Below are 72089 nucleotides of genomic sequence, written 5' to 3'. Positions count from 1 at the left end.
GGGATCTCCTATATTCCAAGAAAACTCTTCTTTACCTCCCTTATGTAGATGCAGTCCTACTTCCTTCTGATAGTCAGGGTCAATTACCCCAGACAATAATGTAATCCCCTTCTTGACTTGTTGGTCCAGTGGCATAAGGAACCCAAAGTGTCCAGGTGGCAATCTTTACTTCCAGTTCAGTGGTATCATCGTTGTTTCTCCTGGAGGAAGCACACCCCATTTTGGAACTAAAACCTGTAGACCAGCAGAACTCAGGATTGCAGGGACAGGAAGCAAAAATTTTCCTAGTGGATCACTAGGGGTAACAGTGAGTGGTACCACACCCATTTCCACCCCTTGGTTCCTGAACCCATGGATCCTGGCTATGGGAGAAACAGCACCATACAGCGGATGCTGATTCAGAGCATACACACCTTCCTGGAGAATATTGCCCCAACCTTCAAGTTTTTACCACCTAGTTGGCACCATAATTGAGTTCTCAAAAGGCCATTCCACAGTTCTATCAATCCAGCTGCTTCTGGATGATGGGGAACATGGTAAGACCAGAGAATTCCATGAGCACGCGCCCATTCCCGCACTTCATTTGCTGTGAAGTGTGTTCCTTGATCCGAAGCAATGCTATGCGGAATGCCATGATGATGGATAAGGCATTCTGTAAGCCCACGGATGGTAGTTTTGGAAGAAGCATTGCACGCAGGGAAAGCAAACCCATATCCAGAGTATGTGTCTATTCCAGTTAGAACAAATCGCGGCCCCTTCCATGAAGGGAGTGGTCCAATGTAATCAACCTGCCACCATGTAGCTGGCTGGTCACCTCGGGGAATGGTGCCATATCGGGGGCTGCGTGTGGGTCTCTGCTGCTGGCAGACTGGGCACTCAGCAGTGGCAGTAGCCAGGTCAGCCTTGGTGAGTGGAAGTCCATGTTGCTGAGCCCATGCATAACCTCCATCCCTACCACCATGACCACTTTGTTCATGAGCCCATTGGGCAATGACAGGAGTTGCTGGGGAAAGAGGCTGACTGGTATCCACAGAACGGGCCATCTTATCCACTTGATTATTAAAATCTTCCTCTGCTAAAGTCACCCTCTGGTGTCATTCACATGGGACACAAATATCTTCATGTTTTCAGCCCACTCAGAAAGGTCTATCCACATGCTTCTTCCCCAGACCTCTTTGTCACCAATTTTCCAATTATGGTCTTTTCAAATCCCTGACCATCCAGACAAACCATTAGCAACAGCCCATGAGTCAGTATACAAATGCACCTCTGGCCAGTTTTCCTTCCAAGCAAAATGAACAACCAGGTGCACTGCTTGAAGTTCTGCCCACTGGGAGGATTTCCCCTCACCACTGTCCTTCAAGGACACCCCAGAAAGGGGTTGGAAAGCTGCAGCTGTCCACTTTTGGGTGGTACCTGCATATCGTGCTGAGCCATCTGTAAACCAGGCCCAAGTTTTCTCTTCCTCAGTCAATTCACTGTAAGGAACTCCCCAAGAGGCCACAGCTCTGGTCTGGGAAAGAGAAGGTAATGTGGCAGGAGTGGAAACCATGGGCATTTGTGCCACTTCTTCATGTAACTTACTTGTGCCTTCAAGACCTGCTCTGGCTCTATCTCCTATATACCATTTCTATTTTACAATAGAGTGCTGCTGTGCACACCCAACTTTATGGCTTGGGGGGTCAGACAACACTCAACTCATGATAGGCAACTCAGGTCTCAAGGTAACTTGGTGGCCCATGGTTAAACATTCAGTCTCTACTAAGGCCCAGTAGCAGGCCAAAAGCTGTTTCTCAAAAGGAGAGTAGTTATCTGTAGCAGATGGTAAGGCTTTGCTCCAAAATCCTAAGGGTCTGCGTTGTGATTTTCCTATAGGGGCCTGCCAAAGGCTCCAGACAGCATCTCTATTGCCACTGACACTTCCAGCACCATTGGATCTGCTGGATCATATGGCCGAAGTGGCAGAGAAGCTTGTACAGCAGCCTGGACCTGTCACAGAGCCTCCTCTTGTTCAGGTCCCCACTCAAAATTAGCAGCTTTTCTGGTCACTCGATAAATGGGCCGGAGTAGCACACCCAAATGAGGAATATGTTATCGCCAAAATCCAAAAAGACCAACTAGACATTGTGCCTCTTTTTTGGTTGTGGGAGGGGCCAGATGCAGCAACTTATCTTTCACCTTAGAAGGGATATCTCGCCATGCTCCACACCACTGGACACCTAGAAATTTCACTGAGGTGGAAGGCCCCTGTATTTTTGTTGGATGTATCTCCCATCAACTGACACATAAATGCCTTACCAGTAAATCTAGAGTAGTTGCTACTTCTTGCTCACTAGGTCCAATCAACATGATATCATCAATATAATGGACCAGTGTGATGTCTTGTGGGAGGCAGAAATGATCAAGGTCTCTGTGAACAAGATTATGACATAGGGCTGGAGAGTTGATATACCCCTGAGGTAGGACACTGAAAGTATATTGCTGACCTTGCCAGCTGAAATCAAACTGTTTCTGGTGGTCTTTACTAACACCTATTTAGAAAAAAGCATTTGCCAAATCAATAGCTGCATACCAGGTACCAGGGGATTTATTGATTTGCTCAAGCAATGATGCTTAAGCTCCAACAGCAGCTGCAATTGGAGTTACCACCTGGTTGAGCTTATGATAATCCACTGTCATTCTCCATGACCCATCTGTTTTCTGCACAGGGAAGATAGGAGAGTTGAATGGGGATGTGGTGGGAATCACCATCCCTGCATCTTTCAAGTCCTTAAGAGTGGCAGTAATCTCTGCAATCCCTCCAGGAATACGGTATTGCTTCTCATTTACTATTTTGCTTGGTAGGGGCAGTTCTAGTGGCTTCCACCTGGCCTTTCCCACCATAATAGTCTTCACTGCATGAGTTAGAGAGCCAATGTGGGGATTCTTCCAGTTGTTCAGTATGTCTATGCCAATTATACATTCCAGAACTGGGGAAATAACTACAGAATGGGTCTGGGGGCCCACTGGACCCACTGTGAGACGGACCTGAGCTAAAACACCATTGATCACCTGACCTCCATAAGCCCCACTCTGACTGGTGGTCCAGAGTGACATGCTGGGTCCCCTGGAATTAATCTCACTTCTGAACCTGTGTCTAATAATCCCTGAATAATCTGATCTTTTCCTTTTTCCCAATGCACAGTTATCCTGGTAAAAGACTATCAGTCTCCTTGGTGAAGACTTAGAGGAAGATTAACAGTATAAATTTGTGGCAGTGTAACAGGTTTCTCCCCCAAAGGGACTTGGCCTCCCCTTCACTCAAGGGGCTCTGGGTCTATAAACTGTTTCAAGTCTGGAAATTGATTAAGGGGCCGTGACTCTGTGCTTTTGTAATTCAGGTTAGACTTCTGTTCACTTGACCTAGAACTCTTTTGTTTATACAGCTCCAACAAGAATTTAGTAGACTGCCCTTCTATTGTATTTCTAGGTACCCCATGATTTAATAGCCAATGCCATAAATCTCTGTGTGTCATATAATTTTGATGCCTCCTTTGAGTTTATGTGTCTACTATAATAGCCACCTGTCTTTGGTGATTAAGTGCTGCCACCTGGCTTCTGCCAACTCAGGATCCTGTCATCCCCATTGTGTTTAAGGATTCCAGTTCAGTGACAGCAGTTCCTACAGTAATATCTGACCTACAGAGAAGTGCAACCACAGAGCTCTTTAGGGATGATGGTGTTAGTCCCACAAATTTATTTCTCACTGTTCTGGTAAAAGGTGCATCCTCTGGACATTCCTGGGGTGTAAGAGCAGGCTTTGCATGATAAATGCACTCTAACATTCCAATCTCTCTAAGCCTCTGGACCCCCTCATTTGCATTATACCAGGTCAGTTCTGGCATTTCAACCTCAGGTAATGTTGGCCACATTTTGATCTATGTTTCAACCAATCACCCAAACAAGCTGTTAACACCTTTTCTAACTGATCGAGCTATAACATTGAATGCAGAATCTCTGCTTAATGGGCCCATATCAACAAATTCAGCCTGATCCAGCCTTATATTCCTCCCACCATTATCCTACACTCTTAAAATCCATTGCTACACATATTCCCCTGATTTCTGTCTATATAAATTGGTAAACTTGCACAGTTATTTTGGAGTATAACGTACCTCCTCACATGTGATACTTTGTACCTCACCTTTAGGGGCCTGTTGGGACATTAGTCTAGTTTTAGGATGGAAGAAATGAGGGTTAGGAGGGTGGATCATGAAAAGAATTAGAAATTTCTTCCAAGCCACCTGCTTCAGGGCCTTCATTTGCAGTTTCATCTGGTGAAACAGGATTAATCACTCTAGGGCTAATCCCTTCAGGAGGAGGTTGGGTGGCCAATTCCTCAAGGCAGGGTGGAGGTGGGGCAGCTATGTCCTCAGGGGAGACTATTACAGGGTTATCTACAGAAGACTCAGCATGGCCTAGGGTTTCAACCTCGCCCCCAATATCATTATCAATCCATATGTCAGGGTCCCACTCCTTTCCAATCAATGCTCTCACTTTAACGGCAGACACCATGCAAGATTGAGATTTCAGTTTATGTTGTAAAGTTGCTACTCTAACAATAAGATTCTGAGTCTGATTTTCAGAGATCTCATGTTTACAGCTACAGGAAACAAATTTTTCCTTCAAAATACTCATAGAAACTTCTACATCTTTCAGATGGCGCTAAAGCTTCTCATTTGAAGCCTTAAGCCCATCCCTTTCACTGCTTAATGTAGCCAGTGTATCTAACAACAACCAACCAACATCTCTATAACTCTTATTTCTACAAAACTCTGTAAAGGTGTCAAAAACATTATCCCCCAGAGTCTGGCTTCATATAAGCGAAGCATTAGGAGAATCGAATGATGATATTTTGACTATCTGCTTTGCCAACTCAGTCCATGGATTGGGAGTGTCTTTCTGATTATGGGAATCAGAGTCCTTAGTGTCTCTGAGTCCAGTCAGAGTAGAAAACCATTCATAAAAACCCATTTTTAAGATTCTGTTGCTTAAGAACCACTCCTGGTAACAAGATGTATTAGTTAGGGTTCTCTAGAATAACAGAATCAACAGGGAACACTTGCAAATATAGAATTTATAAAAGTGTCTCACATAACTGCAGGAACACAGAGTACAAAATCTGCAAGGCAGGCTGCTAAGCTGACAACTCTGCTGGGTGGCCTGGATGAACTGCATAGGAGAGGCTAAGCAGCCGAAGCAGAAATGGGACCTGTCTCCTCTGAGTCCTCCTTAAAAGGTTTCCCTTGATTAGATTTAGCATCACTAATTGCAGAAGACACTTCCCTTTGGCTGATTACAAATGGAAACTGCTCTGGATGCAGCTGAAGTGATCATGAACTAATCCAATGAAATGTCCTCATTGCAACAAACAGGCCAGCACTTGTGCAATCAGATAAACAGGGTACCACAACAAGGCAAAGTTGACACATGTCCTGAGCCATGACACCAACCCTTACTCTAACCTTACCCTAACCCTAACCCTGACACTGAGCTAGACTTCACATCAATGGTTTCAGAAACTCTGAAATGGACCTGGTCCACATGCAATGATACTTCTTTTAGGTTAAAACGGCATTCTCGAACGTATCTCACCTTCTTCTTGCTGAGAAATTCTGTGAACAGGTTTGTAGAACTCAGCGACATTCTGGCTCCATTCATTTGGATATACGTCTTGCGTGAAAACTCGCATTTTCACAGAAAGCTCAACAATTGCTATGCAAATCACCTGCCTAATACTGTTTTGAAAGCTAAGGGAGTGATTCAATCCATTCACCTGCCCACGCGTTATGGACTGAAAAGACTTTCTTCAGGGAACGCTATCCTTTACCTATCCTAAACCTGACACTAGCATTCCCCATGAATGTACAACGACCTCCAAATCAATGACCGACAAAGACCTATGCGAAGCTTCTCACCAATCTTACTCACACCCTAAGCAGAATCCAAATCCTAACCCTGGCCTAAGCTGTACTCTAACCCACCACCCATGACTAATGCTTGCCGAACCTTAACCCTGAACCTAACCCTGAGCCTAAGATGAACATGAGCATAACCTGTCTCAAAAACCAAGTAATATTACTATCTGCACACATTTCCATGCATTTTTCACGGAAAACACCACTGCAAACTAAAACACCACTAAAATAGGGGACCAGTCTGTACATGTCTTTTGGGAGCTCATTGACTTACCAGCTCCATGTCTTTTCAAGCACTTTTGTCGGAAAATAATGGCATTTCTGCAGAGCACTGACCTACAGCAATGGAAACCATTCCCTAAAAATGTTTGGAAAACTAAGTATCCATGCTGTTTCCATTCACGGGTGTAAGATGTTTTTAGCAAAACCGCAATATTTCAGAGGACCCTCACTTTCACTTAATTTAAGTCTGATGCTAACGCTGCCACAAACACAACCAAAAACCAAAACACCGACGAACCCATACCACCACAAATCCCAACCTCCAAACCCGGTCCGAAAATCTATGCAATGCCTGTGTTCAATCCAAATCCTCACACGAAATCTAACCCAAAACCTAACCCTATCCCTAGACCCAACCGTACCTTCAACCCAAACCCAAAACCTAACCCCAACCCCAACACCAACCCTAAGGTCAACCCTCAAACTGACAGCAACCCTACACCCACCCACACGCCTAAACTTAAACCTAACACCAACACCAACCCTAACCCTAACCCTTAACCTAACCCAAATCCTAGCCCCAACCCTACGACCAACCCTAGCCCAAACCCTAACCGCAACCCCCAGAACAATTCTAAACCCAAACCTCCAATTTATACAAAACCTACACCAAATCACAGCCCTAAACTTCACCCTAATCCCAACCCTAAACCAAACACTAACCCTAACCTCTAATCCTAACCTTTGCCCTAAAACTACCACCAACCCTCCTCGGAAAACTAACCCCAAGTCCAATGCCAACCCTAAACACAGCCCTCGAGTTTTGAACAACCCTACACTAATCCACAGCCCTAAACTTCACCCTTACACTTACACTAAGCCAAAACCTAACCCTAACCCTAACCCTAATCCTAATCCTAATCCTAGACCCAAACCTACCATGAACCCTAGCCTGAACCCTAACACCAAACCCAATGCCAACCCTAAGCACAACCCTCAGCTTTATACTGACCCTGCACCCAAATGCAGAGCGAAACGTAACCCTAACACCAACCCTTACTCTAACCTTAACTCTAACCCTAACCCTGACGCTGAACTAGACTTCACATCATTGGTTTCAGAAATGGCGAAATGGACCTGGTCCACACGCGATGATACTTCTTTTAGGTTAAAACGGCATTCTCGAACGTATCTCACCTTCTTCTTGCTGAGAAATTCTGTGAACAGGTTTGTAGAACTGAGCGACATTCTGGCTCCATTCATTTGGATACACATCTTGCGTGAAAACTCGCATTTTCACAGAAAGGTCAACAATTGCTATGCAAATCACCTAACTAATACTGTTTTGAAAGCTAAGGGAGTGATTCGATCCATTCACCTGCCCACGCGTTATGGGCTGAAAGGACTTTCTTCAGGGAACACTATCCTTAACCTATCCTAAACCTGACACTAGCACTCCCCATAAATGTACAATGACTTCCAAACCAACGACCGACACAAACCTATGTGAAGCTTCTAACCAATCTTACTCACACCCTAAGTAGATTCCAAATCCTAACCCTAGCCTAAGCCGAACTCTAACCCACCACCAACGACTAATGCTTGCCGAACCTTAACCCTGAACCTAACCCTAAGCCTAACATGAACATGAACATAACCTGTCTCGAAAACTGAGTAATATTAATATCTGCACACATTTCCATGCATTTTTCATGGAAAACACCACTGCAAACTAAGGCTACCCACTAAAATCGGGGACCAGTTTCTACATGTCTTTTGAGAGCTCACTGACTTACCAGCTCCTGGTCCTTTCAAGCAATTTTGTCGGATAATAATGGGATTTCTGTGGAGCACTCATCTACAGCAATGGAAACCATTCCCTAAAAATGTTTGGAAAACTAAGTATCATCCTGCTTCCATTCACTGGCTGTTCTAGTTTGCTAGCTGCTGGAATGCAACACACCAGAAACAGATTGGCTTTTAATAAAAGGGGGTTTGTTTTGTTAGTTCTTCAGAAGAAAGGCAGCTAACTTTGCACTGAGGTTCTTTCTTACATGGAAGGCACAGGATTGTCTCTGCTGGTATTCTCTCCAGGTCCCTGGGTTCCAACAACTTTCCCTGGGGTGACTTCTTTCTGCACCTCCAAAGGCCTGGACTGAGCTGCAAGTGCTGAGATGAGGAATGCCGAGCTGCTTAGGTTGTGCTACCTTGCACTTTCTCATTTAAGCACCGGCCAATTAAGTCAAACATCACTCATAGCAGCAGACACGCCTCCTAGCCGACTGCAGATGTAATTAGCAACAGATGAGGTTCACGTACCATTGGCTTATGTTTGCAGCAACAAAACTAGGTATGCTCACCTGGCCAAGTTGACAACTGAATCTAACTAACAGACTGGCATAAGATTTTTTGACCAAAACTGCAATATTTCAGAGGACCTTCACTTTCACTTAACTTAAGTCTGACACTAAAGTGGCCACAAACACAAACAGAAGCCACAACACCGATGAACCCATATCACCACAAATCCCAACCTCTAAACCTGGTCAGACATTGACCCAATGCTTGACTTCAACACAAACCCTCACACAAAATCTAACTCTAAACCTAACCTTAAACCTAGACCCAACTGTACCTCCAACCCAAACCTGAAACCTAACCCCAACCCCAACAAAAACCCTCAAGTCAACCCTCAAATTGACAGCAACCCTACACACAACTACACGCCTAAAATTAACCCTAACACCAATCCTTACCCTAACCTTAACCACTAACCTAACCCAAACCCTAGCCCCAACCCTAACACCAACCCTAGCCCAAACCCTAACCGCAAAAACCAGACCAACCCTAAACCCAACCCTCAAATTCATACCAAACCTACACCAAACCACAGCCCTAAACTTCACCCTAATCCCAACCCTAACCCAAACCCTAACCCTAACCCTAACCTCTAACCCTAACCCTAGCCCTAACCCTACCACCAACCCTCACCCAAAAACTAATCCCAAGTCCAATGCCAACCCTAAACACAACCCTCGACTGTTTACCAACCTTACACTAAACTGCAGCAAAACTTCACCCTAAAACCAACACTAAGCCGAACTCTAACCCTAACCCTAACTCTAACCCTAAACTTAGACCCAAACCTACCACGAACCCTAGCCCGAACCCTAACACCAAACCCAATGCCAACCCTAAGCACAACCCTAGCTTTATACTGATGCTGTACCCAAAAGCAGGGCGAAATGTAACCCTAACACAAACCCTTACTCTAACCTTAACCCTAACCCTAACCCTGACACTGAGTAGACGTCACATCATTGGTTTCAGAAACTGCAAAATGGACCTGGTCCACACCTGACGATACTTCTTTAGGTTAATACAGCATTCTCGAACATATCTCACCTTCTTCTTGCTGAGAAATTCTGTGAGCGGGTTTGTAGAACTGAGCGACATTCTGGCTCCATTCATTTGGATACACGTCTTGCGTGAAAACTCGCATTTTCACAGAAAACTCAATAATTGCTATGCAAATCACCTAACTAATACTGTTTTGAAAACTAAGGGAGTGATTCGATCTGTTCACCTGCCCACGCGTTATGGACTGAAAGGACTTTCTTCAGGAAACACTATCCTTTACCTATCCTAAACCTGACACTAGCACTCCCCATAAATGTACAACAACCTCCATACCAACAAGGAACACAAACCTATGCGAAGTTTCTTCACCAATCTTACTCTCACGCTAAGCAGAATCCAAATCCTAACCTTAGCCTAAGCCAAACTCTTACCCACCACCAAGGACTAATGCTTGCCAAACCTTAACCCTGAACCTAACCCGGAGTCTAACATGAACATGAACATAACCTGTCTCGAAAACCGAGTAATATTAAATCTGCACATATTTCCATGCATTTTTCATGGAAAACACCACTGCAAACTAATGCTGCCCACTAAAATAGGGTACCAGTCTCTGCATGTCTTTTGAGAGCTCATTGACTTACCAGCTACATGACATTTCAAGTAATTTTGTCAGAGAATAATGGCAGTTCTGAGGAGCACTCACCTACAGCAATGGAAACCATTCCCTAAAAATGTTTGGAAAACTAAGTATCATACTGGTTCCATTCACTGGCATAAGATTTCTTGACCAAAACTGCAATATTTCAGAGGACCCTTGCTTTCACTAAATTTAAGCCTGACGCTAACGAGGCCCAAACACAAACAGAAACTGAAACACCGATGAACCCATACCAGCACAAATCCCAACCTCCTAACCCGGTCCGAAAATCTACCTGATGCCTGACTTCAACTCAAACCCTCACACAAAATCTTACCCTAACCCTAGATCCAACTGTACCCCCAATCCAAAACCAAAACATAACTCCAACCACAACAACAATTCTAAATTCAACCCTCTAATTGACAGCAACCCTAAACCCAACCACATGCTTAAACTAAACCCTAACACTAACCCTAACCCTAACCCTTAACCTAACCATATCCCTAGCCCCAACCATACCACCAACCCTAGCCCAAACCCTAACCGCAACCCCCAGAACAACCCTAAATCCAACCCTCAAATTGATACCAAACCTACACCAAACCTCAGCCCTAAACTTCACCCTAATCCCAACCTTACCCCTAACCCCTAAGCCTAACCCTAGCCCTAACCCTACAACCAACCCTCACCCAAAAACTAACCCCAAGTCCAGTGCCAACCTTAAACACAATCCTCGACTTTTTACCAACCCTATACCAAACTGCAGCCCTAAACTTCACCCTAACTCCAACACTAAACCTAACCCTAACTCTAACCCTAAACCTAGACCCAACCCTACCACGATCCCTAATACCAAACCCAACACCAACCCTAAGCACAACCCTCAGCTTTATACTGATCCTGCAACCAAATGCAGGGCAAAATGTAACCCTAATACCAACCCTTACTCTAACCCTAACCCTAACCCTGATAGTGAGCTAGACTTCGCATCATTGGTTTCAGAAACTGCGAAATGGACCTGGTCCACACGCAACGATATTTCTTTTAGGTTAAAACGGTATTCTCGAACGTATCTCATCTTTTTCTTGCTGAGAAATTCTGTGAACGGGTTTGTAGAACTCTGCGACATTCTGGTTCCATTCATTTGGATACACGTCTTGCGTGAAAACTAGCATTTTCACAGAAAACTCAACAATTGCTATGCAAATCACCTGCCTGATACTGTTTTGAAAGCTAAGGGAGTAATTCGATCCGTTCAACTGCCTGCGCTTTGTAGACTGAAAGAACTTTCTTCAGGGAACACTATCCTTCACCTAACCTAAACCTGACACTAGCACTCCCCATAAATGTACAATGACCTCCAAACCAACGACCGACACAAACCTACGCCAAGCTTCTCACCAAACTTACTCACATCCTAAGCAGAATCCAAATCCTAACCTTAGCCTACGCCGAACTCTAACACACCACCAATGACTAATGCTTGCCGAACCCTAACCCTGAACCTAACCCTGCGCCTAACACGAACATGAACATAACCTGTCTCGAAAACCGAGTAATATTGAATCTGCATGTATTTCCACGCATTTTTCATGGAAAACACCACTGCAAACTAATGCTGCCCACTAAAATAGGGGACCAGTCTCTAGATGTCTTTTGAGAGCTCATTGATTTACCACCACCATTCCCTTTCAAGCAATTTTGTCAGAGAATAATGGCATTTCTGAGGAGCACTCACCTACAGCAATGGGAACCATTCCCTAAACATGTTTGGAAAACTTAGTATCATCCTGGTTCCATTCACTGGCATAAGATTTTTTGACCAAAACTGCAATATTTCAGAGGACCCTCCCTTTCACTTAAGGCCGACGCTAACAAGGCCACAAACACGAACAAAAACCGAAACACCGATGAACACATACCAGCACGAATCCCAACCTCCAAACCCGGTCTGAAAATCGACCTGATGCCTGACAACCCAAACCCTCACACGAAATCTAACCCTAAACCTAACCCTATCCCTCGACCCAAGCGTACCTACAACCCCAACCCAAAACCTAGCCCCAACCCCAACACCAACCCTAAAGTCAACCCTCAAATTGACAGCAACCCTACACCCAACCACATGCCTAAACTTAACCCTAACACCAACCCTAACCCTAACTGTAACCCTTAACTGACCCAAACCCTTGCCCCAACCCTACCTCCAATCCTAGCCCAAACCCTAACCGCAACCCCCACAGTAACCCTAAACACAACCCTCAAATTTATATCAAACCTACACCAAACCACAGCTCTAAACTTGCCTCTAATCCAAACCTAATCCAAAAGCTAACCCTAACCCCTAACCCTAAGCATAGCACTAACCCTACCACCAACCCTCACCCAAAAACTAACCCCAACTCCAATGCCAACCCTAAACACAGCCTTTGATTTTTTACCAACCCAGCACCAAACCAGACCCTAAACTTCACCCTAACACCAACAATAAGCCTAACTCTAACCCTACGCCTAACCCTAAACTTAGCCCCAACCCTACCACAATCCCTAGCCCAAACCCTAACACCAAACTCAATGAACCCTAAGCACAACCCTCAGCTTTATACCGACCCTGTACCCAAACGCAGGGTGAAACGTTACCCTAACACCAACCCTTACTCTTACCCTAACTCTGACACCCAGTTAGACTTCATATCATTGGTTTCAGAAACTGTGAAACGGACCTGGTCCATGCGTGATGATACTTCTTTTAGGTAAAAACGGCATTGTCGAATGTATCTCATCTTGCTGAGAAATTTTGTGAACGGGTTTGTAGAACTGAGTGACATTCTGGCTGCATTCATCTGGATATATGTCTTGTGTGAAAACCAGCTTTTTCACAGAGAACTCAACAATTGCTATGCAAACCCCTTCCCTATTGCTGTTTCAAAAGCTAAGGGGCTTATTGGATCCATTCACTTCCTTGCACTTTTTGGATTGAATGTACTTTCTCAGAGAACAATATCCTTAGCCTAAACTAAACCGAACACTAGCACTCCCCGTAAATGTACAATGACCTCAAAAATGAGGACTGACACAAACCTACGCCAAGCTTCTTACCAATCTTAATCACACCCTAAGCAGAATCCAAATACTAACCCTAGCCTAAGCAGAACTCTAACCCACAACCAACTACCAGTGCTTGCCAAACACTCACCATGAACATGACCGTGAGCCTCACACGAAAAGGAACATGATCTGTCTCAAAAACCGAGGCATATTAATGTCAGCACACATTTCCAAGTATTTTTCATGGAAAACACCACTGCAAACTAATGTCACCCAGTAAAATAGGAGACCCGTTTGTACATGTGTTTTGAGAGTGCATAGACTTACCAGCTCCATTCACTTTCAAGCAGTTTTGTCAGAGAAAAACGGCATTTCTGCGGAGCACTCACATACAGCAATGGAAACCAAGACCAAAACATGTTTAGAAAACTTTGAATCATCCTGGTACATTCACTGTCGTAACATTTTTTTTTACCAAAACTGCACTATTTCAGGGAACCCTCACTTTCACTTAATTGAAATGTGACACTCACGCCACCACAAACACAAACAGAAACCGAAACACAGAAGAACCAATACCAGCACAAAACCCAACTTCCAAACCCTGTCCAAAAATCGACCTGATGACTAACTTCAACCAAAACCCTCACACTAACTCTAACCCTAAACTTAACCCTAACCATAGACCCAACTCTACCTGAAACCTGAACCCAAAACTTAACCACAACCCCATCACCAACCCTAAACCCAACCCTCAAATTTAGAGCCACTCTCCATCCAACCACACCCCTAAACTTAGCCCTGACACCATCCCTAACCATAACCCTAATGCTTACCCTAACCTTAACCCTAGCCCCAACCCTACCAGCAAACCTAGCCCAAACCCTAACCACAAACCCCACACCAGCCCTAAACTCAACCCTCAAATTTACTACAAACCTACTCCAAACTGCAGCCATAAACTTAACTCTAATCCCAACTCTAACCCTAATGTTAACCCTAACTCTAAACCTACACCTAACCCTTGCCCCAGCCCTACCACCAACCCTCGCCCGAAACCTGACCCCAACTCCAACACCAACCCTAAACACAGCCCTCGACTTTTTACCAACCCAGCACCAAACCGAGGCCCTAAACTTAATCCTAACACCAACACTAAGCCCAACCCTAACCCTAAACCTAAGCCTAAACTTAGACCCAACCCTAACACGAACCCTATTCTGATCCCTAATCCCAAACCAGAAGCCAACCCTAAGCATAACCCTCAGCTTTATACCGATGCGGCAACCCAACACAGCCCGAAATGTAACCCTAACCCCAACCTTTTCTCTAAACCTAACCCTGACACTGATGCTAGCCTTAACATCATTGGTTTCAGAAACTGAAAAATGGACCTGGTTCACATGCGACCATACTTATTTTTAGGTTAAAACAGCATTGTGCAACATATCTCACCTTATTCTTGCTGAGAAATTCTGTGAACAGGTTTGGAGAACTGAGTGACATCCTGGCTCCATTCATTTGGATACATGTCTTGCGTGAAAACCAGCATTTTCACAGAAAACTCAAAAATTGCTATGCAAACCCCTTCCCTAATGCTGTTTTGAAAGCTAAAGGCCTTACTGGATCCATTCGCTTCCTTGCACTTTTTGGATTGAAAGTACTTTCTCATAGAACAATATCCTTAGCCTGAACTAAACCGAACACTAGCACTCCCCGTAAATGTACAACGACCTCAAAAACAACCACCGACACAAACCTACACCAAGCTTCTCACCAATCTTAATCACACCCTAAGCAGAATCCAAATACTAACCCTAGCCTATGCCTAACTCTAACCCACAACCAACCACCAGTGCTTGCCAAACCTTCACCATGAACATAACCCTGAGCCTCACACGAATATGAGCATGATCTGTCTCAAAAAACTGAGGCATATTAATATCAGCACACATTTCCAAGCATTTTTCATGGAAAACACCACTGCAAACTAATATCACCCAGTAAAATAGGAGACCCGTTTGTACATGTGTTTTGAGAGCGCATAGACTTACCAGCTCCATTCACTTTCAAGCAGTTTTGTCAGAGAAAAACAGCATTTCTGTGGAGCACTCACATACAGCATTGGAAACCAAGACCAAAACATGTTTAGAAAACTTTGAATCATCCTGGTACATTCACTGTTGTAACATTTTTTACCAAAGCTGCACTATTTCAGGGAACCCTCACTTTCACTTAATTGAAATGTGACACTGACGCCACCACAAACACAAACAGAAACCGAAACATGGAAGAACCAATACCAGCACAAATCCCAACATCCAAACCTGGTCCAAAAATCGACCTGTTGACTAACTTCAACTAAAACCCTCACACTAAATCTAACCCTAAACCTAAACCTAACCCTAACCCCAGACCCAACTCTACCTGAAACCTGAACCTGAAACCTAACCCCAATCCCATCACCAACCCTAAACCCAACTCTCAAATTTAGAGCCACCCTACATCCAAACACACACCTAAACTTAACCCTAACACCAACCCTAATCCTAAACCTAACGCTTACCCTAACTCTAATGCTAGCCCCAACCCTACCAGCAACCCTAGCTCAAACCCTAACCACAAACCCCACACCAACCCTAAACCCAACCCTCAAATTTACTCCAAATCTACACCAAACTGCAGCCATAAACTTAACCCTAACCCCTACCCTAACCCTAACCCTAACCCTAACCCTAGCCCCAGCCTTACCCCCAACCCTCGCCCAAAACCTGACCCCAACTCCAACACCAATCCTAAACACAAACCTCAACTTTTTACCAACCCAGCACCAAACCGAAGCCCTAAACTTAATCCTAACACCAACACTAAGTCCAACCCTAACCCTAACCCTAACCCTAAACCTAACCCTAACTCTAACCCCAGCCCTACCACCAACCCTCTCCTGAAACCTGACTCCATCTCCATCGCCAACCCTAAACACAACCCTCGACTCTTTACCCACCCAGCACCAAACCAAAGCCCTAAACTTAATCCTAACACCAACACTAAGCCTAACCCTAACCCTAAACCTAGACCCAACCCTACCACGAACCCTAGCCCGAACCCCTAACCCCCAACCCAAGGACTCTAAAAAGTTTTAATCCAATCTAATATCTTAGCTTCTATTGCATAGTAGATGATAACATATCTCATGAATTAAAGTTAATGTTTCAGGATAAAAAATAACTGGTTGACAGAAAAGATGTAAGGCTGGCCAGGAAAAAGAAGAAAAGAGACTGGAGGGATGGACTTATAGCAGTAGGCATAGCCGTTATAAGTTAAACTAGGTCCCAAATGGTGGAACAAACTCGTCTGGAAGAGATTTAGGTACTAGCAGCCTCAGAGGCTCTATGAACTGGGTCTCCTGCTGGGCAGCAGTCTCCTATGGAGAACAGTTTTGGAGGTAGAGACAATATCAACCCCTCCAGATTCCCATTTCTAAATTACACTTAAATCAGACAACTTTCTTTTAGGTCTTTCAGTTGAGTATGCTTCATGAAATTTTAGGGTCTTTGTCCCCATCCCACCCCACTGTCTCTCTACTTCCTTGCAGATACCTAAAATTCTAAGAAAACCCACAAATAGAAGAAAAGCATTTTTAATTTAGATTAATTGAGATAGCACTAGGGCACACTGGAGCTTCAGTTTAAATGTAATCAGTAATTATATGTGAATGGTAGATGATCAGATTTTTCCCAGATTTCTTAGCCCTGCCCTTGCTCCCCACCCCCATTTTCAGATAACGAGAAGGCTTAGAGAATCTGAAGAAAGGAAAAGTTGCAGATAGAGGAAACTTTGAACAAGAAAATCATTACACATTTACATTCCTGGGCAACAAAAAATGTGGATTAAGATAAGCAGTTCAACTGTAAAGATAGCTTTTCTTTCTAATGTTCCTTTTTTTATGTTTGTTTTTTTTTTTTTAACTGGGAAATTTCCCAGGGAATTTAACTAAGGTATCAAAAGAACAGATTAATTCCATTCTATTATCAACATTGGTACATGGTATCTCCTTTTACCTAATGTAGTACGTGGAAATAAAGTTCCAGAGTCTTTGAAAGATTAACCTCCATAAACAATAGAATTTGTAAAAACTTGTCAAAATGAACAATAAAAATGTCTGATAATTTCTGACAGGCAAATATTTAATGACCTTAAATTCTTAATACAAACTCATTGTTAAATTTAACACTAATTGCCTCATGATTAATTACATGAAGGGTCTGCTGAAACACTGATATGAGACTACTGAATCAGTAAGCTCAATAATAGACAACTGTAATTTTGTTTTTGTTTTTCTTTTGTTTTCCTGAATAATATTAGAACTCCCTCTTGTTTGGGAAATACACCACTGTGTCAGTCTGCGGGTTGACATCCATAAAAGCCTAATATTCTTCCTGATTCTTGACAGCTGCGGCACAGACATATGACCTAAGTTGGGTCAATTAAATGTCCTTAGCTGTGAATAGGAAACAGTGTTACTTAAGAAAGAATACGCAATGACATAAAATCCAGTAGGCAAAATAGAAGAAAGTACTACCCGTGCAGTAATAACACTGAATGTTAATGGATTAAACTCCCCAATCAAAAGACATAGTCTGGCAGAATGTATTAAAAACAGGACCCATCTATATGCTGTCTCTACTCAAAGGACATGAGGGCAAGGACACAAACGGACATTTGCACACCAATGTTTATAGCAGCATTATTTACAATTACCAAGAGATGGAAACAGCCAAAATGACCATCAACAGACGGGTGGCTAAACAAACTGTGGCATGTACATAAGATGGAATATTATGCAGCTGTAAGACAGAACAAAGTTATGAAGTATGTAACAACATGAATAGACCTTAAGGGCCTTGTGCTGAGTGTGATTAGCCAGAAACAAAAGGACAAATACTGTATGGTCTCACTGATATGAACTGACATTAGTGAATAAACTTGGAATATTTCATTTGTAACAGAGACCATCAGGAGATAGAAATAGGGTAAGACACTGGGTAATTGGAGCTGAAGGGATACAGACTGTGCAACAGGACTGAATATAAAAACACAGAAATGGACAGCACAATATTACCTACCTGTAATACAATTATGTTAAAGCAATGAATGAAGCTGCATGTGAGAATGATAGAGGGAAAAGGGCTAGGGGCATAAATGAAATCACAAAGAAAGATAGATGATAAAGATTGAGATGGTATAATCTAGGAATACCTAGAGTGTATAATGATAGTGACTAAATGTACAAATTTTAAAAATGTTTTTACATGAGGAAGAACAAAAGAATGTCATTACTGCAGTGTGCTGAAAATAGATGGTAATTAATATTTTAAAATTTCAACTTACGTGTGAGACTAAAGCAAAAAATGTTTATTTGGTACAAATTTATATTTTGACTAGTGCATTTCCTAATATAACTTATGTAGATAGTGGCTTGAACACCTTAAGTACATGGAACTTTGGGTGGGACATGAGATTTTGTTGGTTTGTCCAGGTGATGCCCTGATGAATCCCAGAGTGACTTAATCAGTGAGTGGAAAAGTATTTGCAAATTCTCCTTCGGGAAATGGTGAGAACGGGGGAAAATTCAACTTCCCCAAGTTGAATTCTTGATATTCTCACAACCAGTGTGGACAATCAAAGCTATAGGCTGAGCCCCCAGTATTGGGGTTTGTTCATATGAAACTTAATCCCACAGGGGATAGGTCAAGCCTACTTAAAATTAGGCCTAAGAGTCACCCCCAAGAGAACCTCTTTTGTTGCTCAATCCAGCCAACACAGCAAGCAAACTCACCACCTTCCCCCTGTCTATGTGGGACATGACTCCCAGGGGTGTGGATCTTCCTGGCAACGTGGGACAGAAATCCCAGAATGAGCTGAGATTCAGCACCAAGGGATTGAGAAAAACCCTAGAATTAGCTGAGACCCAGCATCAAGGGACTGAGAAAATTTTCTTGACCAAAAGGGGGAAGAGTGAAATGAGACTGAGAGATTCCAAACAGAGTCGAGAGGTTATCCTGGAGGTTATTCTTATTCATTAAATAGATATCACCTTGTTATCCAAGATGTAATGGAGAGGCTAGAGGGAACTGCCTGAAAATGTAGAGCTGTGTTCCAGTAGCCATGTTTCTTGATGATGATTGTATAATGATATAGCTTTTACAATGTGACTGGGTGATTGTGAAAACCTTGTGTCTGATGCTCCTTTTATCTACCTTGTCAACAGATGAGTAGAATGTATGGAATAAAAATAAATAATAGGGGGAACAAATGTTAAAATAAATTTAGTTTGAAATGCTAGTGATCAATGAAAGGGAGGGGTAAGGAGTATGGTATGTAATTTTTTTTTTCTGTTTTCATTCTATTTTTCTGTTGTCTTCTTATTTCTTTTTCTGAATTGATACAAATGTTCTGGGAAATGATCATGATGATGAATATGCAACTATGTGATGATATTGTGAATTGCTGAGTTTATGTGTAGAGCGGAATGAGCATGTGTTGGGAATGTTTGTATTTCTTTCTTGTAATTTTTTTTAATTAATAAAAAAATTTTTAAAAAAAGAAAGAAAAAATACACATTAGAATTTGTTCCAAAGCCTTCTGTTGCCCTTTTTTTTTTCATTGGCAGAAATAAAGAAGTCGAGAGGAATGAGATTACATTTCTGTTAGGATAAATTGAACCTGTTAAATGCCATGGCTTTTCAGTGTTCATAACTACAGGTTAAACAGGTTGTGTCATGCTATATAGCTTTGAACTTGTTTGGAAAGTGCAATGGTCCCTCCCACTGGACTTTAATCCAGCAAAAACAACTGTTACCCAACTAAACCTCAGAACCTTATTGGAATACCTGTAAGAAGGCTGTTCTTTTTGTTTTTTTAAACTGCATTTTAAAGTTAAGCTTTCAAAATGATTAGAACACTTTTTATTGGTCTGCTCTTGTTTGTGACTCTGGGAGATGCACAGAAATCATTTACCAGTTTCCTTACTATAGAAAAGACTAGACTACTATTTTTTACAAAGACGGAAGAAACTGTCTTTGTAAGGTCAAACTACAAAGATAAACGGTCAAACTCCAGCTACCTCCTTGTACTGTTAGAAGATCCTAAAGTGCTGCAGGTGGTGAATGTGACGAAAATCTCATCGGATGTTACAAACTTTACCATAGACGTTGTGACAGATGAAGAAGGAGAGACAAATTTGACCATTCAACTATGGGATTTTGAAGGTAGGCAAGAAAGACTCATTGAGGAAATAAAGAATGTCAAAGTCAAGGTACTCAAACAAAGAAAAGACAGTCTTTTTCAAGCATCAATGCATATTGATAGAAATATCCTGATGATTATTCTCCCAATGATACTATTAAATAAATGTGCATTTGGTTGCAAGATTGAATTGCAGGTTCTTCAAAGAGTATGGAACAGACCAGTGCCAATAATTCTTGGGGCAGTTACACAGTTTTTTCTTATGCCATTTTGTGGATTTCTTTTGACCCAAATTTTAGCACTGCCTGAGCCTCAGGCTTTTGGATTTGTAATGACCTGTACGTGCCCAGGAGGGGGTGGGGGCTATCTCTTTGCTCTGCTTCTAGAAGGAGATATCACTTTGGCCATTTTGATGACTTGCACATCTACATTATTGGCTTTAATCATGATGCCTGTTAATTCTTATATATACAGTGGATTGTTAGGGTTATCAGGAGCACTTCATGTTCCTATTTATAAAATTGTGTCAACACTCCTTTTCATACTGATACCTATATCATTTGGAATAATCGTCAAGCGTATAATACCTGAAAAAGCAAACGTCCTAGAAAGGATAATTCGACCTTTGAGTTTTATTTTAATGTCAATAGGGATTTATTTGACTTTCAGAATGGGATTAATATTTCTAAAAACAGTTAACCTAGAGACGCTTCTGTTGGGTCTATTAGCTCCTGCCTTGGGTTTGTTGTTTGGGTACTCCTTGGCTAAAATTTGTATGCTACCTCTTCCTGTCTGTAAAACCATTGCTATTGAATGTGGGATGCTAAATAGTTTCTTAGCCCTTGCCGTTATTCATCTGTCATTTTCACAGTCCAAAGCAGATTTAGCTTCGGCTGCTCCTTTTACAGTAGCTATGTGTTCTGGATGTGAAATGTTATTGCTCCTTCTAGTGTACAAGGCTAAAAAGAGACGTATCTTTACCATAGAAGAGAAAAGAAAAAAGTTTCCCCTGGTCTAACAATAAAAACATTACTCTGGGTAGGGTTCAAAAACTGTCTAAATGGTGCCAGCTCTCAAGCCACTTTTATGATCTAGTTTAAAACTCAACATTAGAAAAAAAAAACAAATATATATATGTATACACACAATCACACACATGCTAAACACTCACTAAGTGGTATAGAAAGTTAAATGTACAGGAGTTCAGAGGAAGGAGTCAACTTTTCATCTGAGTTGTTTTGGGGATATTTTATAGAGAATGATTTGAATACATTTTATTATAGTTTCTTAAACATGAAAGAATAATTTTTAGATATCTTCTCTGTAGTGATCATGATGTATCTTAAGTATTTAAGGAAGGAGTGTTTACATAACAGGCATTCAGTAAATACTCAAGGAATGAATCTGCACATTTCTATTTGGATTGCTCTTCAGCACATCAGAATCAGCATGTCTTACATTAAATGTAGCATCTTTACTTCATAACTGTGCTTCCTCCTACCTTCCATGTCTCCCACTAAAGACATTACTGTTTACCCTTAAGCGCAAAATCATTTCTTCTCTCTTGTCTCTCTTTCTGTTTCTCTGTCTTTCTGTCTCTCTGTCTCTGTCTCTCTCTCTCTTTCTTTCATTATTTCCTGCAGAAAAATTCCTATAATGTCTTTTTATCAGTCTCCTCTTCAGTCCCAGTGCCACCACTTTTGGTCTTCCTATTATATAATAAACCTTTCTAACCATTTTTAGCCTCTCTGTCCACCCTCCAACTACTGTCAGCATTATCTTCCTCAAGTCTGAATTTGATCATGTAGTTTCTCTGCTACTCAACCTTTTCATCCTTTTGAATAAAGTCTATCTTCTTTAGTGAGTCATTTATTACACTGTTCTGTCTGACCTCAATCTAGCTTTCCAATTTTTTGTCCCCTTTCCATTTCTTTACACTTCCATCAAACAGGATGACTTGATGTCTTATGATTATGCCTTTGTCCATGCTGTCCCTGCTACCTGAGAGGCCCACCCCATTTCTATCTAAATCTTCACCATTCTTACAGACCTGGCTCAAATATCACCTTTGCTATGAACCTTTTTCTATTTCCTTTTACCAACCTATAAGTGAAATTTTCTCTAAATTCTCATCAAAATTTTTTGTACTCATTGTACTTAACAAACCTACTATTTATATTCCTGTTTTATCCTTCTTATTTGCTATAAATCCTTGAGCATGAGAATTTTGTTCATTTTGATGCTCCTCATATCTTATATGATCTCTTTCTATGTGTTTGTTCAAATGAAGAGTTGAAACATAGCATATGCCACTTTTAAATATTCAATGGAAATGTTTAGCATCTAATTCCAGTCTCTTCTCCAAAAAGAATGTGGACATCAGGAATAAGAAATATCATTCCAAATAATTCTGCTTCCTCCCATTTCCTAACCTTGTGACTTAAGGCAAATAACTTATCTCCCTGAGGTCCAGTTTCCCCATCTGTAAAGTAGAGATACTGGTGTCCATCAGATTGTCATGAGGATTAAACGAGATAATATATACAATGCACTTAGAACAGTAGCCTAAAATACAGTGTTTGCTTTTATTATTATTTCATCAGAGTTTAAACCTTTGACCCCAATATATTTGCTATTGATTTGAAATATCAATCTGACAACTAGCTATGGAACATAAAACTTAAAATTTTTTTGTCAGTATCATTCACCATCTTGCCCTTAGTACTAGAGAATTTTTGTTGTCTTTGTCAGTAGATCAGACAACTGAAGTCCTTTTTATCTAATTTCAACAAATCCAGTTTATGAAAACCAAAATTTATAAAAGACCTGGATTGAAGTGGTGGTGGGTTTTTATTATTCACTTTATAAAATTATTATTACCTTTGTGGAACATTTTACAACTAACTCTTTTAAACAAAAATCTCCACTCAGATTTAAAATATAATTAAATTTTCACAAATTTAGCTTGCAGACATTATATGATGGGTTTAATAGATTGGGAAGTGCCTTTCTAGTTGCACTTGTATTGTATTGACCTCAAACAAACCGTTTCTCTGCACTTCAGTTTTCAGATCTGTAAATGAAGATGTTTGACTGAAGTTTATGATCTTGACATTGTAAGCCTGTGTTTCTTACATAGAATTCTAGGTCCTAGCATCATGGGCAGGGTGATGGGGTTAAGAGAAGAAGAAAGCTCACACTGCTGCTGCTTTCTAGTTAGAGCAACAACTAATGTGAGGTGCTTGAGGTCAAGGATCACATACTATTCTTTGATTTCCAGCAGTGGTTAACACAATGCATTTTGAATAGTTGCTCATTATATGTTTATCAAAGTAATTGGTCAATAAGACCTGTAAAGTAAAGATCATACACTCTGGAGCCAGACTATGCCTGTGTCTGCAATTCTAGTTCTGTTACTTACCAACTGGTGACCTTGGTCTAGTAACTTAATTTCTCTATCACTAAATTCTTCTGGAAAATAAGGATAATGATAGCACTTACTTCATAGGATTGTTGTGAGGACTGAATGAGTTAATATGACTAAAATACTTAAAACAATGCCTAACACATAGTAAACTCTATTACTATTGTTATTATATGCATATTTGAATGATCTCCCACTTACAAAGCATTCTTATAATATGGAAGACGGAGATTTTCCATAGTAAACCCTGCCTAAAAATTTTGATGAGGGTGAACTTACTCAAGTTATTCTCTTTCCTTTTAAGAATGACTAGAATAAAGTAGACTTGCCTAATGAGTTGAGTTACTCATTTTAATGAGTAAAATACTGACTAATTTACACAGCCATGATTGGTTTGAAAAGGATCCAAAGGTAGATGTGTTAAGCCAGTTTTTTAAAAAGTTTTTTCCAACCCTTAAGAGATGACTCTATGATACTCTCTACCAAGGATAATAAACTGTATGACACACAGTTCTTATTTCTGAGAAAGGTGTAGGGATCATAAGGGGATGCCAGAGGTCTTAACCAATATCTGCAACTCCAATCTATGTTATATCAAAAAATTAAATCTTGTTAGATTTCCTGGAGTTGCCACCAGTGAGCATCTGCACATTGTGCATATAAATTTGACCATTTTAAACCAAAGTCCACTAAACAATTAACTATTAACCTAGAGGGTCTTGGTATGTGGAATTTAAATTTTTTTTACTGAAAGGAGCTTCCATTTAAAAGTAGGCAGCCCCAGAGACTAAGTAGAGTGAGCAAGATGCCCAAGATTGCCTGGTAAGAATCTTGTGGTGTCCCTCCTGCTTATACAATCACAGGGCAATTGGTCACCTATTGAGCATGGGCAAGGGTTAAACCAGACCACTTTTTGGTTTTACAAAGGACATCCTACTTGAAACCACTTCATGTACAATCAGGTTCCTAAGGAGGAAAAGTGTGGGATCTCATCTCCTGTGATAATTAAGTTCACATGGCAACTTGGCCTGGTTTTGGTGTCTAGTTTGGTCAAACAAGCACTGGACTGATTGTTACTGTGAGGACATTTTATGGACTTAAAGCATAAATAATTTGATTGCATCTATGGCTGATCACATCCACAAGCAACTGAGGAGATTGCCTTCAAAAATGAGAGAAGTCTCATCAATCAGTTGAAGGCCTCAAAACAGAAAAGTTATGATTTCAGCTCAGAAGGGAGACTTTCCATCTCTATTTCATTCAGCCAGCCAGCTTCTCCTGGGGAATTTATTGAAAACCTTCATTGAAGTTCCCAGCTTACAGCCTGCCCTACGGAATTCGGACTTACCCATGGCCAGAGTCACGTGAGTCAATTCCTATAAAAATACCCATAACATTTTCATTATATATATTTATATGCATATATACATATGTGTGTATTTTCTGTCTGTTTAGTTTCTCTTGAGAACCCTGACTACTACATCTCTCTTTCATTTTGAGACTAAACCTAATTAGAACCTCTCTCATGGATGGAAGTCAGCTAGCAGACAAGATTATCAAAGGCATCCAAGAGGGAACTCAAGATAGGGAGATCTGGAATGGCCATCTGGACACCACAACAAGATACAGGTTTGATCCTGGTACTGGGTGTGGCTGAGGGTGGAGCCTATCCCCTCCATACTCCAACAGCTTGGAATGGCAGGTGGTTTTGGAATTGGGAACAATGGCTGAAGATGTGATTATAGCTTTCAAAACTGCACATTTGGGAATCTGAGAGCAATGTACCATGTACTGCGATCTCTCCAGCCATTTGAACCACTTTCACAGCCCTGGAAAAAGATCTTTTAGATGTATGGAATCAGTTTACAACAAAGTCACAATCAAATCTGAAACTCCTAGACCTCCCTATGTGTCTGACAGATTTGAATTTACTGTCAGCATGGCATTTGGAAACAGAATGCCCCTCTCTGGACTGGAGAAACCCTTAGAATTACTTGGGAGCAGTTGTGAGGTAGCAACTGAAGCCCTAGGAAAAGACTGGACTTCCTGCTCATCTGACATAGGAAGCTTGAAATGATTTTAATTTGAAAGAACAAGAGATTTGATCTTATAAATCTCTTAGTTCATATTGCTTACACTGATTTTATCAGCTTTGCTAAATTAGTGTTCATTTATAGAAGGTTTAAAGATGACTGGTGGCATTTCTGCAAACACCTGGACATTTTTATTTAGTTACAAATCAACACTTGTCAGTATATTGTTGGTAAGATTTGTTTTAAAGTCTGATAATGAACCAATTAAATTTTGACTTTTTTTATAATTGGAAAACAAAAGCATCATTTGCCAGATAAACGAATTTATTCAAACTGGCAATTTAAGGCAACAGTGTTGAGAAAAAATGAAGACAAAGGCCTTCTAGCTTTTTATAAGGTTTGAGGATTGGGTCCACCGTTCACATTATTAATCTCTGAGATGTGTTTCATTTGCAGCATGTTGATTACAACACCCAGTCTTTTGATTAAACTAAGAGAAGCAATCATTTCACAAGCAAGGAAGTTGCTGAATAATGTGCTTTCCTGGACCCTGTTGTGGCTAGAATATGTTATATCTTTGCAATTTTTTTTTAACATGATAATGGTCAGAGTATACATACTAAGTTGCCAGACTTGCTATTTCAAGAAGAGGAAACATTTTAAGGACGATAAAATTCCTAGCAACTCATATAATACATTCTCATTGTGCCATGTATTACAGTGTGTAGACTTTGGAGTCCGTGTGTTCCACTCTCTGCTCTAGCTGTGTATCTAAAGACAAATTATCTAACTTCTCCGAGCTTCAGTTTCCTCATCTGTTTGATGATGCTAGCCTTGCCTTCCTCATAGAACTGTTGCAACGTTTAATTAAAATACACAAAAAAACACCTAGAGCACGGCAAGTCTTCAATAAATGGTAACCAAACGAATAATCGAGAATAGAGGCAGTAGGTTCTGGCTACCGATTATCAAACAACAAAAAACAAATATTTCATACCTAGGGTAGATTCAGCAAACAAAAGTTGCACATTCGGAGTCATATCTCCAATTTGTGCTTTGTCAAAATGAGGGTATAGAATAAATGAAGGAAAGAGAAGAAGAGAAAAAGGAAAACGGGAATGAGTGGGACAAGGAAGAAGGAGTGAGCAAAGTAAGGAGGAATAACAGGAGAACAGAAATTAGAAAGGCCGGAGTTGAGAAGCCGAGGAGTTACCGCCCCGCCGCAGCTCGGGGCGGGGCTTCCAAGACATCCCCGCCCCCGTGTGGGCGGGGCATCTGGAGGCGGGACTTCCTGTTCTGAGCATCCTTCTCCCTCCGGAAGAGCCAGCCTGCGTGATCCATACCCGCCCACAACTGCGGGACCCCAACCCCACCACGCAAGCTGAGGTGAGAGTAGTTCTCGCGACCCCGCGCGTGCCCTCGGGCGGGCTTGGCGAGAGACTGGCGCTGTGGGCCTGGGAGGTTCGTTGTGGCCACACCCGCTGCGGCCAGCTCGAGTGGGCGCGGTGGGGGGTGCGGGCGGGGGTGGGCGTCCAGGGGCCGAGGCTGCAACCCGAGCGGCTCCATCCCTCCGGGCCGAGTGACACTGCGTGTGGCGGTTTCTCCCACGCGATCCTACTTAGTCCTGTTGGGAGGTTATGTAAAATAATCCTCCGCTTTTCATTCCCCAAGAAGCTCCGGACATTCCCAGGGTCACGTCCCAAAGTAGGTGATGGGGCAGCACTTCAGATCCCGTTCGTGCCGCTGGGAATAGATAACTGGGAGGGAGGTGGCGTCGATCTCGTCTCTGGGAACAGTTGGAAAGGTTTAAAATGTTTGTAGCTTTGGGAAGTGAAGGGGAATAAAATATGACCTCTTCCATCGAGAAGTTTAGCAACTGGTTGGGATGAGGAGGCCTACACACAAATGCTCTGAGAGTGATGTGTTAAGTTTAACGGGCTCTTCCAGGGCAAAGCTCCCTCCTAGCTTCTCACTGTATGCCATTCAGACACAGGACCTCAGTTGCTGCCTACTCAAATGACTTACATATATAATCTGCACTCGTACCTTTCCTCCGGGCTCAGGATTCATATACTCAGCTAGTTGTTATTTCTTTTGGTTTCACAAAGGCCGCGCATCTTCTACTAATTGAAGTCTCTATGTTCTGCCCAAATCCCAAATTTGATTCTTTTCTCCGTTGCTCCCTGTATCAGTGGATGTTGCCATTATATCCATGTAGTTGCCAAAGTGGGAAATCTAGGCAAAATTAAACTCATCTTTTCCCTCAGTCCTCACATTCACTGTTACTAAGGCACCCCGCCCCCTTCTTTCCTCCCCACCCCCAGATTTAAGCCATCCATTAGGTGTCTGCACTACTGCATTCTAAATGTAAATCTCTGAACTGGTCTACCCACACCCCACTCTCTGCTCTTCCTTCTACCCTGCAGTCCCTTCTGTTAAGTAGCCAGTGAAATGATTCTTCATGGTTCTGCAAATCAGCCTCAGAATCAAAATCAAAATCCTTATGTCTGTGGCCCTGAGCAGGGTGATGTCTACCATCTCCCAGGCTCATCCTGCTTCCTCTGACTTCTATACTACAGTGCCACACTTAGGCTGTTCAGCTTCTCTTCAGGGATCAGGCATCCTACATTTATTAATTCCTGTTCTCTTGTCCTTTGATATAATCATGATTTCTACTTAATCATGTCATTAGAGAAACCTTACCGGATTCCAGAGCTCCCCTGTTAAAAGCTTTTTTCCTACTTCTCCTCTTTGGCCTTTATTGCAGTTGTGATTTTGCAAGTAAGCTGTTGTTGGGTTTTTAAAAAATTATTCATAGCTGACTCCCCACTAGAGAGGAGGTGGGAATGGGAACTGTTTTTCCTCACTGTGGTACCATGCACAGCATATAGTGGGTATTCATTAAATATCTATTGAATGATTAAACAAATAATGACTTCCAGGTTGAAAATCCCTAGACTAGAGGAAAGATTTGAAATGGGCTTTGAAAAATTAGCAGGAGTTACATCTGTGCAATAAGATGATGGGGGTGTGAGTGGCCTAACAGAGTTTCTGGCAAGAAAAATGCATCCTGAGAACATCTAGTTCTGTTAAGAATTAGAAGAGAAGAATAGGAGTAAATAAGAATGGAAAAAAGTATTTGGAAAAAGTTCTTGAAGATCTCTAAATAGTAACTTACATAACTTAAAAAGTGGATTCCTTTTAAAATTTTTAAAATTCTTTTATCAGTTAGAGAAAGTAACTTGTAGGAACAGCTCAGCATGTCTGCCCTTAGCGCTCCTCTCCTCTTGCCTTTCCTCTCATGTGAGCACTGTGACAGTAATTCTTCATTGACAGCTTTACGGGAAACAAAATAAGGGCTGCTTTATAAATGATCCCACATCTTTCTGAGTCTTACAATTTAAAATTCACTGTGCTAATTACTGACTTTAGAGTGTGGTCAAGCAGAGGTGAGTTATTTTAGTTTTCTCTTCACAAGTCAGTGGAAAGCTGGACAGTTCAGAGCATAGAAATTAGTTGCTTTTTCTGTTTCTGAAACTCAGAGAAATAAATTTCTTTCCTTTTTTTTAATTGCTCCACTCCTTTTTTTTTTTTAACTGATTATTATATTTATTTGTAACTGTTAGGATTACAAGTTTGTATTTATTTGTAACTCTTAGGGGTTTAGATTTATTTTATTTTTATTTTTTCAACTTGTTTTTCTTTTTTTGTGAAAAGTAACATATATACAAGAAAACAATAAATTTAAAAGCATAGCAAAACAATTAGTCATTGAACAAATTTCAGAGTTTGATATGGGTTACAATTCCACAATTTTAGGTTTTTACTTCTAGCTGCTCTAAGGTACTAGAGATTAAAAGAAATATTATTTAATGATTCAGCAACCATATTCGTTTGTTAAACTCTACCTTCTCTGTATAGCTCCACCATCACTTTTGATCTTTCTGCTCCACTCTTTAGGGGTGTTTGGGCTATGACCATTCTAACCTTTTTATGTTGGAAGGGGCTGTCAATAAAATGGGGTAGGGAGATGGAACTAGCTGATATTCTGGAGAGGCTGGACCTTCTAGGTTTCAGGACTTATCTGGTCCAGGGACCCATCTGGAGGCCATAGGTTTCTGGAAAGTTACCCTGGTGCATGGAACCTTTGTAGAATCTTACATATTGCCCTAGGTGTTCCTTAGGATTGGCTGAAATGGCCTTGGTTGGGGTTTGCAGGTTATGATAGGTAGCAGTGTCTAACTGAAGCTTGTGTAAGAGTAATCTCCAGAGTGGCCTCTCGACTCTATTTGAACTCTCCCAGCCACTGATGCTTTATTAGTTACACTTCTTTTCCCCCTTTTGGTCAGGATGGAATTATTGATCCCACAGTTCCAGGGCTGGATTCATCCCTGGGAGTCATCTCCCACGCAGCCAGGGAGACTCTTACTCCTGAATGTCATGTCCCATGTGGGGGGAAGGGCAGTGATTTCAGAGTGATTGCAGAGTTGGGCTTATTTATTTATTTATTTATTTTATTTATTTTTTAACGTGGGCAGGCACCAGGAATTGAACCCGGGTCTTTGGCATGGCCGGCAAGAACTCTGCCACTGAGCCACTGTGGTTGCCTGGGCTTATTTTTTTTCACTTAACTTTTTTAGTTCTGAAATTTTCTTCCCTCAGAATATAAAGTAGAAAGAACAGTGGAGTTTAATATCAGAATTGGGTTCAAATTCTGAGTGTGTTACCTAGACTTTATTACCTTGGGAAAAACTATTTATCATCTCTGAGTCTTAAGTTCTGCATCTTTACAGCCTAAGTAAAAAGAAGTAATAGCTCTTGTGTAAAGCATCTGACATATTGCCTGGCATTCAATTAGTACATACGCATTTTGCCCCTTCCGTTCAAAGCTTCTTTTATTTCAGTATTCCTGGTGTTTCTCTTATTTTCTGGTGTGACTGTCAATTTCTTGTGCTCTTTCTTTATTTTCTTTCTTTTTTTAATGTGATGTGGTATGGACACTTTGGGAGAGATTTTCATAAGTATTTTTTGTTATGAAAATGTTTACAAGTGGACTAGTTTAGGTAAAAAGTGGTATATATTGGGTCCAGGAATGAATCTTTAAAATAAGTGAATTCTAAAATATGAGTGAAATAAAATGAAAGTATGTTGGCTAATTGAGATACTTTTTTCAACTAACTTGTGTAATTAAGCCTCTTAACGTTTTATAACTGCTTTGTGCTAATATGTGTTAAATTTATTCGGAAGATGGCTGATCCTTGGAAGGAATGCATGGATTATGCAATAACCCTAGCAAGACAAGCTGGAGAGGTATGTTGGCCATAATGTGATGGTTGTGGACAATGTGTGCTTGCATTGTTAAACAAAACCTACTATTGACTAAATTGCATTTGTTTTCATTTTACTAGACATTTTAAATAAAGTGTATTCTCCAGATAAATCAATATTCAGTTCTATTGAAAACTTTTTTGTGTGTGATAATGATACAATTGTGAATCTCAAACAGGATGTAAGATTATCTGTTTTTTTATCTAGAAGATCATAACCACTAAGGCTTATTTGATAGTCATTGTGGTAAGAAATGCATAAGAATATTCATTTAAGACAGGTTCAATGTTTTAAACCATTTCTGTATTTCAGCTTTTAATCTGATTTAAAATTACTGCCTTTTCTATTTGCTAACCAAAAAAATCTTTTTAGGTGGTTCGTGAAGCCCTAAAAAATGAAATGAATGTTATGATTAAAAGTTCTCCAGCTGATTTGGTAACTGCTACTGACCAAAAAATTGAAAAAATGCTTTTCTCTGCCATAAAGGAAAAGTATCCATCTCACAGGTATTTCTTTTTCTATTTCAAATGATAAAGTGAAACTGGGGTGGAGTTAATACACCAAATGAGACTTTTAGTTCTAGACACAGAAACTGACTTTAGCTGACTTACACTGAAAAGGAATTTATTTGGAGGATGTTGGGCAGCTCAGGAACTCTGGGGGCTGGGTGCAGGCAGGAACCAGGGCAGGAAAGCATACCCAGGTCTGCCACAGAGCCTTTGCTTAGGATGCTGCTGGTGGCCTTGGCTTCATTCTTCACTGTGATGGCTTTAAATATTTTCTAACCAGCCTTATTTCTTTACCCCCTTAGCTCAAGCTTTTACAGCAGTCACATATATTTAGGAGTTGTAACTGATACTTCTAAATTCTAAGATACTGAGCTATTTGTATATAACCTGGTTGTTCCGTGAAACTGTAGGTATTATGTGACAGTTGAGACTCAGGGTTAGAGCACTGAAGCTATGAAAGTCAGCAGTACCCCATTCAGCAACAGTTAAAAAAAAGCTGAAAAAGTGATCAGACTTTGTCTAGCAATATGAATGAAGCTGATGTGGATACGACTAAGGTAAATCAGAAGAATGGGTAAAGGATGATATGGCCCATATTTTCAAACTTCAACCTCTGTGTGGGATCAAAAGGGCTTATTTGGTGCAAAATTTGTATTTTTGAGTAGCACATTATCTAATTTAATTTGTATTACTTGGGCACCATAATTACATGGAATCTTGAATAGGGCATGAGATCTTGTTGGCTTGTGCAGGTTAGTGTGATGCCCCAATATATCCCAGAGTAATTTGGGAAGAGAATAAAAAAATATTTGCAAAGTCCCCTTGGGGACTGGGAGAAAGGAAATATTAAGCTTCCCCATTTGGGGAATTCCTGTTATTCTTGCAAGCAGTGGAAACAACCAGTTCAATAGACTGAGCATTTGATATTGGATCTCGTTCCTATGAAGCTTATTCCTGCAAAGGAGAGGCTAAGCCTGTTGACAGTTATGCCTAAGAGTCATCCCCTGGAGAGCCTCTTCTGTTGCTCAGATGTGGCCTCTTTCTCTAAGCCAATTTGGCAGGTGAACTCACTGCCCTCCCTGCTACCTGGAACAAGACTCCCAGAGGTATAAATCTCCCTGGCAACGTGGAACCTGACTCCCAGGAATGAGCCAGAACCCAGCATCATTGGGATGAGAGAGACTTCTTGACCAAAAAGGGGAAGAATGAAATGAAACAAAATAATTTTTCAGTGGCTGAGAGATTTCAAACAGAGTTGAGAGGTTATCCTGGAGGTTTTTCTTATGCGTTATATAGATATCCCTTTTTAGTTTATGGTGTATTGGAGTGGCTAGAGGAAAGCACCTGAAATTTTTGAACAGTGTTCCAGTAGCCTTGATTCTTGAAGATGATTTTATAACAATATAGCTTTTATAGTGTAGCTGTGATTGTGAAAACCTTGTGTCTGATGGTCCTTTTATCCAGGGTATGCACAGATATATAAAAAAAAGTTAGGGATAAAATAAAAGGGGGAGATAAAGGGTAGAAATTGGGTAGACTGCCTACTTTTATCAGCATAATATTCTCAAGGTTCACCCACATTGTTACATGCCTCATGACTTTATTCTGTCATAGTACTGTGTAGTATTCCATTGTATGTATATACCACAGCTTGTCTGTTGATGGACATTTGGGCTAATTCCATCTCTTGGCAAATGTAAGTAATACTATAAACATTGATTTGCAAATGTCCGTGTCCTTAACTTCAGTTCCTCTGAATACATACCTAGCAATAGGATTGCTGGATCATATGGCAGTTCTGTACTTAGCTTCCTGAGAAACTACCAAACTGCCTTCCAGAGTGGTTATATCATTTTACATTCCTACCAACACTGGATAAATGTGCCTTTTCTTCATATCCTCTTGTCGTTTTCTGTTTTTTTGATAATGGCCATTCTAGTGGGTGTCAAATGATATCTCGTTGTGGTTTTGATTTGCTTTCCTCTAATAGCCAGTGAAGTTGAGCATATTTTCATGTGCCTTTTAACTATTTGTATTTCCCCTTTTGAGAACTCTCTGTTCATGTCTTTTGCCCATTTTTTGATTGGGTGGTTTGTTGTTTTGTCTTTTTGTTGAGTTGAAGAATCTCTTTATATATTCTGGATCGTACACTCTGATATGTAGTTTCCAAATATCATCTTCCATTGCATAGGCTGTCTTTTACTTTCCCATTTGATTCATGAAAGTGTTTAATTTTGAGGAGGTCCCATTTATCTATTTTTTTTTTTTCAGTGCTCATGCTTTGGGTTTAAGAGCTAGGAAACCATCTCCTATTACAAGATTTGTAAGATGTTCCCCTACATTTTCTTTTAACAGTTTTATGGTCTTAACTCTGATGTTTAGATCTTTGATCCATTTTGAGTTAATTTTTGTGTAAGGTGTGAGATATGGATCCTCTTTCATTCTTTTCATATGGAGATCCAGGTTTCCAAATACCATTTATTTATTTATTTATTTATTTATTTATTTATTTATTTTTTGCATGGGCAGGCACCGGGAAACTAACCCGGGTCTCTGGCATGGCAGGTGAGAACTCTGCCTGATGAGCCTTGGCCTGTCCCAAATACCATTTATTTTTAAAGCTATCTAATGAGGTGTTAAGAAGATTAAAAAAGCAAAACAGGCTTTTCAGAGCTGGATCCCCGCTTCTTGGGTTTGCCACTCAAGAGCTTGAGTTGGTATGTGGCTCTCTGTATCTCCAGGCTCTGTGCCCCTTTTTCTTGAAGTCCAGCGCTTTTCCAGTATTGTGCTGTCTGACTCAAAAAGCCTCTGGTTTGTTTTTTTTCCCATCAGCTCTGCTCCCTCTTTGCCAGGGCAAAAACTCCTAGTTCCTTTAGTGCTTATTCCAGGCTTATCTGTGTTGGAGGCTTGTTTTTAGTAATCAGAATTTATTAATTAATTCTGCAATTGGAGCTTGGTTGAGTTAAGCCCTTGCTACTAGTAAAGTCTGTTTCCTTTCCCCTCATGGAGCCAGCCTGCCATGCCCATCGGGGAGGAATGCTGGCCCCCTCAACTTTTGGGTGCTTATAGTTCTGGGTGGGATCTCATCCATTCCACCTGGTCCATATTGGTGTATGCTGTGTGTCTGGTCACTGATGTTCCCCCAGAAATTGTTCTTTACTGTTCCTTGCTATTTACTAGCTGCTCTAGAGGACAAACTAATTTCCACACCTCACTATGCCACCATCTTGTCCCGCCTCCTCACAATAGTTCAGTGTTGAATTAAAAAAAATAAAAAAGAAAGAAAAAAGAAAGTTGGGAGACACAAACCCAAAATGGCAACCGAAGTTCTAGGATTCAGTTTATTTTCCTGGGCAGCTAGTAAATAGCAAGGAGCTGTCTGAAACAACTGTCTGGACATTCTGGACACCAGAAGCACATTGCACACCAGCCAGGAATGAATAGAAGAAAGAAACTAATCACTTGTAGTGAATATTTGTGAGTACCTCTCTCCATGTTATAGAGGCTGGTGCCCATCTCCCACTGGTATGGCAGGCTGCCTCAGGGGTCAGTCCCTGTCTAGAAATAGATATCTTCCTTCCTAGGATCAGGGGGAGGGGGACTTGGCCAGGCACCAGTTGCAGCTTTTGATTAGCAAATTCAGACTGCTGGATGCCAGCTCCAAGCACAGATAAATTTACAACTCATGCACAAAAGAAAGAACCTGGCAAGTTCACTTTCAATCCCGATCCTAGCAGGAAAGCAGGGCAAATAGAGAGACATAGAGGCTTTTCGAGATGGCAGAGATCAGTTTGCTGAAGGAAGACTCTACCTCAAGAGCCTTAGTGATTTTTTTCTCTTTAAATTTGTATTAGAGAAATTGTGGGTTTGCAGAAAAATCATGCATAAAAGGCAGGATTCCCATATGCCACCGTATTATTAACACCTTGCATTGATGTAGTACATTTGTTACACTTGATGAAAGTATTTTTTTTTAATTGAACTGTTAACTGTAGTCCATGGTTTAGGTTAGGGTTCACTGTTTGTATAGTGCGTTACATGGATTTAAAAAATTTTTTATCCTGATACCATATATGCAATATAACACCTCCCCTTTTAACCACATTCAGATATATATTTCAGTGTTTTTTAATTATATTCACAATTTCATGCTACCATCACCACCATTTATTACCAAAACATTTCCATTCTTCCAAATAGGAACTCTGTACATTTTTATAAGAAAATAAAAATAGAAGTAAAAAAAAGACCCAAAACATCCCATCCCCCCTATTGTTTGTTTATTTTTTGTCTTTTTTTTCTTAATCATCTGTCCTTACACTGGATAAAAGGAATGCCAATCACAAGGTTTTCACAGTCACATAGACTGACCTTAAGAGCTCTATAGTTATTCAGTCGTCTTCAAGAATCAAGACTATTGGATTACAGTTCAGCAGTTTCAGGTATTTCCCTCTAGCTATGCTCAATACACCAAAAACTGAAAAAGGATATCTATTTAGATATACTGCAGAAGAATAACTTCTGGAATGATCTCTTGACTCTTTTTGAAATCTATCAGCCACTGAAACTTTATAACATTTCTCTTTCTCCTTTTAGTCCAGAAGGCTTTCTCATTCCCACATTGTCAGGGCCAGGCTCATCCTTATCCTCAGGAGTCATGTCCCATGTTGCCAGGGAGATTTACACCCCTGGGATTCATGTCCCAAGTAGTGGGGGAGGGCAGCGGATTCAATTGCAGTGTTGGCTTAGAGAGAGAGGCTGCATTTGCCAACTCCAGCTCTTGATTGGCGAATTCTGGGTGCTGGACTCCAGTTCTGAGGATGACTATATTTATTAAATAGCCCATTAAAGAAAGCAGCTGGCCATGTCTGTCTCATTCCTGCCCCAGTCAGGGGTGGAAGTGGGGTTGATTAAGAACTTCAGTAATCTTGCAGGTGGTGGAGACAAGGGTTGAAGAACAGATCTTCCCCAAGAAAAGGAGGGGTGGGGGCAGGGCCCAGTGTAGGTGACATCTGTTATTTAGAGAATTCAGATCTCACAGCCAGGAATACCAGCAATAGTTTCAGCAGGCAAAAATTGTTGGCAGTCTCTGTTTCAACCATGTACCCAGGAGAGGTGGAATCAGCTGAGAATTAAAGGCACAGTACCAGCTTAGAGCTGTGGGGAGTAGTCGACTAAAGAGCACCATCTGTTGGGAAGTATAGGAAAAGTACAGAATCCAAAGAGTTCGTAGAATAGATTGGCATCCTACTGGGATGTGTGGTTCCTCCCCAGGGAACCTTGTTACTCACCTGCATCTCCTTCCTGAGTCCTGAACCCGTCTTATCTGGGAAAAATTGGCTGAGCTAAGTCCTCTCTAGGGGGACCCTCTTCCCCAGAACCAGCCCTCCAGGTAAAAGTAGCTAAGAGATAATGAAAGGAGTGTTAAAAACATAGAGAGGCAAATCAGAAACAAACAGAAGAGATCAGCATTCTAAGAGAAGGAATATGGTAGAGAAAGTTTATTTCTGGGGTGAAACAATTGCATAAATAGGGCAGTCTCAAAAGTTATACCATTTATGCAGGGCAAGAATCAGATAAAAGCTGAAAAAATCTGATCAGTTTAACATTAGCTGATATAAAGATCTAGAATAAGTTGAACCACCTATAGCACAAAGCTAATCAACAAGAAAACGGTAGGCAAGAGAGAAAATGAACTCCAGAATAAACTAATCAAGAAACTAAGATGCCTGAACATCAGCAAAAACTCATAAGTCACACTAAGAAACACAAAAATACAGCCTAGTTTGTTCCTAGTGGAACAAACTAAAACTTCAGACAAGATACAGGAGTTTAAACAACTAAGGTTGTTCAAACATATCTCCTAAATCAATTCAGTGAGATGAAGGAAAATGTGGCAAAAGAGATGAAGGATATAAAGAAGATATTGGGTAAACATAAAGAAGAATTTTAAGCATGCAAAAAAGTAGCAGAACTTACGAGAATGAAAGGCACAATAGAAGAGATTTAAAATGCATTGGAGACATACAACAATAGATTTGAAGAGGAAAGAAATCAGCAAACTAAAGGACAGGACTTCTGAAATACACTTGCAGAAGAACGGATAAAGAAAGGATGGAAAAATTGTGCAGAATCTTAGGGAATTGAAATTACTGCTTGAAGCACATGAATACATGTGTCATAATGTCCCAGAAGAAGAGAAGAAAAGGAGCAAAAAGAATATTTGAGGAAATAATGGTTGAAAATTTTCAAACCCTTATAAAAAACATCACTATACAAGTCCAGGAAGTGCAACATATTCCAAATAGAATAAGTCTGAACAGACCTACTGTAGGATATTTGCTGTTCTATCTGTCAGATGCCAAAGACAAGAGAATTTTGAAAGCAGCATGAAAAAGGCCATTCATCACTTACAGGGAAAACTAGATAAGACTAAGTTTGGATTTCTCATAAGAAACCATGGAGGTGAAAAGGCAGTGGTATGATATATTTAAGATACTGTTTTGATTTGTTAATGCTCCTGGATATGTAATATACCAGAAATGGGTTGGCTTTTATAGAGGGAATTTATTAAGCTAGAAGTTTATAGTTCTAGATCCATAAAAATGTCCAAAGTATGGCATCCAGAGAAGGATACCTTGACTCCAGAAAGGGCTGATAACATTTGGTGTTTGTTTGTCACCTGGGAAGGCACATGGCAACATCTGCGAGCTTTTTCTCCTGGTTTCTTATTTCAAAATGACTTCCCTAGGGGCATTTTCCTTCTGTATCTCCAACATCTCTCTGTGTCATCCCTGAGGCTTTCTCCCAAATGGTTCCCTCTTATAGGACTCCAGTAAGCAACCCCGCCTTGAATGGGTGGAGACACATGTCTGTGGAAACCACCTAATCAAAAGGTCCCATCCACTTGTGTCACATCTCCATGGGAAACAACTTAATAAAAAAGATCCTACCCAACAATATTGAATTCTTTAATATGGCTTTACTGGGGTACACAACAGTTTCAAACTGTCACAGATGCTGAAAAAGAAAAATTGCCAGCCAAGAATATTACATCTGACAAAACTGTCCTTCAAAAATGAGGGAGAGTTTAAAATATTCACAGATAAACAGAAACTGAGACAGTTTGTTAAAAAGGGATCTGCCCTTTAGGGAATGATAAAGGGAATACTACAGGCCGATAGGAAAAGACGAGAGAGAGAAGTTCGGAGGAGAATGTAGAAGTGAAGAATGTTTGTAAGGGGAACTAAAAGGAGAGAAAAAGTAAGATATGACCTAAAAGCCAACAGATAAAAATGGTTGGAGAAAGTACTGCCCTTACAATAATGGAATTGAACTCCCCAGCCAAATTATATAGCCTGACAGAATGGAAAAAAAAATTATATGCTGTCTACAGGAGATTTAAGTTAGACCCAGGGGCACAGAAAGTTTGAAAATGAAAGGTTGGAAAAAGATAATTCCATGTAAACAGTAACCAGAAAAGAGTGGAAGTTATATCAGACAAATTAGTCTTTAAATGCAAAATTGTTAAAAGAGACAAAGACACTATGTGTAAATGAAAGGGGCAAGCCACCAAGAAGAAATAACAATAAAAAATACTTATGCAGCTAGCTAGGGTGCTCAAAATACATCAGGCAAACACTGGCGACACTGAAGGGAGAAAAAGACATTTCTACAATAGTAGTTGGAGACTTCAATACATCACTCACATCAATGGATAGAACACCTAGGCAGAGGATTAATAAGGGATCAGAAATCTTGAATAGCATGATAAATGAATTATATGTAACAGACATATACATTCTTCCATGTGCTCATGGATCATTGTCTGGGCTATACCACATATTGGGTCACAAGTCAGGTCTCTATAAATTTATAAAGACTGAAATTATACAAATCACTTTCTCTGTTCATAATGGAATGAAGCTGGAAATCAATAACAGGCAGAGGACTGGGAAATTCACCAGTTTATGGAGATTAAACAATACACTCTTTTGTTTTTTCAATTTACTAAATTTATTTTAGTATTTGTTCCACCTGTTATTTATTTTTAATCCATATGTTTTACTCATCTGTCAATGAGGTAGATAAAAGGAGCATCAGATACAAGGTTTTCACAATCACACAGTCACATTGCAAAAGTTTTATCATTATACAATCATCTTCAAGAAACATGGCTACTGGAACTCAGCTGTATGTTTTCAGACAGTTCCCTCCAGCCTATCCATTACACCTTAATTAAAAAGGTGATATCTATATAATGTGTAGAGTAATCTCCAGGATAACCTCTCAACTCTGTTTGGAATCTCTCAGCCATTGACACTTAATTTTATCTCATTTCACTCTTCCCCCTTTTGGTCGAGAAGGTTTTCTTGATCCCTTGATGCTGAGTCTCAGCTCATTCTAGGATTTCTGTCCCACAAAAATGTTTGCTGGATTTTTTGTTTGTTAGTTTGTTTTGTTTTGTTTTTGCATAGACAGGCAGCGGGATTCGAACCCAGGTCTCCAATATGGCAAGCTAGAACTCTGTCTGCTGATCCATTGTGGCCTGCCCTGAACAACACACTCTATCAAAGAAGAAATTAGAAGAGGAATCAGTAGTTATCTTGAGACAAATAAAATGAGAACACAACATATTAAAACTTACGGGATACAGCAAAGGCATTGCTGAGAGGAAAATTTATTGCCCTAAATGTTTATGTTTAAAAAAAAGAAAGCGCTTAAGTCTAAGACAAAGGCACTCCTGAAGGACCTAGAAAAAGACCTGCATACTAACCCCAAAGCAAACAAAAGGAAAGAAATAACAAAGAGTACAGTATAAATCAGTAAAATTGAGAATTAAAAAACAATAGAGGGAATCAACAAACCAGAAGTTGGTTATTTGAGAAAATCAATAAAATTGACAAACCTTTTGCTAGACTGACCAAAAAAAGGATATGTAAATAAATAGAATCAGAAATGAGAGGGGGGCATTCCCTACCAACCCTACAGAAATAAGAGATCATAAAAGGATACTGTGAGGGTGGGCCATGGTGGCTCAGCCTGCTGAGTTCTCACCTGCTATGCCAGAGACCCGGGTTCAATTCCTGGTGCCTGCCTATGCAAAAAAAAAAAAAAAAAAAAAAGATACCGTGAGTAGCCGTATGACAACAAACTAGATAACTTAGATGAAATGGACAACTTCCTAGAAATACCTGAACAACCTACACTGACTCTAGAAGAAATGGAGGACCCTAATGAACTAATCACAAGTAAGGAGATTGAATTGGTCATCAAAAACCTCCCCAAAAATGAAAGTTCAGGAACAGATAACTTCACAGGTTAATTCTACCAAGCATTTCAAGAATTGACTATCAGTCCTGCTCAAACTCTCCCAAAAAATTGAAGAGGGAAAAACACTACCTAACTCATTCTGTAAATTCACTATCACCTAATTCTAAAGCCAGATAAAGATATTATAAGAAAAAAAATTAGACTAATTTCTCTAATTACTCTATATGCTGGTTTGAATCTGTGATGTACCCCAGAAAAGCCTGTGTTCTTTTAACCCAGACCTATTGCTGGGTGGTGACTTTTGATTAGGTTATTCCTATGGAAATGTAACCCTGCCCATTCAAAATGGGTCTTAATCTGCTTGCTGGAATCCTTTAAGAGAGAAATATTTTGAAAAAATCTCAGAGCCAAGAGAAGCTAAGAGAAAAAGAAAACACCCCAGGAGAAGATAGGAGAACCCACAGGAACTAAGAGATCCATTTTGAAACCAACCCAGGAGAGAAAGGCCAGCAGACATCACCATGTCCCTTCTTTTGTGACAGAGGAACCCCAGATGCCATCGGCTTTTCTTCAGTGAAGGTATCTTCTTGAGGCCTTAGTTTGGGTATTTTTGTGGTCTTAGAACTATAACTGTGTAACCTAATAAGTCCCCTTAAGAAAAAGCCAATCCATTCTAGTATATTATATTCAAGCAGCTTTAGCAAACCGAAACACTATAGATGCTTGAAAATTGAATCCAGCAGTACATGAAAAAATTATATAACCAAGATCAAGTGGGATTTATCCAGGTATGCAAAGCTGGTTCAACACAAGAAAATCAATTAATGCAATACATCACACTAACAGATTGTAGGGGGGATCCACATGATCATCTTGATTAATGAGGAAAAAGCATTTGACAAAATCCAACATCCTTTCTTATAAAAACACTTCAAAAGATAGGTTTGAAAGAAAACTTCCTCAACATAATAAAGGGCAGGTACTGATTTAAAATTCTTATGTATCTTAGAAAAGCCATATTCCTCTAATCTTGATTCAATATTGTATATTGAAACTCTTGATTAGGTTGTTTCTGTGATCATGGGACACACCCAGTTGTGGGCATGACCTCTTGATTAGATTACTTCCATGGATATGTGGCCCACCCAGTTGTGGGTTGGCCCTTTTGATTAGATGGAGAATGAGACTCTGCCTATTCAAGGTAGGTATGCTAGTTTGAAAGGATCATGTACCCTAAAAAAGCCATGTTTTAATCCTGATCCATTTGTGGAGGTAGCCTTTTCGTTTAATCACTCTTCAGCACTGTATATTGGAACTTGATTAGGTTATCTCCATGGAGATGCAACGCCACCCATTCCAGGTGAGTCTTGATTAGCTTACTGGAATCCTTTATAAAAGGAAACAGTTTGAAGAGAGTTCCTTTAGAATGATTTTAGAGAGCCACCAGGAGAGCCGATGCAGCCAGAGACCTTTGGAGATAAGGAAGGAAAACTCCCTGGGGGAGCTTCTTGAAGCAAGAGGCTTGGAGAGGAAGCTGGCAGATGTTGCCATGTTTGCCATGTGCCTTTTCAGTTGAGAGACAAACCCTAAACTTCATTGGCCTTTCCTGAGTGAAGGTAACCTCTTTTTGGTGCCTTAATTTGGACATTTTTTTATAGACTTTGCTTTAATTGGGACATTTTATTGGCCTTAGAACTGTAAACTAGCAACTTATTAAATTCCCTTTTTTAAAAGCCATTCCATTTCTGGTATATTGCATTCCAGCAGCTAGCAGATTACAACAGTGGGTCTTAATTAGTTTACTGGAATCTTTAAGAGAGTTCACAGAGAGGGAGCTTAGAGCCAACATAAGCAGAAACATTTTTGGAGATGCAGAAAAAATGCCCCCAGTCAAGCGGTTTGAAGCCAGAAATCAGAGGACCAGCAGACACCCACCATGTGCCTTCCCAGCTGACAGAGGTGTTCCAGATGCCATTGGCCTTTCTTGAGTCAAGATATCTTTCTCTGATTCCTTAGTTTGGACATTTTTATGGCATTAGAACTGTAAACTTGTAACTTAGTAAGTCCTCTTTATAAAAGCCAACCCATCTGTGGTATATTACATTCTGGCAGCTTTTGCAAACTGAAATAGGGCATATGAAAAATCTGCAGCTAACATCACTCAATGGGAAAAGATGGAACGCCTCCCAGATCTGGATCTGAAAGCCTTCCAGATCTGGAACAAGACAAGGATATCCACTCTTATTCAGCATTTTGTGCTGGAAGTTCTAGCTGGAGCAATTGGACAGGAAAAAGAAATAAAAGACATCCAAATTGGAAAGGAAGAAGTCAAACTTTCACATATACAGATGAAATGATCCTATATTTAGAAAGTCCAAAAAAATCTGCAACAAAGCTACCAGAGCTAAGAAGTACAGCAAAGTGGTGGAATACAAGATCAACACACAAAAGTCAGTAGTTTGCATACACTAGTAATGAGGAATCTGAGGAAGAAATCAAGAAAAAAAAATTGCATTCACAATAACAACTAAAAGAATCAAATATCTAGGGATAAATTTAATCAAGAATGTAAAGAACCTATACACAGAAAACTGCAAAACATTACTAAAAGAAATCTAGGAAGACCTAAGTAGATGGAAGAACATACCTTGTTCATAGATCAGAAGACTAAATATAGTTAAGATGTCATTTCTACCCAAAATGATCTACAGATTCAAGGCAACACCAATCAAAATCCCAACAGCTTTGCAGAAATAGTAAAACCAGTAATCAAATTATTTGGAAGGGCAAAGTGCCCCAAATAACCAAAAACATCTTGAGAAAGAAAAACAAAGTTGGAGGCCTCTCGTTTCTTGACTTTAAAGTATATTCAAGTCTTCAGTGGTCAAAATAGCATCGTTCTGGCATAAGGATAGATATACTGACCATTGGAATTGAGTTGAGAGTTCAGAGATAGACCCTCAGATCTCTGGTCAATTGATTTTTGACGGGGCAGCCAAGTCCATTCACCTGAGACACAATGGTCTCTTCAACAAATGGGACTGGAAGAACTTATGCATAGATTCTCATGCAAAAGAATGAAAAGGATCCCTCTCTCACACCTTATAAAATTTATCTCAAAATGGATCAAAAACCTAAACAGTGTTAGGACCATAAAACTCCTAGAAGAAAATGTAGGGAAGCATCTTAAAGATCTTGTGGGAGGAAGTGGGTTCTTAACCTTACACCCAAAGCACAAACAATGAAAGAAGAAATAGATTAATGGGGTCTCCTCAAAATTGAATACATTTGCGTGTCAAAGGACCTTGTCAAGAAACTAAAAAGACAGCCTACTCAATGGGAGAAAATATTAGGAAACCACATATCTGATAAGGGTTTAATATCTAGAATATATTAAGAAATCCTACAACTCAACAACCAAAAGGCAACTCAGTTTAAAAATGGGCAAAAGATATAGAAATGCAAATGGCTGAAAAGCATACGAAAAGATGCTCAACTTCACTAGCTATTAGGGAATGCAAATTGAAACCACATTGAGATACCATTTCACACTCACTAGAAAACTACAAGTGCCAGAGAGAATGTAGAGAAATAGGTACCCTTAGTCATCATTTTGGGCAATATGAAATGGTACAATCACTTTGGAAGGCAGTTTGGCAGTTCCTCAGGAAGCTAAGTATAGAAGTGCTATATGATCCTGCAACCCCATTACTAGCTATATACTTGGAAGAATTGAAAGCAGGGAGTTGAATAGATATTTGCATACCAGTGTTTATAGTGGCATTATTCATGATTGCTAATAGATGAAAACAGCCTAAATGTCCATCAACTGATGAGCAGACAGACAAACTGCGGTATATTCATACAGTGGAATATTATTCCGCTGTAAGAAAGAATGAAGTCATGATGCATGCAACATTGTGGATGAACTTTAAGGACATTATGTGGAGTGAAATAAGCCAGAAGCAAAAGGCAAATGTTGTTTGGGCTCACTAATATGAACTAATTATAATGAGCAAACTCTGGGAGTTAAATTGGAGAGCATGGGTTCTCAGGGTAGAAATTGGGCAAATGATGCTTAAGGAGTACAGAATATTTAATAAAGTTGATTTTAAAGGTTTGAAATGGATAGCTCAATACTTACACAGTTCTGTAAGTGTAACAATGCTAAGTGCGAGTATAGTTGAAAGGGGAAGATTAGGATTGGGTATGTCAATAGAAGGAAAGCTAGAGGGTAAAAACGAACTATATAACATAGCAAAACTTATAGTGGATGATGACTATGGTTAACTGTAGAAATATAAGAAATTCTTACATGAACTAGAACAAATGAACATCATTATTACAAGGTGTTGATAATGGAGTGGAATGTGGGAAAAAATACGGTTAATGCAAACTAAGATCTATAGTTAACAGTAACATTGTAATATTCTTTCATTAATTGTAACAAAGGCACTATACCAAAGCTAAATGTCAATGATAGGGGGTATAAGGGATATGGGATACTTTTTTTGGAGAAAATGAAAATGTTTTCATATTATGGTGGTGAATGCTTAATAGTGTGATTATACCAAGAGCCAATGATTGTACACTTAGGATGGATTGCATGATGTGTGAATTGAAAAAACAAGACAAAAAAAAGAGTAGGAAAGGAAGAAGAAAACTCAGAAACCATTTATGGAATTTACCTAAGATTTATTGCATAGCATGTTATAGAGAAGCATGTAGACACAATAATTTTGGTAAATGATTTGCTGTCTTATTGAACATGACTTTGTTCATATTTATATATTGTTCTCTGTATTAGTTATTCCATATAAATAAAATTTATCAGCTCTGGACCACAAACATTTATCTGATGGTTTCCTTCAGTCAGAAATCTAGGGGTGGCTTAGCTGAATGACTTGCCTGGACCTCTCATGAAGTTACAGTCACACTGGAAGCATGATTGGCATCATCTCATGGCTGACTAGGCTGATTGATCTGGTCACTTCTGTGAATGTTGACAGACGACAGTGCTTGTGTGTGGTGGTAGGCCAGTAGCTTCCCTCAGTTCCTTGCCATGTGAGCCTCTCCATAGAGCAATTCACAATGTGGCAGGTGCTTCCTCCAGCACAAGAGAGAGAACAAGAAGGAAGCCACAATACCATTTTGTGAGTCAGTCTCCAAAGTTGTATAATATCACTGTGCTTTATCTTATTGGTTAGAAATGAAGTCACTAAATCCAGCTCACACTGAAGGCAAGGTGTATTAGAGAATTTGTGGACATATTTCTTTAATGATTCCTCACCTGGATCAAATGCCTTTTCAGGTGTGTGTGCATGTACATGCTGAATTTTGTTATTTTTCATTTGACTTTGCTCTGGGGGAAGTAAATAAAACTTTTTGTGGAGAGCCGCCTCCCGGGTCGGGCCTAGTGGACACGCCGCAGCCTGCCCTAGAGTTCCCCCCGCCCATCGAGTGAGCCAAGATGGCACTCACATCCTGCTTCCGCAAATGACGCACGCGCCCACCAACCCTATCTTCCAATCACCTCTGTATACGTGGCACTAACCTATTGGGTTTGGGCACAGTATATAAGAGGTTACCCGGACAGGGTGGGTGGAGACGACCCATAGGGAGCCGTACCTGACGGCCGCATAGAGGTTGTTCCCCCGCGGGGTATTCTGTCCCGCGCGGAATTTGTAACAGAGCTTGCAAGCTTAGCTCCAGTAAAGGTCTGTGCTCACAACTGCAGCGTGTCTCGAACCCGTGTCTGTCACTTGAGTCGGTTTGTCTGCGTCTGCCTCTCTCTCCCTCCTGTTCCCTCCGCCGGCCGGGGACCAGAAGCTGAGCGAGACGGCGCCGGACAACTTTTCTCACTTCTACCAGTTTTCACAGGAAGGAAAAAAAGGAGCAACAATAGAGAAATGTAGTGCACCGACTTTCATTGTTTGGTATTAGACTCTGTGTAGCTAAGGAAATGTTACGGTTTGAAAATTGCTGCAAACAATGTAAAGACTGAGAGTTTCTCATTCTTGCTTTTAGTTTCATTGGTGAGGAATCTGTGGCAGCTGGGGAGAAAAGTATCTTAACTGACAACCCCACGTGGATCATTGACCCTATTGATGGAACAACTAACTTTGTACATAGGTAGGTTTTAACATTTTAAATACTTAATTACTGTTTGTGTATAAAACAGATGGACCTTCATGGTACTCTGTTCAGTAACATGTATATTTTAGAAAATTGTGTAACTGTTTATACTTCTTTATTCACAGAAAGAGTATATAAAATATAATAACAGGGCAAAATATATTTTCACCAGATATGAGAAGGTAAAAATATTAATGTTATGGATTTGTCTTGTGCTGTGAAGTGCCCTGTTCACCATGCTTTTTCTCACTGTTGGAACCACATTAAAATGTAAGCAAGCAACAGTGCTTCTACTTAGGAGGTTTAGTGGCTGTTTTAATATCAACAAACGAAAAAATGACAGTCATCATTGGAGTATTGCCTCTTTAGAATGAGAGAGATTGTGTTAAAATCAGCATGGGTTTTAGGGTGAGCAGACTTGTATTTGAATCTTCTTGCTTCCCTGTTGGCTTTGTGACCTTGGGCAAGTTGCTCAGTCTTTCTGAGCTTCTATTTTCTCATGTATAAAGAGGGTATATTATATTATATACCCTCTTTACTTATAGAATTAATAAGTAGTACATTTATATCAGAAATTATTTAGTATACTGCTTGACACAGAGTAAGTATATTATAACTCAGAATATTATAACTAGAAGAAAACCTGACAGAATTACTAATGAGAGTTGAAATGAATTATCTTTAAATAAGTAGCCTTGTTTGTTGGAATTATACATAGATGTATTTGAAGTTGTTCTGTAGATGTGTACATCTTTACTACATTTGGAATTGTTAAAAGACTATACAGCTAAGATCTAGACTCTATTTGTGATAGCTTTTAAATGTGGAAAGATGCTCATGATATATTTTAACACCAGAAGAGAAGATTATAATACAATGTGTACAGTATGTTCCCATTTTTTCTTAAAATATAAACTCAATACCAGATATTTTTAGAAGCTTTTATTTTCAATAGTTATGTTAAACCTATTTTGTCCATTTTCTTGATCTTGATTCTCTTCTGGGTCAGAAATTACAACCTATGTATTCAAACTGCCATATCAGTAACTGTGGCAAACAGTTACCTTTTCAGATGTGAACCTCCAAATTTGGTGTTAGAATAAAGAGAGGTAATTTATTTTGTACATTCAGTAGCTGTGTTTATCATGGATCCAGTTGTGGGAAAAATGACCAAGGATGAGTCTTTTCATTTTAACCATGCTCAATAACATAAGATGAATTAAAAAAAAATTTTTGAGTTAATTTTTATTAATTTTTTTATATTGTTACTATATTCACCATATTCAATATTCAAAAGATTAGTGGTATGCAATACAGTGTCCCTCCTACTACTTTTCCATTTCCCAGTACCCACTTGTGGAGATGACCATTGTTATCGATTTCATATGAATCCTTTCAAAGATGTGTCATGCCTATAGAAACAACCTGTAGGTATGTGTGTATGTATATTGTCCCCACCCTCCGGTTTATACAGAGGGTCACATACTGTACACATTGTTCTACATCTTGCTTTTTGCAGAGAACCAGTTTATATACAGTTGTGAAAAGTTTTACAAGAAATTATATTATGAAAAAAAACAAACGTTTATTGAAAATAAATTCTATCTCGCTAAATTTGTGGTTTCTTTTTTTTAAGATTTCCTTTTGTAGCTGTTTCAATTGGCTTTGTTGTAAATAAAAAGGTATGTTTTAAATTTATGGTTGGTAAAATGCCTTGCTGTCATTTTCTGAGAAAGTAAATGTGTTTCTATAGTAAATTTGTTTGCCTCTATATTCAATTTATATAACTGCATTATTTCAAATATGAGCTACATGACTGTTAAAATTATGATACTTTTTCCAATAAAGAAAATTTGATGTTTTTTGAAAAGCAGGAGTTATATAGAAAAATACACACAGGTAGCTGAAATATAATTCACTAATTAATCACCATTATGTGTTTTAATCACCATTATATAACATGTATATGTGTTATATACAGTATAGTTTGAGATTATAGGTGTTGGAGTGTGATCTGGAATGCTTAATGGAAGTGGCAGGATTTAAGCTAGAAATGCTTTAATAGGTGTCAATGAAGGGAGACATCTAAAGACTAGAAAGTGGCAGGGGCGTGAGTATGGTAGGAAAGTACATAATATGTTCAGGAATATAAATATAATTTAACACTTTCTATACAAAGCCCCATGGAGTAAAATCTGTAGCTATTACATTTCCTTACTGTTTGGTAGGTCAGGCAGTGAATGATGTTTACTCACATATTATATGTGATATATTGCATCTGAATGCATGCAAAGTAGTTAAGACATTTCTGAAAGTAAAAGCATGAATTAATACAAGTGGAGGCTTAACCATGAGTTTGTGTTAATCACTGAGATATTCCAAAAAAAACTAAGTAAGCATCTAGCATATAATTAGTCCTGGGCTATGTGCTATCTCTACCTTTAAACTCACAGTTCAGTGCAGAAGTTAGATGTGTGAACAAGCGATGTGTGGTGGAACTAGAAAAATACTGTATAAACACGGATATAACTAATTCTGCCAAGAGTGGGGTGAGAAAATCTTCAGAACAGAGGGGGTAGTCATTTCAGCTGAGTCTTAGAAAATTAGGAATTTGCCAGATAAAGAAGAAAAAGAAAACATTTTAATTAGAAAAAACAGCTTGGAGAAATTAAAGGGCATGATGTATACGGGGAGTGATAAGATGTTCATAGTGAGTGAAACATTGGAAGTGGTAGGAGGAGAGGTTGAGGAGGTAAACTGTAGCCATATTGTAAGTCATCACAGCCCATCCATGCCAGAAAATTTAGATTTTGTTTTTAGGCAATAGGAAACCAGTAGAGGTTTTTAAAAGGAAAGTGAAAGATAATTCCAACAATTCAGAGATTATATTAAAAGGATAGGGGGTTCTAAACTAGGGTAGGGGGACAGTGAAACTAGCTGAGGAAATGCCAAAATCAAAGCTGTTTTTGAGGGCGGTGCTATGGTGGCTCAGTGGCAGAATTCTTGCCTGCTATGCCAGAGACCCAGGTTTGATTCCTGGAGCTGCCCATGCCAAAAAAAAAGTGTTTTTAAGATAAATTTGAAGGAGGATGTTTGGAAAGGAATGGAATGTGATTCAATCATTGAGTGAGTTTAGCCTCTTTGAGGTTTCTGCAAGACTAGGTTCTTCCCTGTGATGATGGGGTTGATGAGAGCCAAAATTATAGGTGGTAGTTGAATTAATGGACTGGAAAGACCCAGTCTTATAAGGATATAGATAATTAAAAAAGAAATGAAAGAAGGAAAAACCTGAGCTGCACAACTTTTAAGGGCTAGGTAGAGAAGATTCGTAAAAAATGAACTAAGATGGATTAGTAAGTGAGGTAAGTGATTTAAAAGTACTGCTTGAAACATGTAGGCAATGAGTAAATATTGAGAAGTAATGGTCAGCAGTCTCCACTTCTTCAGGGAAGCCATTTAGTCAGTAAGAGTTCCTTTGGGATATCTCTAAGGGGTCTTTCAGAAGAATGAGTGACCAAGGAAGAAATCAAATTGTATGAAGAGGATACAGTCTCTTTATATAAAATAAATAAAGTACAGTCTCCACTTTAGCAGTGGAGGAAAAAGGAAAGGTTAGCATCTTAAAGGGGTTAATTAGGTTAAGGAAAAATTTGGTGGAGGGAAAGACTTAGGAATTAGGTACTAGAAGAAAAATCCAAGAGAAGATGGAGCAAGTTTTTCAGAGAATGTGTGAAGGAGATAGTATTCATAACATAGGAGGAAGGATTCACCTTCGAGAGTAGAAAAGATCTCTGTCTAAGGCAAGAAGGAGAGTGGTCAAGGTGGGTACTCTTTCTTAAGTTTAGAAATGGATGGGAGAAAAGTCAGGGATATCATATCTGATGGCCTGTTCTTGGAAATTAGCAGTTTATGGGTACAATAGTTTAGCCACTTGATTACATTATTAGCATATCAGATTTTCTTGTTACTTTCTTCGAAAAAATATTGATTTAATGAAAAAAAAATTCAGGTTTGGCAAAAGAGACTTGTTTCCTTCTGCAGATGGAATTTGGAGTTGTATACAGTTGTGTGGAGGATAAAATGTATACTGGCCAGAAAGGAAAAGGTGCCTTTTGTAACGGTCAAAAGCTACAGGTTTCACAACAAGAAGGTGGGTTTATTTCTTTATTTTTGGTGGGATTGCTATTGTATACTGTTCTAGTTTGCTAGTTGCTGGAATACAATATACCAGAAATGGAATGGCTTTTAAAAAGGGAAATTTAATAAGTTGCTAGTTTATAGTTCTAAGGCTGAGAAAATTACAGCAAGTCTATAGAAATGTCCAATCTAAGGCATCCAGGGAAAGATACCTTGGTTCAAGAAGGCCAATGAAGTTCAGGGTTTCTCTCTCAAGTGGAAAAGCACATGGTGAATACGGTCATGGTTCCTCTCTCATCTGGAAGGGCACATGGCGAACACAGCATCATCTGCTAGCTTCTCCTGGCTTCCTGTTTCATGAAGCTCCCCAGGGAGGAATTTTCCTTCTCCATCTCCAAAGGTCACTAGCTCGAGAACTCTCTTCTTCATGGTGTTGCAGCATTCCCTGCTCTCTCCAAACCTCTTTCATTCTCCAAAATGTTTCCTCTTTTATAGGACTCCAGAAATTTATCAAGACCCACCCAAATGGGTGGACACATGTCGTCACTTAATCCAGTTTAACAGTCCCTCTTGACTGAATCACATCATCCAGGGAGATGATCTGATTACAGTTTCAAACATACAGTATAAAATAGGGAATGGGATTTTGATTAAAACATGGCTTTTCTAGGGGACATACATCCTTTCAAACCAGCCCATATACTTTTATTTTCTTGTTATTTGTTCATTAACCTCTGGAGTTCTTCAAGTGTTAACTAATTCTTAAATTTTGTTTACCTTCTCTTCATTTTAAAATTTTGAGCTCAGTTTTGAATGTGGTTGTTTTAGTTTCCTGGCTACTAAACAGTGGGTTTACTATACAGTGGATGGCTTAACACAGGGATTTTGTAGTTGGCTCTTGGTTTCAGAGGCTAGAAGGCTTGCTTTCTCCTGGTTTCAGTATCTTCTGCTGGCTGATCAGCAGTGTTTGGGGTTCCTTGGCTTTTTCATCACATAACAATATATATGTCAGCTTCTCCTTTCTCTTCCAGGTTTCCTTGACTTCTGGCTTCTGGCTGTTCCCCATGATTTCCTCTTTGTTTCCAATTTCCTTTGCTTATAAGAATTTTGGCTGTATTGGATTAAGGCCCATGCACATTGAGTTTGGACACACTTTAATAATAGCATCTTCAAGGGTCCTGCTTAACAAATTGGTTCACATCTACAGGACCACAAGTTAGGACCTGAACATGTCTTTAGCAGGGGGCATAATTCAATCCCCAACAGTGGTAGCAGGGAAAGCTAATGTTGTTTAACAAAGTAGTTCAGATTCAGCATCATGCTGGAGATGGGAAGATGAATAAGACCAGTTCTTTGCCCTTGTACAATTCATAGTTAATTGTTTTAACCATCGCATTTCAAATTCTTTGTAGCATTTCTCTTATCTGATACTATTGGGACCAATTATTGGGCAACAAATAGGAAAAAAAGTTTGTTTAAAGCTAGGAATTCTTAATGATTGAAAATGATACATGTACATTTTTATGAGCTAGATGGTGGGGAGTTTTAAGTCTTCTTTTTCTGTAGCAGCTGATGGAAGTTTTGAATCACTTTTCTTGCATTAACCACATCCAGCATTTTCTACAGTTCACCTTTTCAGATTTGTTGTTGTTGTTATTCAGGGTAGACTTCTTTGAGAAACTGACTTTTCTTTTTTTTAATGTTTTATTGTTAAAATTTAACATGCAAATATTCTTAAACGTACAAACATTTCATCCATGGTGTGCAGTCATTGGTTCACAATTTCATCACATAGTTGTGTATTCATCACCATGATCATTTTTTTTAACATTTGCATCACTCCAGAAAAAGAAATAAAAAAGAAAAAGCATATACATACCATACCCCTTACCCTCCCTCTCATTGAGAACTAGTATTTCCATCTACCCAGTTTATTTTAACCTTTGTGCCCCGTATTATTTATTTATTTTCTATCCATATTTTTTACTCATCTGTTCAGACCCTAGATAAAAGGTGCGACCAAGGTTTTCACAATCACGCAGTCACATTGTGAAAGCTATATCATTATACAATCATCTTTAAGAAATACGGCTACTGAAGCAGCTCTACATTTTTCTCAGGTACTTCCCCTCTAGCCATTAAAAGGGGATATCTGTATAAAGCATAAGAATAACCTCCAGGATACCTGACTCTGTTTGGAATCTCTCAGCTACTGACAGTTTATTTTGTTTCATTTCTCTCATCCCCCTTTTGGTCAAGAAGGTTTTCTCAATCCCTTGATGCCAAGTCTCAACTCATCTCAGGATTTCTCTCCCATATTGCCAGGGAGGTTTACACCCCTGGGAATCATATCCCACATAGAAGGTGAGGGCAGTGAGTTTGTTTGCCATGTTGGTTTAGAGAGAGAAGCCTCATCTGAACAACAAAAGAGGTTCTCTGGGGGGTGACTCTTAGGCCTAATTTTGAGTAGGCTTAGCCTATCCTTCTCAGGGATGTTTCATAGGGGTGAACCCCAAGATCGAGGGCATGGCTGTTGATTTGTTTGTCCCCATTGCTTGCAAGAATATCAGAAATTTTCCAAATTCTCCCTCATTTTTGAAGGACAGTTTTGCTGGATATAGAATTCTTGGTTGGCAGTTTTCTTTTTTAGAATCTTAAATATATCATACCACTGCCTTCTCACCTCCATGGTTTCTGCTGAGAAATCCACACATAGTTTTACTGGGCTTCTCTTGTGTGTGATGGATTGCTTTTCTTTTGCTGCTTTCAAAATTCTCTTTCTCTTTCACATCTGAAAGTCTGATTAATAAGTATCTTGGAATCTGTCTTTTCTTTTGTGTGTCGGATTTCAGATGTCCAGTCCTCTAGTTCACTAATCCTTTCTTCTACCTCTTCAAATATATCATTGTAGGTTTCCATTGTTTTACTTCATCTCTTCTACTGTGCCTTTCATTCCCATAAGTTCTGTGATTTGTTTTTGCAAACTTTCAATTTCTTCTTTTTGTTTGCCCAGTGCCTTCTTTATATCCTCCCTCAACTCATTGATTTGATTTTTGATGAGATTTTCCAAGTCTGTTCAAACATCCTGAATTAGTTGTTTCAGCTCTTGTATCTCATTTAAATTGTTGATTTATTCCTTTGACTGGGCCATATTTTTGCTTTTCCTAGTATACTGGTTATTTTTTGCTGACATCTAGGCATTTGATTTCCTTAGTTAGTTTATTCTGGAGTTTACTTTCCCTCTTTTACCTGTGCTTTTCTTGCTGGGTGGCTTTGTTCTCTATCTGGTCTTTGACCTGTAGCATAGGTTCTGTTTAACTGATCAGAATTTTTCAGTTCTTGTTTTTCTTTTCCTTGCACTACCTGTGTGGAGCCTTTTTTTTTGAGGAGGATCTCCTCAGATATTATAGACTGCAGTCAAATTTTCCCAGACTGGCCTAGACTTCTCTTAGGAAGAAAGAGTTGCCTGCATCAGTTTTCCCTGAGGGTGAGACCCAGCAGGTTGAAAGACTTTCCTATGAAGCCTCTAGACTCTGTGTTTTTCCTCTTCTGCACAGTATGTGGTACTTGTCTGCACAAGGCTTCCCACCAGGGTAAAATGGCATGATGCTTTAAACTTGAACAGATTCTCTCTGCTTGAGACCTGGTTGAGAGAGAAGGGAAGTTGTAGGTTGGCATTAATTGCTTTAGTTTTTCAGTCCCTGGGGTCTGAATTCCTTGAGGGAGAGATTCCACTTGAGCTAGGCCACACCTTTCTCTTGAGGAAGGTACAGTCTTTAGGGAATTAACTCCTTTCACCTGACTAGTTACTTTGTCTCTCAGTCAAGTTTAGTTCTGCCCTTGCCTGGGGTAGTGCTGCAGCCTGAGAAGCCATCTAGTTCTATCTAATGAGCTGTTAAGTAATGGAAACAAGACAAAAAGAAAAGTCCTTTTCAGAGCAGGACCCCTGCTTCTGGGGTTTGTCAATCAAGAGCTTAAATTGGTAAGTGGCCCTATGTATCTCCAGGTTGTATGTGTCCCCATTTTTTAAGGTCCAGCTCTTTTCAAGTATTTTGTGCTGTCCAACTCAAAAAGCCTCTTTTTTGTTTCTTGTCTTGTCAGCCCTGCCCCCTCTCTGCTGAGGCAAAAACTCCTAGTACCTTTAGCTCTTATTTTAGGTTTATCTGAGCTGGGGGCCTATTTTCAAGCATTTGTTAATTAATTCTGCAGTTGGAGCTTGGCTGAGCTAAGCCCTTGCTGCTTGTAAAGTCTGTTTCTTTTCCCCTCAGGAAAGCAGCCTGCCACGTCCATGGGGTGAGGCGCTGGCAGCCTCTGTGGTTTTGGGAGACTTAGAGTTCTGTGTGGGGTCTCACCTGGTCCAGGTTGCCCACACTGGTGTATACTGTATGTCTAGTCACGGATGTGGCCCCAGCAGTTGTTCTATACTGTTCCTGGCCATTTACTAACTTCTCTGGAGGACAAACTAAGTTCCACACCTCACTAAACCGCCATCTTGCCCCGTTCTCTGAGAAGCTGACTTTTGACCAGATTCTTTTAAGTGCAGCAAAAACTTAAAGATACTTGCAAAACAGTTTGAATTCAAAATCTTCTAGACTTGTATCATTTTTCCTCTCAATCTTTTATAGTTGTCTTGTCCAAATTTAATTTCAGAGCAGATTTTTAGTTTATTTCCTTATCATTAACTCTAGGACCCAGTGATTGAAAGATGTATCCTAATCTCAGAAATGTTTACATGTGAAAAAATGTGCATCTTGATTTAAAGGGATGTAGTAGTTTCCATAGAAACAACTATTTTTATATTCATTTTCTTCTTTTATATAATATTTAATTACATTGTGTATTTGCCAAAAAGTACTACAGTTATAAACATGATTGGGAACAAACACATCTATTAATCATACCTTCTCAATGCCTGGGAAGAGATGAAGTATGGGAGTTTACTAGAGAGTAGCCTATTAGCCAAGAGTGTTGGGTGTATCATGAGCTTCAATCACAGTGTTTCAGAGGGAATGGAGATAATTGGAAAATCTCTTAAGTTAGTAAATGGAGGTCAGATTAGACAGCTACCACTTAATTTTAACTTTGAGCCAGTACTGCTTTTATTTCAAATCTGTAAATAAATACTTGATTGAATTTCTAAATTCTACTTTTTATATTGAGGATTTTTTTCTTATTTTCTACTAAAGGTTTTGTGTATGCAGGAAAATCGATTATACACAACTTTTGGGGAGATTAAGGGGAAAATTATCTAAGTCTAGAAGGATTTTGAACTCAAATTGTTTTATATAATATTTTGTTCCTAGGATGCTATACTCTTTGATGATTATAAAAATAATCAGTTGGTGATAATAAATTTATCATCAGAATTCTAAATACTTGCACTAAAATGATAAAGCAAATGGGGTAAAATGTTAACAATAAGTGAGTCTGTAAACAGGACATACTATTGCTCTTATTTCTGCAATTTTTTGTAAGTTTGAAATTATCTTCAAATTAAAAGTCAACAAACAATTAAATCATAAAATTAGAATTAGATTATTCATCCCCCGTCTGTTTAAAAAAAACTTAATTTCTAAAGAGATAATCATTCCTTAAAATATTAATTTATCTGAGTCAACTAAGGTACTCCAACTAACAAAACTAATTCCAGGAACGGTGTTGTTGAAAGCTTAGAAAGAAACAAATTTGGTAAAACTAGCATGAGGGATAAAAATGTTCTAGTTTACTCTAAATTACAAATGTCAAAAATTTCACCAGGATTCTAATTATTAAAATATAATAAAAGTCTTATCTGTTTATTTAAAACATTCTCTTTCAGACATTACAAAATCACTCTTGGTGACAGAGTTTGGCTCGTCCAGAACACCAGAGACCGTAAGAATTGTTCTTTCTAATATGGAAAAACTTCTTTCCATTCCCATTCATGGGTAAGCTCTTTTCATTTCCTACTTGATAATTTAATTTATTTTTAATTTCTTAGTGCAAAGCCTGGAATTAACAAATTATTCCAAATTTCTCTCCAGTTGACTTTTTTTTCTTTTTTGGACAAAAACACATATACAAAAAAGCAATACGTTTCAAAGCATATAATAATTATTTGCAGAACAGATCTCAGAGTTTGGTATGGGTTGCAATTCTACCATTTTAGGTTTTTCCTTCTAGCTAAAGAAACTGGAGACAAAAGAAATATCAATATAATGATTCAGCAATCATACTCATTTGTTAAACCCTACCTTCTCTGTATAACTCTACCATCACCTTTGATCTTTCTTCCACTCTTTAGGGGTTGTTCTAGTTTGCTAGCTGCTGGAATGCAATATACCAGAAACAGAATGGCTTTTAACAAGGGGAATTTAATAAGTTGCTAGTTTACAGTTCTAAGGCCAAGAAAATGTCCCAATTAAAACAAATCTGTAGACATGTCCACTTTTTAAGGCATCCGAGGAAAGATACCTTGGTTCAAGAAGGCCGACGACGTTCAACGTTTCTCTCTCAGCTGGAAGGATACATGGCGAACATGGCAGTGCCTGCTGCCTTTCATGTGGCTCTACCAAAAGGGACTCTCTCCAAAATGTTTCCTCTTTTAAAGGATTCCAGCAAGCAACTCCACCTTCAGTGGGTGGAGACACACCTCCATGGAAATCATCTAATCAAAAGTTACCACCCCCAATTGGGTGGGTCACATCTTCATGGAAACAATCAAAATGCTCCCACCCAGCAATATTGAATGAGGATCAAAAGGCATGGCATTTCTGGGGTCCACCACAGATTCAGACCAGCACATTCCACACTTTGGACCCCAAAAAGATGTGCTCTTTCCAAATGCAAAATACATTCATTCCATAACAATATCAGAAAACCTTAAACCTTTCAGTAGCAATACAAATGAAGTACCAAATTAGAGACAGTATAAAATCTCATCAAGTCAGTTACAGGCATGGTCTGTCCTAAGGCAAAATTTTCTCCATTTGCTCTGGACCTTTGAAAACTCATAACAAGTTATTTGCTGCCAACATACAAAGGAGGAACATTCATAGGATACATATACACATTTCCACAGGGAGGAAGGGACACAGGGGTCACCAGACCCATATAGTTTCGAAAACCCGCAGGGCAAAGGCCATTAGATTTCAAAGTCTGAGAATCATTTATCCTTGGGGCTTCTGAAAGTGGCAGTCCTACCCTTTCCAAGGGCCTAAGCAGAGGCCTGCCTCTCTCTGAATACAACCTTGTGGGACATTGGGGAGACCACCTTTTTTTTGGCTCCACCCTCTCCAAGCATTGGGGCTGCACCCAGGCTCTCTGCCATCTCGGGGACACACGCTCAACCCCTCCATGTGGTGGCAGCCCGGCTCTCCCCAAACCCCAAGGAATGTGCTTCACCCTCTCCAAGGCCTGAGGCAGCATGACTCTTCCACTGCAGCGAGGTGGAAGGCCCATCCTCTGCCTTTGGGGCAAACGCACCATCTCCACGGGCTTGGGTGGGTCCACTCTCCTGGCCCCAGGCTTTTTTACTTCAGACCTCAGCCTCCATGGTTTTGCCTCTGAAGTTATTTTTCCTCCAATGTGTCCCTTCTCTGAACCCCTGAGTCCAGGCTGGCAGTGGCTATGTTTATACAGGTCCCACAGCACTTTTCATCGGCTTTCTATGCAGTAGTGTTGTATCATACCCATCAGACATAAGGAGTTTCCAGAAATCTTTCCTGGATAACTCCATATCCAATCATGGCTGAACTCTGAAATGGTTCCACATTTGGCCAAGACCTCCTGTGGGAAACTATTCTCTGGGGTCTCCCTTCCTGGAAGCCCAGAATTTTCTAGGACATCAATTTCTGGTTTCTCTGTACCCAAGAGTTCAGTTTTCAGCTTATCTCTTTCCTGTCACATTTCACTATAAGCTGCAATGAGAAACCAGGCTGCACTTCCAACATTTAATTTGGAGATCTCTTCTGCTAAATATCCAAATTCATGGCTTTTAAAATCTGCCTTCCAGCCAAAGCCACTAGTCAACTTTGCCAGATTATCTGCCATTTTAAAACAAGGCTCATCTTCCTTCCAGTCTATAATAACACACACCTCATTTCTGTCTAAGACTTTATCAGAAGTGTCTTTAGAGTCCACATTTCTACAAACAGTCTCTTCAAAGCATTCTAGGCCTTCTCTATCAAGCTCCTCACAACTCCTCCAGAATCTTTCCCTTATCCACTTAAACACCCGTTCCATCATGTTTGGTATGTGCAAACCACAGCAGCAGCACACCACTTCTCTGGTACCAAAATCCATTCTAGTTTGCTAGCTGCTGAAATGCAATATACCAGAAACAGAATGGCTTTTAACAAGGGGAATTTAATAAGTTGCTAGTTTACACTTCTGTGATTAGATTAAGCATCACTCATTGCAGAAGACACTCCCCTTTGGCTGATTACAAATGGCATCACCTGTGGATGCAGCTGACATGAAGGGCGAGAAAATGTCCCAATTAAAACAAGTCTGTTGACATGTCTACTTTTAAGGCATCCGGGGAAAGATACCTTGGTTCAAGAAGGCCAACGATGTTCAACGTTTCTCTCTCAGCTGGAAGGGTACATGGCGAACATGGCAGTGTCTGCTGGCTTTCATGCGGCTCTACCAAAAGGAACTCTCTCCAAAATGTTTCCTCTTTTGAAGGATTCCAGCAAGCAACTCTACCTTCAGTGGATGGAGACACACCTCCATGGAAATCATCTAATCAAAAGTTACCACCCCCAATTGGGTGGGTCACATCTTCATGGAAATAATCATAATGCTCCCAATACTGAATGAGGATCAAAGGGCATGGTTTTCTGAGGTCCACCACAGATTCAGACCGGCGCAGGGGTATTTAGGCTATGCCCATTCTAACTTTTTCATGTGGAAGGGGCTGTCAATAATGAGGGATAGGGGACTGGAACTAGTTAATGTTCTGGAAAGGTCTCCTGCTCTGCATAACAGGATTTATCTGGTCCAGGGACCACCTGGAGGTTGTAGGTTTCTGGAAAGTTGCTCCATTTTTAAATATTATGTTTTAGGATTCGGGGTGTTGGAACAGCAGCTGTAAATATGTGCCTTGTGGCAACTGGAGGAGCAGATGCATATTATGAAATGGGGATTCACTGCTGGGATATGGCAGGAGCTGGCATTATTGTTACTGAAGCTGGTGGAGTACTAATAGATGTAACAGGTAAAATAATTGAATCGTAAGGCATTTTTCTCTTTTCATCTGTTGAATTTACTTTCATATATGGCTGTTGTTTCTTTTCTTTTTTTAAACCTTTGATTTAGTTGTGCTGTAACTCTTAAAACAAAAGTAAGCCTTTTTTTTTTTTTTTTTTTTTTTTTGTAAAGTCAAAATAGCAAACATTGGGAAATAGAAGCCAGGATTAAGGCACCAATGTTAGTTTGGGACTGACTTAATAAGTGCCCTAAGCCTCTTCAGAAGTAATGGTGAAATTTTTTAAGGTGAAGGGTGAACCTGGGTTAAAAGAATTCGCAGATGCTCTGGGAGAAAAGCAACAAAAAAATAAGGAAATTGGAAGGAGAATGCTGTGGCAATTCCATGGAGTCAAACAATAAAGAAGTAGTGAAAGTTATAATAATCATGTGCACAAGAAGAAAAAAAAGAGAAGAAATGAGATTTTTCAGATTAGTATGAGCTGAGAGCCCCCCATGGGTGTTTATTTAAAAAAAAGAAAACATACATTTATCTACTGCTAAAGCTTAAACTTACAGTTTTGTGACAGGGTTGGTTTTTGAAAGATAACTGAAAGTATTAAAATATGATTGACTATAATACACACTGCTATATTGGTTTTACATAAATTATTTTTGTACAAGATATAATAGTTTTCCATGTTTGATTTGATTTTAGGTGGACCATTTGATTTGATGTCACGAAGAATAATTGCTGCAAGTAGTAGAACATTAGCCGAGAGGATAGCCAAAGAAATTCAGATAGTACCTTTTCAAAGAGATGATGAAGATTAATTACAACAGCTTCAACTATACAATCACATTTGCTTTTCTCAGATTTGATGATGTATGGTGCAAAAAATTAGGGCACCAGTTTCAGATATGCAATGTGTTTGGTTTAAATTGTCTTTTATGTTCAGATTAGAAAATTGGAACTTGTTCTGTATCTCAAAGACTCAGCATACAACAATAGATGAAATGTTTGTTTCATTGTTTTAAAAACTTTCATGGGTAAGATTTTACTTTGGGAAAAATATCAAGGCAATACAATACATGAGACAGGTATCGCATCAACTGAAATAGTTAGCAAATTTGAGTTCCTAAGTATATATGGTCCCCTGAAATATTGACTTGCTATTTAGATGCATAAGCACTCTTAATTAGAAAGTTGGAAATATTTTTCTGGAAATACTTTTTTCTCTTTAGTCCTAGAAGCCATATTTAATTAAATTTGTAAGGGTATAATGACTTCTTATACCAAGGCTTCTCTCTTTACAGAGAACCTTATTTGTTTTATTCATCAGTATACACATAGCTGTCAAAGTACCTCTCAGACAGCACGTGCTGCAAAAATAAGTGCTGAAAGAATGAATATATTAAAGGCAGCAATTCCTAGTTATAACAGATTCATAAAAGTCGTGAGCTTATTCTGTATGTTTACTTTAGGTATTTTTGAAGCAAAACTTATCTAATAATCCTTTAAAACACTGTATGTTACATCCATTTTTACATTTCAGATTTCCATACCATTTCACATTCCCATGCCACTAGTTATTTCTTATTGTGGACATTTCTGCAGTTAATATATTTTCCAAAGCACTGCATTGCAGTATTTGGAATCACTTTAAAGTACCCATGTAAGAGAGGAGGAACTATTTTTAAAGGCACTCTCATCAGGTATCTGATATAGATACAGCATGTCAGTTTACTAAATTGAATATTTTTAAGATGTTTACACTGATTTTTGTTTTGCATAGGAAATCTAGAACCTGGAAATATACTGTATTGTTAATATTGAACTATGTGTTTTCTTCTCAAGCTCCCTATTTAATTTCATTTCCACTGCTTTCTTTTCAGCCTTTAAATATTTCTTAAAGGTCTGTGGTTTTTCCCAACTCAGAAATAAAATTGTACTGATTCATAGATATTTTTAAGGATTAATTTATTGTTTGGCCTTGTCACTTGACATGTGAACAGACAATTAAGAAGTTTTATTATAGGCTTTTGTGAGCCTTGTATTTAGTAAAATAAGAAGTGCTCCTATAAAGTTTTCAATATGGGGGTTATTTTATTGTGTACACCTAATACATTAAAAAATATATAATACTAAGCCTTGAGTATTATGAGTACTGTATTTGTACAGTTGATCATGTGTACTTAAAACATCTCATACTGAATTATAATGACAGATTGTTTTTGCAATTAAATTTATTTTAATTAAGACCATCATGAATAAAATTTTAAACAAAAAGTATAATTGACATCTCCATTATTAAAATTTATAGTTTACACTCCGTTTAGTGATTTTATGTTAGGTTATAATATATATTACAGTTGTGATTGAATATTGTTTTAGTCTCCTTAGCTGCTCAAGCAAATGCCATACAGTGGGTCACCTTAAACAGTGGAAATTTATTTGTTTCCAGTTTTGAGGTTAGGGAAAAGTCCAAATCAAGGTAATGCTTTCTCCATCAAGGTGGCATGCTAGGGCTGGCTGCTGGTGATCTTTGGTCCATAGTTTGTCACATGGCAAAGCACATGGCAGCACCTCCTGGTCTCTCACTTCTCTTCTGGGTTCTGCAGAATTTCAGTTTCTGGCTATTTCCTATGGCTTTCTCTCTCTGTGTCTGAATTTCATTCTCCTTATACAGTACTCCAGTACTAGGGTTAAAATTCGTCCTGACTGAGGTGGGCCACACCTCAAGTGAATAACCTCACCAAAAAGTCCTACTTACAGTGAATGAGTTCATTACCCACAGGAGTAGATTAAGTTTAAGAACTTGTTTTTTGAGGATCCATGCAACCCCAAACCATCACATATATAAGTCCTTACTTTTTGCCTTTGGTTTTTCCAACCTTTTTTAAAAGTCATTTTTAAAAAGTTTCCATTAGGTAGCTTTTTCACCTTTTTGTTCTAAATGCAACTGGATTTTTACTAATGACATTTGTTTATACTTTGAACAATAATTTGGAAGTAATTTTTTGAGTTAACAGGACTTCTTAGATTTAATACTTAAATGTTAAAAAGGCAGGGTATACCAAATTCCTCTATGTATGCACAATATATACCCATATATAACATATACATACTTGAACATCCTTCCCACTACTTTTTAAAACAGAAATGAGCCCATTCTACCATGTACTTATTTGTGAAGCATTCTTTGGCCCCCTTTTGAATCACTAGCTGTTCCTAGAAATGGTTTTTGATGTCTGGGTCAGTGTTTGCCTGTGAAGTGTATCTTCATGATACAGTTATCCTTAATTTCACGATCTAGTCTAGAGTCTAGACATCATGTTTAAAAGAAAAAAATGGTCATTTTAAACTCTCCATTTTCCTCAAGGTCACGGCCCTTTATTTACACTGCCTCGTTGAGGAGAAATAGCTTATTTTTATCTAATCAATATATGTATTTAAAAATTTAAATAATATTACAGAGTTGAGAGTTAACAACAGCATTTTTCTAACCTCTCTTAGTTATGTGCCCCAAACTCTTTTAGAAGTTTCTTCTAGTATTTATTTCTATCTTTTAAAATAATATATTCTGCTATGTCTTTATAATAGATTAATTATAGTTGATAATTATCTATTAACTTGTTAGGAAGATGAGGATTTCATACTTACCCCATGCTCCCTTTATCACCTCCTTTCCATCCTTTTAGTATAGTGATGTCTAATTTTTTTTGTTAAATTTGCATTCAGTCTTTACATTATTATTACGACTTTTATTGACCAGTTAGCTAACTATTAGTGTACTACGATTTCATTTTCTTTGCTGTGCAACTTACTGTTCTTCCCGAAATTCTCCATGGATTTTTAAATTTCTCTATCTTCTAGCCATTCAACCATAATCAAATATATTCTGTTCTATTAGTACCATTTTCTTCTTCTGGAGAAAGATCTTTTGGGATCTTTTTTCTTTTCTTCCAGTCTTAATTGATTGCTGACTAGGTGTGCTGCATAGACATCTTTCTGTGGCTTCCCTTTGCTTCTCTTACGTTGGATCCTCTGTGCTTTGGGTCTTTTTTTTTGGTTTACTTTCTTTTGGTGAGTCCATCTTCCAGGTGCTATCTGTGAAAAGGTATTTAGGAGATAAAATTCTCTCATGTCAGAAAATGTCTGTTAATGCTTAATGTTAATTTCATAGTTTTCTTTAGGTCTAAAATTCTAGATTGAAAACTATTTTCCCTCGAATTTTTAAAGCATTGCCTTCAGAACATTTTAGAGCAACATTTAAACAAAATCTCTGAATATAAATTTAAGCAAGTTTAAACATAAATCTCATTGGGGAGCAGTTAATCGGAGCTCATTAAATAAGATATTGATTCATTAACATTGAACTCACAGCCAACAGCACAAAAACTCCCTGAACAAAGCTTATCTAACACATTTTCTCCATAATGTACATGACAGCCTTCTTGCACTTAGAAACACTAAACAGGACTTCGGTGCTATACTTGGGAACCATTTGAAACAGTGAAATCACCCTACCCTACTCCCCACCCCACCCCACAAAAATGTGAAAACTGGCGCTATGAGAGCTGAAAGGTAGAGTGTCCCCTTGTTTGACCTAGCTGGGAATACGCTTGTTGCGTGACTCAAATTTTCTGCCATCCTGCTCATCTGTTATTGACTACAAAAAGCATTGCAAATAATCATTTAGTGTTACAAGTAAGTTTTAGCAACAAATTTGCATACAGAATCTGCAAATAGTGAGGATAAACTATCTAGTTTACAGTAACAATGTCAATGCAAAACAGGAAAGAAAGGTCTTTTGAATAAATGGTGTGATATCAATTGAATGTCCATATTTTTTAAAAAGGAATTTTGACCCTGTTATACCATGCAAAAAATCAGTCCTAGATATATCCTAACCTAAATATTAGAGGTAAAACAAGAAAAACTTCTTGAAGATAAGAGGAGTATATTTTCCTGGCCTTGTTATGCAAAGAGTATGTAAACAGGACACACGCACGAAAAGTTAACTAAAAGGAAAGTTGATAAATTGGATAATATTAAAATTAGGAACTTCTATCATCAAAGTACACCATTAAGAGAGTGAAAAAGGCAACCCATACCTATTGTAAAGGTTCCTAGAGTGGAAGCTCTTAGAACAGATGCATCCATTCCAGAGTTGTAACTGATACTTCTAAATTCTGAGATACTGAGCTATATTGTGTATAACCTGCTCATTCCCTGGAACTTTGGGTATTTGTGTGACACCTGAGACTCAGAGGGAGAGCACTGAAGCTCTGGAATTCAGCATTACCCATATAGCAACTTAAAAAAGCTGAAAAGTAACCAGACTTCAATTAGAGATATGACTGAAGCTGTTCAGGATAGGACTAAGGAAATCAGAAACCAGGGTAAAGAATGACATAGTCAATATTTTAAAACTTCAACTTCTGGGTGAGACCAAATGAAGAGATATTTATTTGGTGTGAAATTTATATTTTGGGTAGTACATTATCAAATTTAATTTGTATCACTTGTACATGGAATCTTGAATAGGGCATGAGATCTTGTTGGATTGTGTTTTTGGTCAGCGTGATGCCCCGATACATCCAGAGTAATTTGGTTAGAGAATAAAGTATTTGCAAAGCCCCCTGGAAGGACTGGGGAGAGGAAGAAATAGTAAACTTCTCCACCTTGGGAATTCCTGATATTCTCGCAAGCACTGGGGACAAACAATTTAACAGGCCAAGCTCTCGATCCTAGGTCTAATCCCTATAAAATTTATACCTGCAAAGGAGAAGGTAAATCTACTTATAATTATGCCTAAGTGTCATCCCCAGAGAACTTCTTTTGTTGCTCAAATGTGGCCTCTTTCTCTATTTCAAATAAGCAGGTGAACTCACTGCCCTCTCCCCTATGTAGGACATGACCATATTATCTTCCTGGCAACGTGGGACAGAACTCCCAGGATGAGCTGAGACCTGGCATCATGGGATTGAGAATGTCTTCTTGACCAAATGGGGAAAGAGAAATGAGACAAAGTAAAGTTTCAGTGGCTGAGACATTTCAAACAGACTTGAGAGATTATCCTGGAGGTTATTCTTATGCATTACATAGATAACTCATTTTTAGTTTATGGTGTACTGGAGTGGTTAGAGGAAAGTACCTGAAATTGCTGAACTGTTCCATTAGCACACAGTGTGAAGGTGATTGAGTAACTATATATTTTTTACAGTGTGATTGTGTGATTGTGAAAACCTTATGGCTGATACACCCTTTATCCAGGCTATGGACAGATGAGTAAAAAAATAAGGACAATAAATAAATAATGGGGGGGAAAGAGGTAAAAAATTGGGTAGATTGCTATACTAGTGGTCAATGAGAAGGATGGGTAAGGAGTATGGGATATAAGAGTTTTTATTTTTTCCTTGCTTTTCCTGAAGTGCTGCAAATGTTCTAAAAAATATCATGGTGATGAATACACAACTATGTAATGATATTGTGAGCCATTGATTGTATAGTTTGGATGGACTGTAAGGTGCATGAAGATACCTCAATAAAAAATGTTAAAACAAAAAATATAACCAGATAACCCACAGAGTTTGTAATTCATATATCTAACAAAGAACATATCCAGAAAAAAAAGGAACATATCCAGAATATATAAATATTTTCTAGATGTCAATTTTAAAAACCCAGTTACAAAATAGGCAAATAAACAAATTTGGGCACATATTTCACAAAAGAATATATCAAATACTTAATAAGCAAACATAAAAGTGCTCAATATCATCAGCCATCCAAGAAATGTGAATTAAAACAAGGGTGATACACTTACATATACCAGAATGGCTAAAACAAAGTCCCAACAACAAAACCCAAATAACCTCTCTGATGATACCAAGAGGTGATTAGGATGTGAAGCACCTAGCTCTATCCTGCACTCTTCAAGGGGATATGCATTGATATAACCACTTTGGAAAACTCTGGGAAAGTGTACTGACGTTAATCATATGCTTGCCCTGTGACCCAGCAATTCCACTCCTGGGTTTATACCCTGTGTAGCTCCAAATGTGCTCCCCAAAAGGCATGTTTAAAAGTATCTTCATAGCAACATTATCTGTACTAGCCCCAAACAAGAGGCAATTTAAAAAAATCTATCATCAGCATAATGGGTTAAATAACGCAATATAATCATACGAAAAACTGCTATACAGCAGTGAAAAAGAGGAGCTACAGCTGCACCCCAAAATGTGGATGATTTCCAATCTGGCTCAATCTCTGTCACTCCAATGCTTCTGCCCCTTTTGAAGTCACCAATGATGCTCTAATTACAGACACCAAATCTTTTCTGCCTTTTAGCTTTCTTGAGCATTTCTTCCCAATGCCAGCTTTCTATATTTTAAAAATCACATTTTTAAAATTCTCCTCTTTGTTCACTTCTCAGTCTCCTTTGCTGACTTTTCTTCTTGTAATGATACTGTTCTCCAGAGTTCCAGCCTTGGTCTTCTTTTCTCCCAACTCTGTAATCCACTCTTGGGGAACTCATACATGGCTATGACTTCCCTTCTACTGCCTCCCAAATCTTGACTAGGACCCATATTTCCGTTGTGAATTTTTCCGTGTTCTTGAGCATGCCTTTCTGCATGCTAACTCAGTGTGTCTCAAACAAAACTAATTTCTCTCTCTTTCTCTCTCAGATTATAACCTGTTAACTTAATTCCCCCTTTTTCAACTTCCCTACATCCAATTTGTCATAGCCAAGTTTTTAATATATCCCCACCTAACATCCCCTTTGAATACTACAGCCAAGCAGGAACAATTGCTGTTTACTGCACCTTTTCGTTTGATATTCCATCTGGCCAAAATGATCCAGAATAGCAACAGCTTTTTTTTTTTTTTTTTTTTTTTAAATGATTATAGAAGAACCTCTATGTTACAGTGATCCCCATTGCCCTGGGAACTGCCCCAACTCATAGGGCTGTGCTGTCTGTGTCCCCGTCTGCAGACAGTGCGTCTCTGCCCCTTGATTTCTTAAGGTGGGCCTCTGACCCAAGCAGGGCAAATGAAATTTTCTAGAGAATTTGGAATTTTGAATCCAATGACAGAGATTAGGAATGATTGGATGTAAATCATGTTATAAAGTCCCTTAGCTCAGCACTGGATAGGAAATCAGGTGCTCCTCAAGGAGTGGTGCTCCCCAGGCTAAACTGGGCATCAGGGAAGCTGTGCTGGCAGCGCTCAGTCCCACACGCCCAAGCGTTTAAGAGGAATCGACTAATTTTCAAGACTCAAATATCCCATTGGTTGTTGGTTTCCTTAAGTATCTCATAATTATTGTTACTAATTCTTTTTTAGTATTTACTGAGCATGATGCACCAGGCATGATGCTAAGCATTCGGCATTCGTGATCACAAATAATCCTCACAATGACTCCAGGGAGAGGTTACTATCCTCATTTTACTGAGGCACAGAGATAATATTTCATTAGCCCAGTTTTCCTGCTTAAGGTGACACAACTAAGCAGTGAAACTCACAGCTAGTGTCCACGGTCTTAACCCACTGCCCTGTGGCCCGCAATCCTGGCTGCACACAAGAATCACCTGGGATGCTTTTAAAGCATGCCGTTGCTTGGGCGCCACCTCCAGGGGACCTGATTTTTTTTTTACCAGACCATTTATATATTTTAAGTTTTTCAGATGATTCTTATGGGTACCCAGGGTTTGCTCCTGTATTATTACTTCCCAGAAGTAACTAATTTCTTAGAAGTTGCCAACTCATCCATCAACAGACTCACCCACCACCACAAACCTAAAAGGGTGTCACTGTGTAATCTGATGCCTTGAAACTGAACTGTTGTTTTGAGTCATCCCTTTGCCACCTGGTGAGCCTGATTTGAAATTATTGTACTGGCCTTTTTTATTTCCACAGATAAACACTAGATGGCGAACTACCCACAGGGAATCATCTTATGTTAAGGCTTCATTTCTGAAACATTTAACAAAATGTTAAAACTAGGGAAATTCTTTCATAAATTAAATTACTCTGTATTAGGAGTTATGTCACATGCTCTTAAATGAAGCCATAGATAAGCTGTCCCTACTGTAGACTCGATTTTAGTTGTCTCTAAGCTCCAGCATTAAAAATGGGTTCATTCATCATAAAACACATAAGAAACTAAATATTTATCTTTTATTACCTTGCTTGAGAACACTTTTCTACCAATAAGTTGCAACATCTCTGTTAAATAATTAATTGGCACGCTAACAAAAATGCTACAAATAGCCTGCTTCACTTCCCTGGGGAGCTTGTCACATTTCCAGCAGAACAAGACAGGAGGTGCTTGGTACTACATGGCCACTTATGCTTTTTATTCAAAATTGTGTTTGCTTGGATGATGGAGATGGGGAGAATGGTCATGGGTAGAACAACATGAGAAATGTATTAACATTAGCACTTATTTAGTCTCTCACACTGGCAAGACACCTTCACATTTACGATCTTAAATAGCAGCAGTTTATCCAGCCTAGACACACCAGCCAGGGCCCCCTCCTCAGGCTGCCATCTGGGTCTACCCAGGCACTGGACAGGGCACATCTGTGGAGCTGTTTGGGGTTCTCCAAGCAGTAAGAAGGTTTCCATTCTAAACTTTTTTCACTACTTTAGATTTTCAAGTGCCAATCCCCGACTATCACTCATCTGATTTTGCGTGTGATGAAAGGTAAGCACTGAGAGATGTAGACATTCATTTTTCCAAATGGAAATAAATGACCACAGCTTAATGGTTCCACAACTCTTTTGGGGAAAAAGTTTAAATGTTTTAATGTGGATTATAAAGCCACTCAAGATCTGGACCCCTCTCCTTATGTCTCAACCTCTGCAACCCCCACCCCCACCCCCACACCATGTAGAGGTCAGGCTGGATATCTTTCATCTTGAACAATACCTTCTTCTCTCTTGTGAACCTTCACAACAAGCAGTTTCCTCCTTTTTATTCTCTCTAACCTTCCATTTTCAACTCCATCCCAACCAGGCTTAACTCACCTTCACAGGTTTAACTTTTACCTACTTAGTGGGTCTTATCTTCTATACAACTTCTTCCAGGCCTGACCATCCAAGTGTAGACTTGTTTCCGCTCTCAAGGATTCCCAATGAGTTTCCCATTTCCTCACACTATTATGTTATAATTGCCTCTTTTCTTGGAGAGAGATTTTGCTCACTCTTGTATTCTTATCATCTGGCAGTGTACTTGCCAAATGCCAGGTCCCCTATTAATATTTGTTGAATAAGTGAATGAGATCTTAATATCTAATACCACCCATTTTGCACAATTTTGTATCCAGTTTAAAAGCAGTGGCTTTATGCACACCTGCAAAAAAACACGAGTGTGTAAAACCAGCCCAAACTGTCCCTTTCCTAGAAAAACAAAGCACCATACCATGTGTTCTAGTTTGCTAGCTGCTGGAATGCAACACACCAGAGACAGATTGGCTTTTAATAAAAAGGGATTTATTTTGTTAGTTCTTCAGAGGAAAGGTGGCTAACTTTCCACTGAGGTTCTTTCTTACATGGAAAGGCACAGGATGATCTCTGCTGGCCTTCTCTCCAGGCCTCTGGGTTCCAACAACTTTCCCCGAGGTGATTCCTTTCTTCATCTCCAAGGCCTGGGCTGAACTGTGAGTGCTGAGATGAGGTATGCTGAGCTGCTTGGGCTGTGCTATGTTGAGCTCTCTCACTTAAGCACCAGCCAATTAAATCAAACATCATTCACTGCAGCAGGCACGCCTCCTAGCCAACTGCAGATATAATCAGCAACAGATGAGGTTCATACACCATTGGCTCGTGTCCCCAGCAATAGATCTAGGCACCTTCATCTGGCCAAGTTGACAACTGAATTTAACTACCACACCATATCTCTTGATTTGTTAAAACACACACATACACACACACACACACACTCCACACACAACCAACCTAAAAAGCACCCCTAGAGCCTGAGGATTTGTTACAGATTCAAAATGACAGGAGGTGAGACATAAAAGATATAACAAAATTTAAGTATCTTCTGCTACTTTAAATGAATGAAACTTCGCATCCTGATAGTTAATTGGACCTTCATCATATTAAGAACTTCAGATTTTGGGGGGTTCTTAAAATCAGACAGTTCTTCGCAAAGAGTAATTAGCTTAATGAGAATCAGCTCACTTCATTCCTTTCCTCCAGCCTCCGTCACAACACGAGCCCCAGAGATAACAGAAAATTCCTAGAAATGAACTATAAAGATAAGATTAACTAGATAACATTCTTCCCACACTGTGGTTTGTAGATGAACTTAAGTGCTCGTCTAGGCTTGTAGCTGGTATGCTTTTGCTGACATATTTGCCAAGCATTTCCTAGTTTTGTCTGAGTATAAAGATAATGGAATTGAACAGATATAGAATCCTTTTCAATTCCAATCCTTGGTCAAGCCAAACTGCCTAAAAAAAAGTTTCTGGAGAATACTATTATTTCCCTTCATCCCTCTCACCAAATCACAACATCATTACTTTCACATAACTATATGAAGACCCATTTTGAAGGTTATTATAAGCAGTAACCCATGGCCCTTT

The 72089-nt window shown here is 39.3% G+C and overlaps 2 protein-coding genes across 4 annotated transcripts; both read left to right on the top strand.

The window, feature by feature from the left end:
- Window positions 1-20129: 20129 nt before the first annotated feature.
- SLC10A5 (solute carrier family 10 member 5) lies at window positions 20130-21900 on the top strand. The gene has a single exon (XM_077163221.1). It carries the CDS (start codon window positions 20183-20185, stop codon window positions 21494-21496), a length of 1314 nt encoding a protein of 437 aa, XP_077019336.1. The 5' UTR covers window positions 20130-20182; the 3' UTR covers window positions 21497-21900.
- Window positions 21901-27198: 5298 nt separating this feature from the next.
- On the top strand, window positions 27199-62751 carry IMPA1 (inositol monophosphatase 1). 3 transcript variants are annotated; one of them, XM_077167089.1, is made up of 9 exons: window positions 27199-27321; window positions 31183-31245; window positions 31636-31769; window positions 47073-47177; window positions 48817-48862; window positions 51222-51330; window positions 57136-57244; window positions 60365-60516; window positions 61204-62751. In XM_077167089.1, the coding sequence occupies exons 2-9, from the start codon at window positions 31183-31185 to the stop codon at window positions 61317-61319; spliced, it is 834 nt and encodes a 277-aa protein (XP_077023204.1). In that variant the 5' UTR covers window positions 27199-27321; the 3' UTR covers window positions 61320-62751. The 3 variants fall into 3 exon arrangements, with proteins under 3 accessions (XP_077023204.1, XP_077023205.1, XP_077023206.1); XM_077167090.1 differs by lacking the exon at window positions 27199-27321 and adding an exon at window positions 27472-27639; XM_077167091.1 differs by lacking the exons at window positions 27199-27321; window positions 31183-31245; window positions 31636-31769 and adding an exon at window positions 33193-33468.
- The last annotated feature ends 9338 nt before the right edge of the window (window positions 62752-72089 follow it).

Source organism: Tamandua tetradactyla, chromosome 6, assembly GCF_023851605.1.
Source record: "Tamandua tetradactyla isolate mTamTet1 chromosome 6, mTamTet1.pri, whole genome shotgun sequence".
Lineage (NCBI taxonomy): Eukaryota > Metazoa > Chordata > Mammalia > Pilosa > Myrmecophagidae > Tamandua > Tamandua tetradactyla.
This window is presented reverse-complemented; position numbering and strand designations above follow the sequence as displayed.

What these genes read in the sequence shown, in the direction of transcription:
- SLC10A5 (XM_077163221.1), top strand. Translation starts at nt 20,183, where the DNA reads ATGATTAGAACACTTTTTATTGGTCTGCTCTTGTTTGTGACTCTGGGA.
- IMPA1 (XM_077167089.1), top strand. Translation starts at nt 31,183, where the DNA reads ATGGCTGATCCTTGGAAGGAATGCATGGATTATGCAATAACCCTAGCA. An exon ending in ACAACTAACTTTGTACATAG is followed by an intron (nt 47,178 to 48,816) that starts GTAGGTTTTAAC and finishes CTTTTTTTTAAG; the next exon opens with ATTTCCTTTTGTAGCTGTTT. An exon ending in CTTTCCATTCCCATTCATGG is followed by an intron (nt 57,245 to 60,364) that starts GTAAGCTCTTTT and finishes ATTATGTTTTAG; the next exon opens with GATTCGGGGTGTTGGAACAG.